This window comes from Hordeum vulgare, chromosome 7H (assembly GCF_904849725.1).
Source record: "Hordeum vulgare subsp. vulgare chromosome 7H, MorexV3_pseudomolecules_assembly, whole genome shotgun sequence".
In the NCBI taxonomy this organism is placed as follows: domain Eukaryota; kingdom Viridiplantae; phylum Streptophyta; class Magnoliopsida; order Poales; family Poaceae; genus Hordeum; species Hordeum vulgare.
The window spans coordinates 399,641,528-399,713,616 of NC_058524.1; the positions used below are offsets into that span (position 1 = coordinate 399,641,528).

General features: G+C 43.4%; 1 protein-coding gene across 1 annotated transcript; it reads right to left on the reverse strand.

The window, feature by feature from the left end:
* Positions 1–13,290: 13,290 nt before the first annotated feature.
* On the reverse strand, positions 13,291–14,273 carry LOC123411799. Its single transcript, XM_045104759.1, has one exon. It carries the CDS (start codon positions 14,168–14,170, stop codon positions 13,619–13,621), a length of 552 nt encoding a protein of 183 aa, XP_044960694.1. The 5' UTR covers positions 14,171–14,273; the 3' UTR covers positions 13,291–13,618.
* Positions 14,274–72,089: the final 57,816 nt, after the last annotated feature.

Consider the following 72,089-nt stretch of genomic DNA (forward strand, 5'->3'; position numbering starts at 1 on the left):
GCATCTTTATATGGCTTTGTCATAGTTGATGATTATTCCAGATACACTTGGGTGCATATTATAGTGTATAAAACTGAAGTGCAGGAAATCTTCAAACGATTTTCTTCAAGGGCCTCGACGAACTTCGGCATCAAGATCAAACATATCAGGAGTGATAATGGAACCGAGTTCCAAAACACTGGTCTTGATGATTATCTTGATGAACTTGGTATTACTCACGAATTGTCTGCTCCTTATACTCCTCAGCAGAATGGTGTCATCGAAAGAAAGAACAGGACTCTGGTTGAAATGGCAAGAACTATGCTTGAAGAATATCAGACTCCTCGTCGCTTCTGGCCTGAAGCAATCAACACTGCATGTCATATCATCAACAGGGTATATCTTCACAAATTCCTCAAGAAAACCTCATATGAACTCCTCACTGACAAGAAACCCAATGTAAGTTATTTCAAAGTCTTCAGTGCAAAATGCTGGATTAGAGATCCTCATCATAGCTCAAAATTTGCACCTAAGGCACATGAAGGATTTTTTCTCGGTTATGGAAAGGACTCGCACACCTACAGAGTCTTCAACAACTACCACAACAAAGTTATTGAGACTGTAGATGTGCGGTTCGATGAAACTAATGGCTCGCAAAGAGAGCAATTGCCTTCTGATCCAGATAACTTGTCTGCTGAGGAAGCAATAAAGCTTAAGCCTACTGAAGACATTGTCCCCATTGAGGAAATTGGTGAAGAAACGATCCCCATCGCTGATGAAAACCAAGAAGATGGTCCTGAGGAAATTGCAACAGCACCACTTCCTCAGCCCAGACAAAATCCTCAACCAGCTCATCCGAGGATTGCAAATGAAGTAGAACTTGAAAAAATCCTCAACGACATCAACGCGCCAGGTCCTCTCACTCGCTCAAAAGCTTCACACTTAGTTAACTTTTGTGGGCATTTTTCCTTTGTATCCATCACAGAACCCTCAAAGGTAGCTGAGGCTTTTTTGGAACCGGAGTGGATCCAAGCCATGCAAGACGAACTTCTTCAATTCAAGCTGAATGACGTATGGGAGCTCGTCAAACGACCAGATCCTCGCAAGCATAACATCATCGGCACCAAGTGGATTTTCCGAAACAAGCAAGATGAGGACGGTCAAGTGGTGAGGAACAAGGCACGACTTGTAGCCCAAGGCTACACCCAGGTTGAAGGAATAGATTTCAATGAAACTTTTGCACCTGTTGCTAGACTTGAAGCTATTCGAATTCTACTTGCTTATGCTAATCATCATAGCATCACCTTATATCAAATGGATGTGAAAAGTGCATTCCTCAATGGTAAGCTTGAGGAAGAAGTATATGTTGCTCAGCCCCCAGGTTTTGAGGATCCAAAGAATCCAGACAAAGTCTTCAGACTCAAAAAGGCTCTGTATGGCCTCAAGTAAGCCCCTCGGGCATGGTATGATACATTGAAGGAATTCCTCATGAAGAAAGGCTTCAAACCTGGTTCACTCGGACCAACTCTTTTCACAAAATCTTATGATAATGAGCTGTTTGTATGTCAAATATATGTTGATGATATCATATTTGGTTGTACTGACAAAAGATACAGTGATGAATTTGCCTATATGATGAGTGAAGAATATCAGATGTCCATGATGGGGGGGCTGAAATTCTTCTTAGGTCTTCAAATTCGTCAACAAAGCAATGGAATCTTCATATCACAGGAGAAATACCTCAAGGATGTTCTGAGGAAATTCGACATGCACGAATGCAAAGGTGCCAAGACTCCAATGCCTACCAACGGTCACCTCGGCACTGATGAAAATGGTAAAGATTTCGATCAGCAGGTATACCGTTCTATGATTGGCTCTTTATTGTATCTATGTGCATCTAGGCCAGATATAATGCTTAGTGTTTGCATGTGTGCACGTTTTCAAGCAAAACCGAAGGAATCACACCATAAGGGTGTGAAACATATTCTTCGATACTTAGCTCACACATCAATACTAGGATTATGGTATCCCAAGGGCTCCAATCTTCATCTGGTAGGGTATTCTGATTCAGACTATGCTGGTGACCGTGTGGATCGCAAGTAAACGTCTGGCACATGCCATTTCCTCGGAAGATCACTAGTTTTCTGGTCCTCAAAGAAGCTGAGTACATTGCTGCTGGTTCTTGCTGTGCTCAATTACTATGGATGAAGCAAACCCTCAAGGACTACGGCATCAACATGAAGAATGTGCCTCTCTACTGTGACAATGAGAGTGCTATCAAGATTACATATAACCCAGTACAGCACTCGAAGACCAAGCACATCCAGATTCATCATCATTTTCTTCGGGACCATGTCCTCAAGGGCAATATCCTCATCGACCATGTGAAGACTGATGATCAACTGGCTGATATCTTCACTAAGCCCTTGGATGAGAAAAGGTTTTGCAAGTTGCGGTGTGAGCTAAATATCTTAGAGTCTTCAAATGTTTTGTAAAAACATGCACACATCCTAACACTTATGCAAAGTTGATGACTTAGATGTGCAACACATGATGAAACGATTTTCTTCAACCAATGAACAAAGTCACTCTGAATGTGAAGAAATTAACGAAGAAATTGATTCTCAGGGCCCTATGACAATTGTATGCGGCATCTATAATCAACATTCTTATATGGTGGGTAACGCCACCGCCCAATGTGAAATTCCTCAAGTTGATTTTCTTCAAATGATCAATTTCCTCACAATGCATTTTTCTTCAAAACAGTTGTTCTTCATTGTGATGATCTATTACAAAATCTTAAAAAACACTTGATGACTTTCATTTGCCTAGGTAGACTGTGATTTCTTGTCCTAAACAACATTCACTTATTGCTATTTCTTCAAGTTGATGTTTCTGCTAAGTGAATGTGATCGGACCCTACTTTCCCTTTATGCTATACTTATCCAGTCTATTCAATTCTTCATATGCGTTCTACTTGAAACTTTGTTCAAAATCCTCACTGCATCCTTGTCAGCTGACGATTTTGTAACGAAAATCCTCGAATCTTCAAAAATTGTTTTCTTTAAAAAGAACAGTAACTGAACCCCACTTCCCACGATCGGATAACCACGATCTCCACTATCTCCACCGCATCGTACGGGAGCTACACGTGTCCTGCGAGACATAGAGGCAAGGGCTATTTGGTCCGAAACTTTCGCGCCAAACAGTAACTTTCGGGCTATAAATAGGTCCTTATCCCCCTCGGTATCTTCTTCTTCGCCTCATCGCTCTCCTGCCATCACACTCTCCATCGAACCCTAGCGCCACCGCTGGTTGTCTTGTCGCCGGCAAGGAAGAGCTTCACTGCCTCAACCTTTTTCGCCGCCAGGATCACGCCGGAGTCGGAACATCTACGTCCGCCGCCGCCGTAGACGTCCTCTGCTGCCAAGTTAGGGTGCATTGGACACTCGACCGAAGAGCCTCTCCAACACCACCTTTTGTGTTCTTCGCTCGCACCTTCTAGGGTAAATATACTCCATTTTTACAGCAGATTAGATCTGAAATTTTACCTCTCCCATGTGAAATCTGTTTTTCCTCAAGATACGATGCGCACATGATTCCTCAAACACTATCTATCACCACAATCATTGATGAACTAGCTAAGCATCTAAGATTTTCACGAGATTCCTCAATTGTGCGAATTTTCGGATCTGTACAACTCTGGAACCCAAGAACAGTATGCTTAGGCAAATTCCTCAACCACTGGTTATATTCCTCAAACTGTCAAACTTTTTCATTTTCTTCAAAATCTGAGAACGCATATGACCTCTCCAAATTCCTCGCAACTATACTCTGTTCACAGGTACACACATGTCAGCTGATGAATCTCTCGGTTCTCATCACACAACTCATTTGCAGCGTTTCTGGAAGAAACTCTTCAAGGCTCATCAGAATCCTCAAGAGTTCAAAATCATCAACAAATTCCTCGTCTGAAGAAAATGGAGGAAGAGAGGAAACAGAAGGGAGGAAAGAAACTGGAGCAGAACACAGCTGCTGATATTCCTGATGACATATACTTGGACTATTGTACGCCTGATGAAGAACCTGAGACAATGGCCAAGCGAAAGATTAGGCTGCAGAAAATTGAACGCAGATGGGCAAAGGAGTGGAAGGAGTACAGGTTTGTGACTCCAAAATATGCGAAGAAATTCGCTTTGAAGCCTCCTGGCAGAAGGGCTCCACTTGAGGATCATCAAGTTACTCATCCCTCAAGTATTATGACTCTTGATGACTACCGAGATGAAAAAGAAAGGCATCTGGCCAAGCTCAAGAAGCAAGCTGAAACTGCAGTGAAGAAATTTAATGAAACCTCAGCTGCTGCCTCCGGTGCTGCTCATTCCTCAGCAGCAGAAACTTCAGGCTCAGAGATTCCTCAAAAGCAGTCTGTGCCAACAAAGCCAAAGGCTCCAAAGCCTCAAGAGAAGTCTGCACAGGCTTCTGTCACAAAACCCTCAGCTCCAAAACCCTCAGCTCCAAAACCCTCAGTTCCAAAACCGTTAACACCAAAACCATCTGCGCCAAAACCCTCAGCACCCATCTCCTCTGCACCAAAATCCTCAGCTCCACCTCCAAAGCCAGTACAGAAAAATGTCATGAAGCCGACGGCAACCAGCTCCAGCTCCTCACTCCCAGGTGCAACTAGCTCGGAGACAAAGTCTTCAACACCCCTTGTGAAGACTTTGGCAACTACTGAACCTGCACCTCTGCCCAGCCCCAGCAAAATCATCGCAGTCCCGTCTGCATCAGAGGGAAGTGATGATTATGATGATGAAACCCTGGAAGCCATCATCAAGAACAAGCAAGAACGGGTAGCACAAGCATCAGGCAGTGCTATTCCTCTGGCCATGGACCCCAAGGTCCTCCTCGACTACATCAACATATGGTATGAGGACCCTAACACCCCCATTGATGACTTGAAACTTCCTCCTGGCATCAGCCACATGGTGGCCACCTTCATAAACGAAGCCAAGTGGAAGGAACAGAAGGCCAAGCAGGCAAAGATTGCAAAGGCTAAAAAGGAGAAATTCCTCAGGCAAAATCTCCTCAAGCTGACGCCTGAAGCACTACTGTCAACCCAGGCAGAGCTGCAAGTCTTGACTGACAAGTGTGACAAATTGTCAGACCGCAAAAGCATCAAGCGCAATTTCATCAAGCTAGCCAATAGTGATGTTGATGACTACAACAAACGACACCCACCACCAGCACCAACTCCTCAGCCCCTGGTTGAGCAGCCAGAAGATGTATCTCCTGATGAGGAGGAAATTCCTCAAGCGGAGGAACAACACCAAGAGCGCCGTGCTGATGAGCCGGCCATTGAAGAAATCATCACCGAGACCGCCACTGATGAAATTGCAACCCCTGATGCAACTGCTCCTGATCCAGCTGCTTCATCAAAGCAGGCTGATGACTCTGTTCCAGCTGGTTCCTCACTACCAGCTGAAGAAACTGCAGAAAGAACGCCTTCACCAAAAGCTTCAAAGGTGAAGAAGATAATCCCGTCTGCATCATACGCAAAGAAGACAAGAGCTGCTGAGAAGGAAGCAAAGAAGGGAAAAGCTTCTTCAGCAGAAGAAAAGATAGAGGCAAAGCGCCTCAAGGAAACTGAAGAATCTGCCCCTCTGGACCCGGTGCCTCTAAATGTTGCACCTTCATATGAAATGGTCGTCATTGGTGACCAAACTACAAGGGGCAGATGAGGAAATGAAGGATGTTGTCTCTGAGGAACACACTGATAAGGAAATCCAGATTGATGACAGTCCTCAACCTCATGTTCCTCAGACAGAGATTCCTCAAGCTTCAGCTGCAGCAGTTGATGAAAATGCCTCTGCCACAAAGCCAGCTGAAGAAAAACAAGCTGATGAAAATGTCCATCCTGAGCAGCCTCCTCATTCTGAACAGGCTGACCAAACTCCTCAAGCTGAGAAAGAAGCAGAAATTCCTCAGTCTGAAGCTCAGCCAGAGCAAGAAGTTCCAGCTGATGAAATTAACCTGAGGAAAATGCTGAAGAAAATGTTCCCGCCCCTGACAATGAATTCATTGTGCTCAACCCAGAGACTACCATGGTTGTTTCCCCTCCCATTCCTCAGCACAATATCAAGCCAGTTCAGCGCCAGCCATTCTCGAAGCGGCCAAAGTTTCAGAAAGAAAATTTCTTTGAGGAACGCATGTATTTCATCGGAGAGAATCCTTATGACAAGCCTCAAATGAGGCATCTGAAGTTTTAGACAAGGACTCAGATGAACTACTATGCTTCTGTGCTCTGTGGACGCAACAAGATATTCCAGCACAAGCACATTCCTCATGATGAGCTTGAAGCAATACCCTGCATGGAACCAGTCCTCAGTGTACTCCACGATGCAGGTTTGCTCCCTATGTGCTCAGATATAACAGACTGGAATAGTGAGCTTATTCTTCAATTCTATGCAACTCTGCACATCTCTGGCAATGCTGATGACATCAACACCTGGGTGTTTGATTGGATGACCAAAACACTCACTATAAGGCTCCTGCTTCTGAACTCCTCAGAGAACTGCCCGTACCAATTCCTTCAGATGGGGCAGTGAAGCTTTATGGTAAGCGTGAGCTACCAAATGGAATGATGGAAGTCCTCATGAAGCCTTTGGCAGCAGGAAAACCCTCAAGAACCACATTCCTCGTCCATGAGCTCAAGTACACACCTCGGTCTATCTACCGCATTCTTTGCAGTGTGCTAGCGCCAATCAAAGGCCATGATGATGAAGAAGATGTTGTCGGCCTCATGAAGAATATCCTCTTCAACATCATTCACGGTATCCCCATGAATATCCATGATTTCTTCTTGAGGACTTTGGCTGACAATGCAATGTGCCCCTTTGATCACAAAATTTATGCCCCATGGATCATGAGATTCATCAGGACAAGGACAGGCATCAGCTTCCACGCTGATTTCCAAAACCATGTTGGTTATATGCCTCCTGTCCGGGTCAATAAGGAGACTTTCGAGCCCATTGAGGGAAAAGGAAAGTTTGTGATTGATGAAGGCAGCAGGCCTCTTGATGGTCAGTTTAAAGAGCCAGACGCATATTCTTCATGGGACGATACTGAGCCTCGTCCACCCAGCCCTGTTCCTCCTCGCGTGCTAAACACCAGAGAGCTTCTTCTCAGTCTTCATCAGAAGGTGGATCACAACCACAAATGGGTCAAACACCAGTTTGGTGCCATTTTGAAAACCCTCACTGAAACCCAGAACTCTGTGAAGATTAATCATCACTATCTGCATGAGGTTTTCGATCGCACCTGGGCTACACTTGCACATCTGAAGACCCAGACTGAACTTGAAGAAATGAACTTTGAGCAGGACTTTGACTGGTCGTGGCCTCCCAAGAAGAAATTCAGGCCCATTCCAGTGCCAGATCTTGAAGACAGCTCCTTCTCATAATTCCGCACCGCCAAATCTGATGAGGAACAACTCGACACCGCAACAGGCCCAAGGAAGAAAACTACACCCAAGAAGCGTCAAGGATCTTCATCAACCGCCAAGAAATGAAGTCTTCATGGGCGTTAGTCCTCAGTTTGTCCCTTTTTGTCACTTGATGACAAAGGGGGAGAAACTTGAGAGTTAGTCTTCAAACGGGATTTATTTTTGGGGCCTATGAACTATATTTAAGTTACAAACTCTTGGCTCTTCTGAAGTTTTTATGTAATGAGTTGTAACTTAAGCCCGATGGTACTCTGACGCTTTTGAACGTTTTTCTTTGCATGCTTATTCCTCAAGTTTTAATGCACACATGCTGGAATTCGTCAGATACCATTTGCCATCATGCGTCTTCATTTTCTTCATATGATATGTTATATGTATGCATGATTTACAAGATTCAGGGGGAGATCTCCATGATATAAATCATCAATGTGCATATGCTATAAAAGCAAAATCCTCAAGGTATGCACATCTTCAGGGGGAGTCGCTGTGAATCTTGTCTTCAAATTCCTCAATTGAGTATTTACACTTCACATTTTTATTCCCTGTTGAAGACTTAACATAATTGTCATCAACCACCAAAAAGGGGGAGACTGTAAGTGCATCTAGTGCCCCTTAGTGATTTTGGTGGTTTGAAGACTTATAGGTTAAGTATCTAATGTGTTTATAAGTGTACACAGGATCTATAAGTCATTGAGGAGTTTGAGATATTTGAAGAATATCGACCCCTAAAAGTATATGTCTTCAGTTGAAGAAATTGGTCTGAAGCTGAAGAAATGAATCACGAGGAATCTGCGATGAAATTGATATTCCTCATGAAGATATTGATATTGAGAAGATCGGTGGTTCCTGAAGAAAATCATTTTGAAGAAATTGAAGCATGAAGATTTACGTTTTCTGTTTTACTTTCTTCGCATTTGATGAATAGGAACACCGTACTGTTAAAGGGGGTCAAAGTAACGCTATGGAATGAATTTCCTCATGATGCTCAACCCAAGCCAAATCCTACCAAAAGCCTCAAGTGAGGAATATGAGTGACATGAGGACTCTCACAGTTGAGGGTCCCGACCGTTTCGATAGCCACGCCAAGTCACTAGTCTTATCCACTCCAACGGTCATATTATTTAAGGGCATTAGTGTCAAATCATGTCGGGATGCTCCCAGGCTATAAATAGCCGCCCCCCACAACCACTAGCTGGTTGGCTGCTCCGTTAGAAACTGACACTTGTCATAAGAGCAACCCAAATTCCTCAGAGCCTTCGAGAGTAAATCATCAGTGAGGAAATACACCACCCACCGAAACCACAAACCAAACCTAGTGATTGAGCATCACTGAAGAAGTTGTTCCTATGTGGGACTGAAGCCTTTTTCCTTTGAGGACTGTGCATCCTCCAGACGGTTAGGCGTCATGGTCTAGAGCAATCCAGCAGTCAATTGTGGATTGCCGGGTGACCGAGTTTGTGAGGGTTTGGAAGTCTGCCCTGAAGACTTACCACGAGTGTTGGGCGAGGACTGTGTGTCCTTAGCTCAAGGAGAATACGATAGGGACTGTGTGTCCCGGGACTGGGTGTCCTTTGGTTTCAATACCAAGCCGCTCCAAACCAGATGTACAACTGTCAAAGCAGTTGGAACTGGGTCATCAACAACAGTCTTCACCAAGAATCGGGTTCTAATTCCTCAACTCTTTACATTCACTGTATTATGTGTTGATGACATTCACTGTGACTGTTTGAAGAATTTGCTGAAGACTTTCTCTGAATTTCCTCAACCCCAAATTCTTCACTTGAGTTAATCATCATCTGTATTCTGCGTGCCTGCTTACTGTGCAATCTGTTTTCACAATCTTCACTCTGTAATACTGCTGTTGTGAACGTTTGCACGACTGATCCTTAACTGTTTTCGCTGTAAGTTAGTCATCAGTGAGGAATTTCCTCAAAAGGAATTTCCTCAGTGATGAAATTCTAAAAATCTCCTATTCACCCCCCCCCTCTAGTCGATATAACGCACTTTCAATTCTCCTCACACGCTCACACAATGTGAAGTGTCGTGATTCCACTAAGTGGTGCCCTTGAAGGTGGCAACCGGACCTTTATAAACAAGGATGGGGCTCTCTCCACAACTCAATTGGAGGCTCCCAACGAAACCACGGAGCTTCACCACAATGGAATGTAGCTCCGAGGTGACCTCTTCTGTCTACGATGCTCAAACACCTGAGAGTAACAAAATCCACACAAGAACTTGGAGGGAATCAATTTTCCTTTGGTGGAAGTGTAGATCTACATTTCCTCCTTCAATCCCTAGCAAGACAACAAGTTTGGGTGGCTAGGGAGAGAGATCGGGCAAGAAATCTTGGAGTGCATCAATGCTGGAGAGAGAGAGGTAAGAGATAAGAGGGAGGAGGAAGAAACCCCTCCTTATATAGGCCCCCCACTTTCTAACCGTTACAACCGTTTTTACATGGCGACGGTACAACCGGTCTGCCTAATTTAGCGGAACCACCACCCAACAACTGTTCCAAAACAGAGAGTTGGCCCAAGGTTCCACCTGCCACGGCTGGTGGGCATGGCTAAGGCCCAAGTAGTACAACCGCTTGGAACACCGGTAGTACCGGCTATACTAATATAGTGGTACAACCGGGACACCACCGCCAAACTAACACAGCAAAATAGAGTCGTGTCCGGTTGTGGACCGGTGCTGGGCCGGTACAACCACCTAGGGGCTGAGCGGTACAACCGCCCTAGGCAACGGTACAACCGGTCAATTAGAAAGCAGGGGCCTCTCTCTCAATGATGCGATGGAACGAGATGGGTGCAAAAGTGTGTGAGAAGAATTGATTCACCCATAGACTTCCAATGTGGATTCCCTCTTAATAGTATGGGATCCCTATGACCAAAGAGAATAAACATGTAGGGAACACGTCTTCGATCTTTTCCGTTTGGAGGGAAAACCAAACCGTCTTTTACATATGATACCTGCACACTTGACACCCGGTTAGATAACATAGTGAGTTGTCGTCATCACCAAAACACTTAAGCTGGAGAATGCCCTTACAACGGATGTAGATGTTCTTAGCTCATACGAGGTATCAACACTCAAGATTTCCACATCCGTATTGGAAAGTGTTATAACAATCCCCACACCGAGATTATCATTTACCAAATTCATTTTAATAATAAAGATAACACACTCGCAAACTTTAATAGAATCCGCTGCTCATGTATCATGCAAAAGGTAATAGATTAGTACCATATATCCATACCATAAGTGTATGTATAAAGGAAAAATAAATGTCAAACGCCTCGTTTAGTATCGGGAGACATTTCATGTAGCAGTATCAGACATAAATGGGTATTAGAGGCGATCCACAAAGGTGATTTTGACCTAAAAATGCAACCGGTTGTGATGTACACCCGGAGGTGGTTATATCTTTTAGGTTCACTCTCTAAGGTGGATTTAAATTTTAAATCATATGTAAGAATAGGTTGAGATTTTTTAACCACCTTTAGTTTTGCACATGCATGATGTTTCATATTCGATCCTACATGTAGTAAGTTAGTACCTTGGGGCGCAACCATTTCTCTTATCCTTCTCTCCTAATTCTCTTGTATCCCTCTTCCTTTCATTTTTGATTCATGCCCAAACCCTAGTTCTCCTGCCACCACATCAGACCTTAAGCGTGTCGTTTCAGGGAACCAAGGCCATCACACACCTCTGCCAAATAAGCCTGATGTTGTGCCAATCCTTTATGGGCAACCCTCCACTGTGGCCTCTATCAAACCAACATATTACCTACTGTGACGGCAAGGCAGGGTTAGTCCGCGGGTGTTTGGAAGACACTGTCGTTGCCTTATTTCTCCATCAAGTCCTCCTCCAGCAGGGTACTCGCCCCTTACCACAACATCAACCGGGATCTTTGACACGATGCGCTCCTGCATTTACACCGTCATTCTTGTCGATGGGTTTGGTTTTGGGTTTGCTTATTTATCTTTGTTGTTTTGAACTACAATAAGTCATCATCAAGTTCACCATGCTAGTTCATTAGGATCACATGTTTCAGTACTCCATGAGTTTTTGTTTTGTCGATGATGAAAAATATCCATGCTATCCTCACGTTTTAGAACTTAGATTAGAATCGGCAAAACTTTGTGCTAAGTTGGGTAATATCCAAGGAACTAATAACTTGGGGGGGGGGGGTTGGTCATAGTCACGTCCAACAATATTCACTCAATTATCTTGAACAATTTGCTTCTTGTGATAGTCTTCAGTTTGTTCTTTCTGCCGACACGCATAGCACACTTACCATGTCAAATGCCAACATAGAATACAAAATTGTCAAAGAGAGTTTATTAAAGGGTGTTGGCCCTACTTATAGATAGGTGTTAGAAACTCAAGACCTTGTTAACCTGCAAAATTTTTTACCACCAGCTGGAAGGGTTACATGACGCGTTTGCTTACATGGAGGAGATAGATAGAGAATAAACAAAAGAGTGTGTTCCACATCTACACATGCTCTAGACAAATATAATAAATGCAAAGGAAAGAGAAGGAGAGTAAACTATTAGGTTGTCCGTAATGGAAGTATCATAGGTAGTATCATGCATGCCAACTAAGCAATTTCGATGAGGTGGCATAGAATTAAATGAAGAAAGAGAGGGTTGAGTATCATATTATGATACCGTATCATATTAAATGATGTACTACTATGTGTCTTGCATGGCAATAAATGAACTACTCCATGATACTAACATATGATACTATGCATTACGAATATGGTATCATACACTAGTATCATATGCATAATACTAGTATATGATACTATCCATTACAACCATCCTATGTATGAGGGATCGATAATAATGACTTTTGATGATATGACTATAACCTACAATATTGTACTGGTTATATTATTAGGTTTGCTAATTATATAGACTGTCACATGATAACTCTGTGTATAAAAGCATTTTTAATGCCGATCCTCAAAATGGACACATTGTGTGAAACGAAACCATCCAACCACATCACCTAAACGCTCACCCCTGTTTTTTTAAGTCACGCCATTCAAAATAATTATAGAAAATAGCACAATTTATTCATAAATAATTTGCAAACATCTCTAGTATAACAATATTTGACATGTAAATATTACTACTGAGATAATCGAATGTTCAATAAAAAATTTGAATTCATCGATTCGAAATTCAACGATACACAAGTTAGAATCGATCAATCGTCACAATTCCTCCCATACAGTGTTGCCCTTGAGCTTCATCAAACAATGTTGTAAACGACCTCCTTCGGTCTAGTGGTATAACACGACATCATGTCCGGACTACACAATGTGATGATTATCAAATTGCAACATTGAATCAATGAATTGATCAACATAGAGTGGCAAGTGAAACTTTACAGTGTACATGGTTGACAAGCCCGGTGACCACATTGTCTCCATTCGTACAACCGCACCGCGAAACTTCTTGATAGCGTTGGACACGGGGTACCCCCGATGGGCTAGCGCATGATCAATTGTAGGGCACGGAGTGCTTTTAACAAGTTTGCGTATAAGACCTTCCACGTATCGCACACCAACTCATTGTCCATCACCGAGTATCCTCATCACATTTTATTCTAGAAAATAACAAGATGGTCAAAAAAAAAAAGCTCACTGTATTTCACTAAACACCTTACAAATATGGTGTCCGCCATGGACAATGTTGACAGGAAGGCGGGAGGGTATCTAGCTGGCAATGAATCTTGGTTGGACGACAATATAGCCCAAGGCAGGCACACGTGTGGATGGGGTTGCATACGTCAAAGGATGTTTGGGAGGCGTCCAAAGTGGTACATCGATGGCTTCAGATGAGAAGGGTGGATGCAAAACAAATGGAAAGGGTAGTGAAAGAAAAGTCGACCGGGTGGGATATTTGAGTGGGCGGAGGGTGTTGGAGTTTTGTGGATATCTGGACTGGTTCGTGGACCGTGTTGGATATAAAAATATATCCTGACTAGTCTACATGGTTAGGGGTGTCTCGAGAGCCCGTGTTAAGGATGTCCAAACAAGTAATTATTGGTTTTGATTAAATTTGACAGCATATTAAGACAAAAGCAAACACTAGCAGCGGAACTGCCACCTAACTGGAATGCTCATATGCTACCGAGCAATTGAGCGATGGAGTAAGCCAGAAGGGCCTTGTTCCGGTCGACAAGATTCATGGTGTAGAGCGGCGATGACTTGAGCCACACCAAACGATCCCTACAGCCCTCCACGTACGCCACGCAGTGCACGTACTGCTCCCCGAGCCCCGCGAACCGGCAACGCGGTAGCATGTCGCCGGCGACGTGGTCCATGCACTGCACAGCGTAGGAGTACTCCGTCAAGCATGTGTTGTAGGCCGCCCTCTCGTCACCAGCGAGCGACCGGTTGCGGAGCAGCTCGGACGCGGCGGCCGCTGTGGCGCCGTAGGACTCGAGGGCGTGGTGCGCGGCGAGGAGCGCATACTCGGTGACCTCGATGTGGATGGACGGGCTTGGGTGGAATCCCCCGCGCAGCGTGTCCATGCACATGTCGTGCATGAGTTTCGTGCCGCACGCCTTTCGGCAGGCCGCCTCCACTGGCAGTGACGGGACGCCGGGGCAGCGCTCGCCGGCGGCGCCCAAGAAAGGAAATGCGAAAACGAGGAGGAGGATGGCCTTCATGGTCTTCGTGCTATGGCCTATTGAAGATAGTGTTTGTGTCTGACGCTCTGAGCTCACCACAGCGTTGTACGTTTATGCTGCATTTTTCTGGTTGGCATGTGGAAGTGGACTGACACGTGTGGCGCGCCTACACAAATGATGATGACAAGTATATGCACAACTGGCAAAATTGCCACTCTTGCTTCTTTTCTCATCATGCTCATTAATCTCCCGTTATTTTCGGCTCCACCGATTTTATTCGTTTCACACATTATTTGCTCTAGCTGGAATTCAACTACAAGAGATGTGGTACATGCGAATCAACCTATAGTTGAATGGTTAGAAAGACTCTAACATTCTCAACCTCGCAAAAAAAAAACTATGGTATTCCCCGCCCATCAATGTTTAAGTCCTGGTGCTCGCATTTATTTCTGAATTTATTAAAAAAATCCGATTATGCACATTCAGTGAAATGAGACGTTTCCGTCGATGACGAGACATCTAAACCTCAAGATGATATGCCGGCTTAGTCTCTCTGAGGTGCTCATAGGGGTAGGATATGCGTGTGTGCGGTCATAGAGATGAGTGTATGCGTGTGTGTATGAACACTTGTGTGTGTACTGTGTTTAGAAAAATATGGTGCATGACTTGTGAAGCCTACGTTGTCTTTTCTTTATAGCATGGAAAGGGGCCGAAGGACCAGAAACTCACATATAATCACAAAGAGATTTTATATGATACATCACACTGCAGAATTTAGTTGGTAGTATTAAGCTAATCTAGTGATTAACAAAAAAGAATTCTGTCATTTTATATTATAAAGCAACCGCACCATACAACCAACAATACGAAAGGTTCAAGTCAAGTCAAAAAGAAATTAAGTCTTGCTGGAGGTACAACACAACAAACCACAACAAAGAAACTACTAGACTAATCCGACTCTAGAGGCGAGGGTGGGGGCGGTGGAGCCATGGAGACGTCGCGGGAGCGGAGGCCGTTGCAGGCAATGTCGACGAAGCTATGTTGCCTTCGTTTGTCAAGCAGCCGCCAAGAAGCCACACAGTTTGTATATGACGTGAGTCGTGCGTTGAGGGGTCAGATGCTCAATGACAAGTTTGTTGTGCACATTCCAAAGCGTCCACGCTAGGGCGCTAATAGCCACCTACATGAATGGGGGGTAACACAAGAATAGTGAAGGACCTCACTGAATAGGTCCGGGATATTATCATGGGACCAATGTCCACCCACAACACCCCGAAAGCACCCCCAAAGGAAAACCGCGACACGACACCGAAAGAAGATATGGTCTGAATCCTCGGGGATGTCACAAACTCAACAATGTACGTCGGTAGGACTATTTCATTTAAGCACTTGCGTCCCCGAAGGGAGTCGGCCATGCACCCATTGCCAAAGGAAAATGCGGATATTCATTGGCACCTTAATCTCCCAAAGGAGGTTCAGCTCCGCGGACCAGGGGTGGCAAGCAGGGCCTGATAGAGAGACTTAGTGGAGAATGAGCCACTCGGCTCAAGATGTAGATATGTGGCATCCGACTCTACGGAGGGAGAGTGCACGGCGATGCACTCCAGCCACTACTAGGAGAAAGCTTATAGATAGATTTTAGTACTAGCGCGGTCTAATCGAGACGCGCTAGTGGTAAGTAGTAGTAGCACGTGGCTGCTACCGACACTACAAGTACTTAAGTAGCAGTAGCATGACCTATCAACACAACGCTACTGTTAAGTGGTACCATCGACACCAACAGGGGCTACGTGTAGTAGTAGCGATGGCCAATAACCAACGCTACTGCTAGGGATCTTAGCAGTAGCGCCCATCCCCTTCTTCCCCTTGTCCCTCACTTCTCACTCCTCATTATCTCCTCTACATATAGTACTATATCCCTCGCATCGGCGTCGCTCCCGCATCTCGGCGGCCCTCCCCGTCCCGGCCTTCCCCGTGCAGTGGCCCTCCCCATCCCGTCCCGTCCCACGCGGCCCTCCTCACGTGGCGGCCCTCCCCGTCCCGGCCCTCCCCACGTATCCCTCCTCATGCTGCGTCCCTCCCCGTCCTGGCCCTCCCCATGCGGCCCTCCCCACGCGGCCCTTCCCACGCTGCAGCCCTCCCCGTCCCGACCATCCACGCAGTGGTAGCTCTTCCTCCCTCCTCTCTCCCACTCCCCCCTTCTCCCTTCTCCCTCCTCCCTCTGCTTTTGCACTTCTGTACAAGATGAATGGATGGATGAATTGATGCATTTAGATGATTATGAATTGATGCATTTAGATGGTTATGAATGGATGCATTTAGATGGTTAGATGGATGGACGTATGCATTTAGATGAACGTGTGCATTTAGATGAATGGATGCATTTGAATGGATCGATGGTTAGATGGATGGATGCATGCATTTAGACGGATATTAGTAATTGATCGTGATAATACTGCTAGGGAATTTTTTTTGCATCATTTTGTTGGTGCTACTTGTATCATTTTGCAGAGAGCACCTCCTAGTGCCTATGTTTTGCCGGAATGTTGATTCATTTCCGTTCTGGCAAATTTCATGCACTCAATGTGTACTATTTTAGCAATGGCCATTTTCCATGTAATGTTATTTGACTTATGATTTGGGTGACTTTCGGTCTCTTGGATCTCCTCGTGTAACTTTCAATATGTTCTTGATGGAGGAATACCGACTATTGTCGTGGGGGTCGCTTCCTCTTCTTCTCTTCTTGCGATATATACCTCGGTACAATGTGCGAGGAGGGAAGAAGAGGTGCGACCATCACCAACGGTCGAAATATTAGTGTGAGGGAGACAAGAAGAGGAGGAACTGACCATCACCGACAGTCGAAATATAAGAGGAAGAATCCTGATTGTTGTCATGGGGGGCGCTTCCTCCTTCGTTCCCGTGTGCTAGAGATTTTGGTAATGCACGCGGGAACGAAGGGAGGAGCGGTCATCACCGACGGTCGAAATAGTAGTGTGAGGGTGTGTCCACCAACATACACCACCACATCAGTGTGAGCGAGTGTGCACCATATACACCATGAGATATGAGAGTTTTTCAAGGAAGCTTCGACACACCAAAACTCAACCCATGCTGATTTTTCATATACATCAATAGTTGTCATCGATTTTAATCTTTGAATCATGAACACAGGAAATGTCGTCTGATGACGAGTGGATCCGTGAGCATGATTATTGCGGCAAAGATCGGGGTTTGTGCGACTGCTAGCCTCACCTACGAAACGTCAGGTTCTTCACCATCAAGCTTGACGAGACTTTTGGTGTTTTTATGGTACGCAACGATGACCACTATTTTTGCTTATTTGCTTTGTGTTTCTTTGCTTCAACGTGTAATTTCTGTTTTTTCCAATTCGACTAGTGCATCCCGTGACATGCAAGACCGTATGTCTTGAATAAGCTCGGTTTCCAAGAAATGGAGAATATGGAGACGACGAGAGCTCACCTAAGGACTAAACATGGTTTCATATTTGTGGTTACAGTATACAATGCAATTAATCACTCGCATTTCGGTTTCTCAACTTGGGAAACTCTGGGTAAGGCATATGGATTTTAGGAGGATATGGAAATAACCTTCGATATTCGTCCTGAAGATGATATTGAAGGTAATATTGACATTTGGGTGGATGTCGATATGCTTCTACTTTTACCTTAATGTGAGTTTGGCAACCATATTTGTTAAGTGATTTGCATTATTTATTTAAAATTAGTTGGTTTTCATCCCTACTAAACTTATTTATTTTTAATTGCAACATATTTCCTGTCTTTGAGTGAAACACGGAATATAGTAGACAGGACACACTACACTTATGGATCACATATAACATGGGAGGAGAAGGATTTTCTTGTCACCTTTGTTAATGGTTGCCTAACTACTACTAGGGGCAACACGAATTATGCCACTAGTGCATAGGTTGAGGGATGATGACATTCACGCAAATATCTTGGTAAGAGTTGCTAACTACACCACTATTAAGTAAATTACATTGCTAATTATGCTACTAGTATGTAAATTTCATTGCTAACTAGGCTACTATTATGTTCTTTAACACAAAGTACCAAATGATGTTGTGCCTCCGTTGATGCATGGTGAAGGTGACATGGTAATTACAAGTTGTCTGTGCGTCCCTTTCGTTTTTAAATACTCGATCGAGCGCAAACCACGAGGAAAACTTCAAATTGAAGCATGGAGAGAAATAAAGAAGGATCGCAAGCCACAAGTTGGAGACCGTTGTATCTCTTTAATTCATCATGGAAACTTAGGTGTTTTTCTGTTTAATAACATTTTACCTAGGAGAGAGGACTAGGTGCGTATCGTGATTGTTGGATCTCGTTACTTCATCATGGAAACTTAGGTGTTTTTCTGTTTTATAACATTTTATCTAGGAGAGAGGACTAGGTGCTTGATGTCCCACAAGCGTACGGGATCGTAGCAGTTTTCGAGGGTAGAGTATTCAACCCAAATTTGTTGGTTCGCACGACGGGAAGCGAAAGAATATTCTCAAGTATTAGCAGCTGAATGTTTCAGATTCAACCACACCTGAAAGATTAGTGTCTGCAAGCAAAGTATCAGTAGCAAAGTAGTATGATAGCAACGGTGCCAGAAACGATCTATTGACGGTAGACTATTCCTAACTGTTGTATCAATGGCGCGAGCACGTTGACGGGGGATTATTCTTAAGAAGAATGCTTCCCCGGCTACGGCTCCAGAAAAGTCTTGCAACAAGTAGCAGCGAAGTACCAAGGAACAGCAGTAGCAGCAGCAGCAAAGTAACAAGTAACAGCAGCAGCAAAGTGGCCCAATCCCTTTTGTAGCAAGGGACAAGCCTAGGCAAAGTAACGTAGAGAGGACTAGTAGTAAAAGACTCGTAAGCAGTGGATCGGTGATGGATGAGTATGACGGATGTGATTCATCATGTAACAGCTATAACACGGAGAGATATGTGACTAGCTCCCGTTCATCAGTCTAATGTAGGCATGTATTCCGTATGTAGTCATACGTGCTTAGGGAAAAGAACTTGCGTGACATCTATTGTCCATCCCTCGCGTGGCAGCGGGGTCCTAATGGAAACTACGGGATATTAAAGTTCTCCTTTTAATAAAGAACCGGACCAATGCATTAACACGCGGTGAATACATGAACTCCTCATACTATGGTCATCTCCGGGAGTGGTTCCGACTATTGTCACTCCAGGGTTGTCGGGTCATAACACATAGTAGGTGACTACAACTTGCAAGATAGGATCTAAAACACACATATATTGGCGACAACATAATAGGTTCAGATCTGAAATCATGGCACTCGGGCCCTAGTGACAAGCATTAAGCATAGCCAAGTAGTAGCAACATCAATCTAGAACATAGTGGATACTAGGGATCAATCCCCGTCAAAAACTAACTCGATTACATGATAGATCTCATCCAACTCATCACCGTCCAGCAAGCCTACGATGAGATTACTCACGAACGATGAAGAGCGTCATGGAATTGTTGATGGAGAATGGTTGATGATGACGATGGCGACGATTTCCCCTCTCCGGAGCCCAAAACAGACTCCAGATCTGCCCTCTAGATGAAGAACGGGATTTGGCGGCGCCTCCGTATCGCAAAACGCGATGAAACGGAAGATATAGAGCTGAGTTTGGGGGCGGTGGTGCCACGTGGGCCCCATAAGCCTGCACGGCGCGGCCATTAGGGGGTGGCCGCGGCCTGTGGGCTTGTGGCCCACTGGCACGCTCCCTCTGGTGGATCTTTGCGCAGGTATTTTTCTTTTATGCCAGAAAAAATCTCCGTAAATTTTCAGGACATTCCGAGAACTTTTATTTCTGCACAAAAACAACACCATGGCAATTCTGCTGAAAACAGCGTTAGTCCGGGTTAGTTCCATTCAAATCATGCAAATTAGAGTCCAAAACAAGGGCAAAAGAGTTCGGAAAAGTAGATACGACGGAGACGTATCAACTCCCCCAAGCTTAAAGCCTTGCTTGTCCTCAAGCAATTCAGTTGACAAACTGAAAGAGACAAAAGAAAAACTTTGACGAACTCTGTTTGATGTTGTTGTTGCAACTATGTCTAACTCATAACCAGAGTTTCAGCAAGATCACAAGCAAACCACATAAGCAAATGACATCTAGGTCTCACGGTAAACTCATATCACTGGCATAATCAACTAGCGAGTAAATAATAATAAGCCTCAAATGTCAACACTTCAATCAAAACAACATGAAGCAGTACGAATAGATGGTATCTCGCTAGCTCTTTCTGAGACAGCAAAACATAAATGCAGAGCACCTTAAAAGACCAAGGGCTCACTAAACATTGTAATTCAAGGCAATGAAGATCCAGTCATAGTCATACTTAACACAGTTAAAAGCAAAGCATAAAAATGACAGAGGTGCTCTCTAATTGGTGCTTTTGTAAGAGGAGGATGACTCAACAGGAACATAAATAGACAGGCCCTTCGCAGAGGGAAGCATTGATTTGCAAAGGTGCCAGAGCTCAAGCTTTGAAAACAGAGATAATAATTTTGGTTGGCATGCTTTCATTGTGAACAGAATGACTAAGAGTTCTCAACATCTTCCACGCTACACATGCTATAGGCGGTTCCCGAACAGAAAAGTAAAGTTTTGACTCCGCCACCACCAATCAATCACACTCCACGGCTAGCCGAATCCTTGGGTACCGTCCATACCAACATGAATCCTAGGGGAGTTTTGTTTGCAATTATCTTTTCGATTTGAGAATGGAACTGGGTATTGCAATTACTGGCCCCTTTATCGTGAATGATAGTGAATAAACACATATCGAGGATAACACGCCTAGCATGGAAGATACCAATAGCCCCCTGTCACCACATGAGTGGTTCGGGCATGCAAAATAGATTATTTCTTGAAGGTTTAGAAAGTGGCACATGCAAATTTACTTGGAACGGCAGGTAGATACTGCACATAGGTAGGTATGGTGGACTCATATGGCACAACTTTGGGTTTATGGGAGGTGGATGCACAAGCATTATTCCCGCTTAGTACAAGTGAAGGCTAGCAAAAGACTGGGAAGCGACCAACTAGAGAGCGACAACAGTCATCAAAATGCATTGAGATTAACTAACATTGAGTGCAAGCATGAGTAGGACATAAATCACCATGAACATGAACATCATAGAGGCTATGTTGATTTTGTTTCAACTACATGCGTGAACACGCGCCAAGTCAAGCCACTTGAATCATTCAAAGGAGGATACCATCCTATCATACTACATCATAGTCATCTCAACATTCATGTTGGCAACCAAGACAAACCATTATAAGCTCCTAGCTGAATAAGCATGGCATAAGCAACTATGATCTCTAAGTTGTCATTGCAAACATATTTCTCTCACAATAAAGCTGAATCAGGCATGATGAGCTAGTCATATTTACAAAAACAAAATAGATCGAGTTCATACCAGCTTTTCCAGGCTCAGTCACTTCATCATATATCATCATTATTGCCTTTCACTTGCACGACCGAATGATGTGAACAATAATAAGCGTGCTCGTGTATTGGACTAAAGCTGGAATCTGCATGCAAACACAAAGGAGAAGACAAAGTAATATGGCTCTTTGAAATCTAAACAGGTAGCATACAAGAACCACTAAACATTGTAACCAATATCTTCTACCTTGACCCAAAGAAAAAGAAAACTATCTACACGGGAAGCTCCCAAGAGCAAAAGAAGAAAAAGGAAATATTTTTGGGTTTTCTCAAACTAGACAGACACACGAAAAGAAAACGAGAAAAAGAAAACAAACTAGCATGGATGATATAGTGACAAAGTGTGAACACGAGCTAACAAAGTGAAAGCATAAGCAAAAATGTAAAGTCGGTGAGAACACGTACTCCCCCAAGCTTAGGCTTTTGGCTTAACTTGGTCTACTCCCAAGGAGGGAAATAACCAGCTCCTGGGTACTCCGGAGTGGACTGAGGATGCCACTATTGTGTGAGCTCCTCTGGCTCCCACTGATAAACTGGCGTCTGGTACTCGACTGGCGGCTCGGGCACGGGCACGTGTGGTTGGGCCAAGCCCCAATATGCGTAGATGTCCGAGGGCATAATAGTGTACCTGCCTGCATGAAGATTGAACAAAGAAGGAGCAGGCAAAGTAATAGTCTCACGAGTACCCTGACTAAACTCCAGGTTATAAATCATCCTTGTACTTATACCTCTATCAAGAAAGTCATGGCGAACCATGCTATCGTAATCTAGATATCTCTCGGGAAGAAGAATCTCTTCTTCCTCCTCCAGTCTAATAGGTATCTCAAAGTGTCTAGCAAGACGAGTAGCGTAGATACCTCCATAGACAACACCTTTAGAACGGTTCAGGTTCAACCGTTGAGCTACTATAGGACCTAAGCTATAAGTTTTATCGCTATAAAGGGCTTCGCGCAAAACCGCAAGATCTAGGGAACTAAGTGACCCAGCTTTCCCACGGCCAATCAAACATTTTCCCACAAATAATGAGAAGTACCGAAGCACGGGAAAATGAATGCTAGCAGCTCTAGCGCAAGACACTCCTCTCTCCTCTCCTACAGCAATTGTACCGATGAAAGCTTCCAAGTCCCATGGACGAGGTTCATGAATATCCCCAACGTAAGGCAATTTGCAAACATTGCAAAAATCCTAGAGTGACATGCACTGGGGGATATCATAAAGTTTGAACTCAACCATAGGAGGATTCTTCCTCGGATAGAAGTTAAATCTTTGTACGAAGATATTAGTGAGGAGGAGGTATTGCAGACACTTATCTTCAACGAAGGTGGTAAGGCCTGTGTTCTCCACCAAGTGATAAAAATCCTCATAAAGTCCGGCGTCGCGTAAGAACACATCGCTTGGCCACTCGCACGCTCGAACTTCTGCGACTGGAGGGACCGGATACTTGGGCTTCTTCTCACTTCCATCATCCTTGGGGTCATGGCTTGAAGAGCCTCTTAAGAACCTCCTCATATTTTCCCTTTTCTATCTCTAAAAATTTCTGAAATTTTTAGTGACTCTAAGGAAAAGTGAGCAAGGCTCAACAAAACTCATAGCAACTACTCCTACAAATGCCTAGAGGCCATATTACGCATTAAAGCTACTTGGGACCAGCTAGAATTAGCATGCAAAGCTCAAGAACATGGTCATCAAGGCAGCAAAAATACGCGAAGTATAAGGCACTAGAGCAAAAACTAATTGGACCAATGGAGGAGTCACTTACCAAGGAGTAATTTCCCCAAAACAGTTCGGAGAACGGTGATTTGAGCAAAGAGATCGAAAATCCCAGCAAGAGGAGCAAGAACACGGGTTTGAGCTGCGAAACGATTTTTTCTGGAGGTAGGAGAACTGGATGTGAGCAAGAATGAGTGGAGGTGGTGCCTGTGGGCCCCACAAGCCTGGGTGGCATGGCCAGCGGGGTGCCCGCGCCCCTAGGGCTTGTGGCCCACTGGTGTGGCCCCAGACAGACTCTTTGTCCCAGTATTTTTCTAAAAATCCAGAAAAAATCATACTTGATTTTCACAGGGTCCGGAGAACTTTGATTTTTGGGGTACTTTTCTACCGGATGCTAAAACAGAAAATAGGGAAAACTAAACTAAACCTATCATTTTTCTTCTAAGCAACCTAAAGTGAAAGCTTGGAACAGAGGTTTGTGACTCCTCAATTCATCCATCTCATGGTCATCGAAAGAAATCCGTCAATGGGGTTGATCAAATCCCCTCGACAAAACTTTCTCGAATCGCAAAAGAAGACGGAGAATTTCCGAATAGTCACTAGGTCACCTCAATGGGGATGTGTATCTCCCCAACAAGCAAGTCATACTTCATCTTGACACGAGGAATAGGGCATTCAAAGCTCCCAATAAGAATCGATGAAGTTTTTTCGATAGCATTGATGCAATGTACTCGATATTGTTTCTTTGGAAAGTGCACCGTATGCTCATTACCGTTGACATGGAAAGAGAAATTGCCTTTGTTGCAATCTATAACAGCCCCTGCGGTGTTTAAAAAGGGTCTTCCGAGGATGACAACCATGGCATCGTCCTCGGGAATATCCAAGATAACAAAGTCCGTTAAGATAGTGGTGTTAGCAACCACAACAGGCACATCCTTGCAAATGCCGATAGGGAAAGCAGTTGATTTGTCGGCCATTTGCAGAGATATTTCAGTGGGTGTCAACTTATCCAGTTCAAGTCTACGATAAAGAGAGAGAGGCATAACACTAACACCGGCTCCGAGGTCGCACAACGTAGTTCTAATGTAGTTGTCTTTAATGGAGCAAGGTATAGTGGGCACACCTGGATCACCTAGTTTCTTCGGAGTTCCACCCTTGAAAGTGTAATTGGCAAGCATGGCGGAAATCTCAACCTCAGGTATCCTCCTCTTATTAGTCACAATATCTTTCATGTACTTAGCATACGCAAACATTTTGAGCATATCTGTCAAAGCATCTGCAGAAAGACTGGTCTAATCATTTCAACAAATCGCTCAAAATCCTCATCATCCTTTTTCTTAGATGGTTTGGGAGGAAAGGGCATAGGTTTATGAACACATGGTTCCCTTACTTTACCATGCTTCCTAGCAGCGAAGTCATTCTTATCGTCTCTTCTATTCGTAGGCTGTGGGTTATCAAGATCAACACTAGGTTCAATCTCCACATCCTTATCATTGCTAGGTTGAGCATCTTCATGAAGATCACTATTGATATCATCATTAGGCTCATGTTCATCACCAGATTGTGTTTCAGCATCAGAGACAGAGGCATCGTTTGGACTCTCAGGTGTAGCAGCAACAGGGTTGCTAGCGTGCAGGTTCCTATCATCTTTCTTCTTCTTTCTAGGATGACTAGATGCATCAGTGCTAACTCTTTGAGTATCTTGTTCAATTCTCTTTGGATGACCCTCAGGATACAAAGGTTCATGGGTCATTCTACCGCCTCTAGTGACGACTCTAACAGAATTGTCATTCAACTCATTGAGCAAGTCATTCTGAGCTGTAAGTACTTGTTCTACCTGAGTAGTAACCATAGAAGCATGGTTACTCAGAAGTTTAAGATCATTGACGTTTCGGTCCACACAAGCACTTAAATGACTAAGCATGTGAGCATTCTTTTCCAATTGTCTGCTAACATAATCATTGAAACTTTGTTGTTTGGCAACGTAGTTATCAAATTCATCCATGCATAAGCTATCAGGTTTATCAAAAGGAATATCACTCTCATCAAACCTACGCAGAGAATTTACTTCTACTACCTGTATCGGGTTATCGAGACCAGGGATCTCTTCGATAGGTGGTAGATTTTTGACATCTTCAGATTTTATGCCTTTCACTCGCATAGATTTCTTGGCTTCTTGCATATCTTCAGGACTGAGGAATAGAGTACCTCTTTTCTTTGGAGTTGGCTTAGGACATGGTTCGGGAATAGTCCAAGCATTCTCATTGCACAAGATGTTATTCAATAAAATCTTAGCTTGTTCTACAGTTCATTCCCTAAAAACACTACCGACACAACTATCTAAGTGGTCTTTGGAAGCATCAGTAAGTCCATTATAGAAGATATCAAGGATTTCACTCTTCTCAAGAGGGTGATCAGGCAAAGCATTCGGTAGCTGGATGAGCCTCCCCCAAGCTTGTGGGAGACTCTCTTCTTCAGCTTGACCAAAGTTGTATTTTTTCTGCAAGGCAGCTTGCTTCTTATGGGCAGGGAAATATTTTTCAGAGAAGTAGTAGACCATATCCTGGGGGCTACGCACACAACCAGGAGCAAGAGAAGTGAACCAGGTCTTAGCATCATCCTTTAGCGAGAAAGGAAACAGCTTGAGCATGTAGTACTGGCGGATCTTTCCCTCACTAGTGAATATGGTGGCTATATCGTGCAGTTTGGTAAGATGGGCTACAACCATTTTAGACTCATAACCGTTAAAAGGATCAGATTCGACCAGAGTGATTAACTCAGAGTCGACAGAGAATTCATAATCCTTATCGGTCACAAAGATAGGCGAAGTGGCAAACTTTGGGTCGTATTTCATCCTAGCGTTCAGAGATTTTTCTTTCCACTTGCGCAGTAATTTCTCAACATCATAGCTATCCTTACACGCAAGAAAATCCTCAGCTATCTCTCCCTCCATAACATAGCGCGTATCAGGCATAACACGCAATTCAGGCATAGTGGCAGGTTCTACTTCAATAGTATCAGCAATTTAAGAAGTATCATCATGTCTAGCGGCAACTCTAGCAATATGTGTATCAAGGAATGCACCAAGTGGCAAAACAGTATCAGACATAGTAGGCATAGTATCAAGCATAGCATCATCAGGCATAGTATTAAGCATAGCATCATCAGGCATAGTATCAAGCATAGCATCATCATAAGCATCATGGGCACTAGAAGTAGCATCATCAAGCACAGGCGACATATCAAGATTTCTAGCAGGAGGCGAAGTCGCAAACTTACTCATAACTGAAGGTGAATCAAGTGCTGAGCTAGATGGCATTTCCTTACCTCTCCTCGTAGTGGAAGGCAAGATTTTAGTTCTTGGCTCTTCCGGATTCCTCATCGTGACCAGCAGACGTCAATCCCAAGTGACTCAGATGATATAGCTATGCCTCCCCGGCAACGGCGCCAGAAAAAGCCTTGATGTCCCACAAGCGTATGGGATTGCAGCAGTTTTTGAGGGTAGAGTATTCAACCCAAATTTGTTGGTTCGCACGACGGGAAGCAAAAGAATATTCTCAAGTATTAGCAGCTGAATGTGTCATATTCAACCACACCTGAAAGATTAGTGTCTGCAAGCAAAGTAGTATGGTAGCAACGGTGCCAGAAACGATCTGTTGATGGCAGGCTATTCCCAACTGTTGTATCAATGGCGCTAACACGTTGACGGGGGATTATTCTTAAGAAGAATGCTTCCCCGGCTACGGCTCCAGAAACATCTTGCAACAAGTAGCAGCGAAGTAGCAAGGAACAGCAGTAGCAGCAGCAGCGAAGTAACAAGTAACAGCAGCAGCAAAGTGGCCTAATCCTTTTTGTAGCAAGGGACAAGCCTAGGAAAAGTAACATAGCAAGGACGAGTAGTAAAAGACTCGTAGGCAGTGGATCGGTGATGGATGAGTATGACGGATGTGATTCTTCATGTAACAGCAATAACACGGAGAGATATGTGACTAGCTCTCGTTCATCAATCTAATGTAGGCATGTATTCCGTATGTAGTCATACGTGCTTAGGGAAAAGAACTTGCATGACATCTATTGTCCATCCCTCCCGTGGCAGCGGGGTCCTAATGGAAACTACGGGATATTAAGGTTCTCCTTTTAATAAAGAGCAGGACCAACGCATTAACACGCGGTGAATACATGAACTCCTCATACTATGGTCATCTCCGAGAGTGGTTCCGGCTATTGTCACTCCGGGGTAGCCGGGTCATAACACATAGTAGGTGACTACAACTTGCACAATAGGATCTAAAACACACGTATATTGGCGACAACATAATAGGTTTAGATCTGAAATCATGGCACTCAGGCCCTAGTGACAAGCATTAAGCATAGCCAAGTAGTAGCAACATCAATCTAGAACATAGTGGATACTAGGGATCAATCCCCGTCAAAAACTAACTCGATTACATGATAGATCTTATCCAACTCATCACCGCACAACAAGCCTACGATGAGATTACTCACGAACGATGAAGAGCATCATGGAATTGTCGATGGAGAAAGTTTGATGATGACGATGGCGACGATTTCCCCTCTCCGGAGCCCAAAACGGACTCGAGATCTGCCCTCCAGATGAAGAACAGGATGTGGCAGCGCCTCCGTATCGCAAAACGCGATGAAACCTTCTCTCTGATTTTTTTTCCAGGCGAAACAGAAGATATAGAGCTGAGTTTGGGGGCGGTGGTGCCACGTGGGCCCCACAAGCCTCCACGGTGCGCCCATAGGGGGTGGTTGCGGCCTGTGGGCTTGTGGCCCACTGGCACGCCCCCTCCGGTGGATCTTTGCAGGTATTTTTCTTTTATTCCAGAAAAAATCTCCGTAAATTTTCAGGACATTCCGAGAAATTTTATTTTTGCAAAAAAACAACACCATGGCAATTCTGCTGAAAACAAAGTTAGTCCGGGTTAGTTCCATTCAAATCATGCAAATTAGTGTCCAAAACAAGGGCAAAAGAGTTCGGAAAAGTAGATACGACGGAGACGTATCAGTGCTATATCGTGATTATATATGATGAGACGAATCGTGATTATATATCATGAGACAACATGATTTCTATGGATGATGTGATGATATGATGAGACTATTATGTGTCTGATATGATGACCATATTACATGTTTATGATATGATTAGAATACTGTATCAAACCTGTACAAATACAACAAATACGTAGTAGGAAAAAATGTGTAAACATAGCAGTAGCGCTGGTGGGACAAACGCTACTGCTAAGTAGGCATGTCAGTAGCGCCGATAGGACCTACGCTTCTGTTAAGTGGGCATAGTAGTTGCACGGGGAAACCAACACTATTGCTCTAAGTTAGCTGTAGCGACGTACTAGTAGTGCTGGTCCCCGCGCTGCTGGTAGCCTAAAAACCAGTGCTACTGTTAGGCTTTCTCCTACTAGTGAGTATCTCCTCCCATAGTAGTTCTTCCTGAGGACAAAGGAATGCCTGAATGATAGCATTTCGAGGTCAGACAGGGCCGCCCCAACTATAAGTTGCGGGCGGGTACAAATACTAAATACCGAAAAGAACCACTCTACAAAAGGTTTATCACGAGACCATCGGTCTAGCAAAAAGAAGGTATTGGCACCCGAGCCAATCCTAACCGAGGAGCATATTTGAAGGATCGACGGTAGCTGGGTAGTTGATTGCCAGAACTGAGAAGCACCGGTCCTAAGGGCAAAGGCGAATGACTGACCGTGCAGATATTTTCCATGAATAATGTCGAGCCACAAGCCCTCTCCCTATTCTAAATACGCCAGAGCCACTTGGACAGAAGAGATATGTTCATCCGTTTGAACGAGATGACACCAAGCCCCCTGGTCCTTGGGTTTACAGATCTCCGACCACTTCACCATGTGGTATTTTTGTTTCTCCCCTTTTCCCGCCCAGAAGAATTTGGACTAGTACTTGGCAATATCCCGATGAAGATATTCATGAAGGCTATAGAATCCCATCAGATACATCAGTAGGCTAGTCATGGAATAGTTGATAAGCAAAACCCTAACTGCCTTCGGTAGCCACCATCCTTGCCAAGGTTCCACCCTATGTTGTATCTTGGTTACACATGGATGGAGGTCCTTTTCCTGAAGCTGGGAGTAACTAATCGTTATGCCGAGGTAAGTCGTCTGGAAGGACCCGAGTCCTCAAAAGAGTAACCCAACACCATTACTTCGCTCTTTTGCAAAGTTAATCTTAAGTCTCATCATCTCCTGGAAGCAGAGAAGGAGGAATTTCAGGTGGGAGATGTCCTCATTCGATACTTCTACCACCAGGATCGTGTCGGCTGCATATTGTATATGGGTTAGCCCACCCCCGGGGACGAGGTGGGGGGAGATACCCCTAAGATGACCAACCCTCTTGGCCAGGTCTAAGTTCTCCGCTAGGGCGTCCATTACTAAGTTAAAGAGGAAACGAGACAGCGGGTCTCCCCGCCGTACCCCTTGCGTCGTACCTCCTCATTATTGTTAATTGCGATGCGGCCACTCGACATAAGCTGCATGACCCATGCAGTCCAATGGGGGTCGAAGCCTCGCTTCGATAAAACTTCCCGAAGGGATGACCAACGGACTGTATCATACGCCTTGTGAAAATCAATTTTGAAGAACACTGCTGGAATGTGTTCTGTCTTAACTTCATGAAGCTCCTCGTGGAGGATGAGGATTCTGTCAAGGATGAGACATTCCTTGGTGAGCACCGTCTGGTTGGGATGATGTAACCGGGGAGCAATCAGTGCCGCCCTAGTGGCCTACCCTTTGGCCATAATCCGAAAGGTCACATTGATCACCGTTATTGGCCAAAACTGTGTGATGTTCACAGCCCCTTGCACCTTCGAGATAAGGGAGATGATCCCATAGTTCAGGCAAGAAATGTCTAAAGTTCCTCGGGAGAACTCGTGGAACAAAGCAAAAACCTCTCCCTTAACGGTTGGCCAGAATCCTTTGAAGAAGCGAGATCATAGGCCATCGGCGCTTGGGGCCGTGTCCGAGTTCATAGACTTGATAAAGTTTCCACCTCCAACTCCTCAAAGGGAGCCAACAAGGCGTCATTTTCGACTGCACGCAGATGTCGCTCCTCGACCCATATAGAATCCGCTAGTGCCATGCCGTCGCTCGGACAATCAGCAAACAGAGCCTTATAGAAGCATCCACATTGCTTCGAAGTTTGTGCGGATCCTGAATCATCCTAGCATCATACCAAATGAGTGGGATGGTGCACCACGTACGGCGGCCATTCGTGATGGCCTGAAATTACGCCATATTGGCATCACCCCACAGCGTCCAACTTATGGAGCCTCGACGGCGCCAATATTCTTCCTCCTTAGAGTAGATATCCATTAAGGACTCCTCCAGCCTATATCGAAGGGCCCATTCATCCGAGGATAAGGGCCATCGGCCCAAAGATCAAGGACTTGGATATCAGCCAATAAGGAAGCCTTGAGGACCCAAAGGTCGCGACCCATGTTTACACCCCATCCCTTCATGAATTGCCTCGAGCGGTTGGCCAAATGGCGCCATTCATCCGTCACAGCCATAGCTCTATCTGGCTCAACTCTAGCAGCCACCCAATGCTCCTTGCTGCAGAGATAAAACCATGTTGACGGAGCCAAAAAGTTTCAAATCTGAAGCGAGGAGGGGTACGGGGGAGCTCATCTTGCGATGAAATCAAGAGAGGGACATGGTTAGACCAGATCATAGTAATCTCATGAAGAGAGGCTAAGGGGAACCGGTGTGGGACATGAACACCCTATTGTTACAACATATTTCTCCATATGTGGTTTTTGTAATTGATGACAATCCCTATGGACTAATAGTTGCATTGAGTTATATTCGAAAGATTTGTCCATAGGCACTTCTTGAATTCCATCTGTTGGTTTCAAGGAGTTTATATGATGACCAAGGTGGTACTCAATGTTTTATCCAAGGATTGGTCATAAAGACACAAGGTTGATCAAGACTAAGTCAAAGAGTGAATCAAGTTGATCAACACACAAAGCGTACAAGAAGTGTCGAGAGGGATCAAGGGATCCCATGGTATGGTAAGCATTGTCCATTATGATATGTATACTAACCCATGGTCTTTATGAGAGTTCTATGTGGGGTCAGGTGTGTTTCCATGGGCTTGCGTCAAAAAGAAGATCTCATTCAACCCATGGAAGATTGTTGTGTGCAAGTTCAAGTGGAGCATCACGAAGATATCATGCTTGAAGCTTGTCGTCCATTGTGGTGGCAATGGACTTGTGAAGATGTGCTGAAGAGTGTCTCACCCATAGTGGAGTATGGGGGAGCAATCAACTAGTATTCATCAAGCCAACGCAATCAAGAAAGGTGGTCCGTCTTGAGGAAGTCAAGATCGTCATCATCCAGCTTAGGTGGACTTTGTGCAAGGTATAGGTTTTCCCTTGATAGGTTTTCTATTTTACCGGTCTCATGATGGTAGCTGGGAGACTGGGTTATAGGATAGATTGCCGTACTATCAAGGGGTGCTCTCAAGTGAGTAGCTTGATCTTGTCGCTCGTTGAGAGCTCAAACCATTTACATCCTTGCATCATCTTTCTTGGTTCTTGTTTGGTGATTCTGTTTGTGAGTTGTAGAGCTTATGGTCATCTTCATGACAAGCTCAAGTTCATTGAAAACGGAGTCCATATGCATCTTCTATGATGTTTTCGATGTTGGGGTTTTTGCCGGTTCTTCATTCATAGAGGTTTAACATATCTATATCAATGGCATTTTCATAACTGTCTTTGTTTGGATAGTACTTGTCGTGTGCTATCCAACAAGCTTGAGTTTGCTCAATTCGGAGCTCGTATGCGAAAGTTATGGAAGTTCACGACAGGTTTTATCTCTCAAGCGGAAGTACCGCTATGACAGAGCGGTAGTACCACTCCGGCGGTACTTCCGCCTGATGTCTACTATGCAACCTTCTCCTTGTAGACGTTGTTGGGCCTCCAAATGCAGAGGGTTGTAGGACAGTAGCAATATTCCCTCAAGTGGATGACCTAAGGTTTATCAATCCGCGGGAGGCGTAGGATGAAGATGGTCTCTCTCAAGCAACCCTGCAACCAAATAACAAAGAGTCTCTTGTGTCCCCAGCACACCTAATACAATGGTAAGTTGTATAGGTGCACTAGTTCGGCGAAGAGATGGTGATACAAGTGCAATATGGATGGTAGATATAGGTTTTTGTAATCTTAAATTACAAAAACAGCAAGGTAACAAAAGGTAAATGTGAGCACGAACGGTATTGCAATGCGTGGAAACAAGGCCTAGGGTTCATACTTTCACTAGTGAAGTTCTCTCAATAATGATAACATAATTGGCTCATATAACTAGCCCCCAACATGCAACAAAGAGTCACTCCAAAGTCACTAATAGCGGGGAACAAACGAAGAGATTATTGTCGGGGTACGAAACCACCATAAAGTTATTCTTTTTGATCGATCTATTCAAGATTCCATAGTAAAATAACACGAAGCTATTCTTTCCGTTCGATCCATCATAGAGTTCGTACTAGAATAACACCTTAAGATACATATCAACCAAGACCTTAATGTCACCTAGATACTCCATTGTCACCTCAAGTATCCGTGGGCATGATTATACGATATGCATCACATAATCTCATAATCATCTATTCAACCAACACATAGAACTTCAAAGAGTGCTCCAAAGTTTCTACCAGAGAGTCAAAACGTGTGCCAACCCCTGTGCATAGGTTCCCAATGTCACGAACCCGCAAGTTGATCACCAAAACATACATCAAGTACTCACATGAATCCACGTGTGCCAAACCATATGCATAGGTTCCGAATTGTCACAAACCCGCAAGTTGATCACAGCAGATAGACACGTGCAAGACATACATCAAGTGTTCTCAAAGACTCAAGCCGATAAGATAACTCCAAAGGGGAAACTCAATTCATTACAAGAAGGGAGGGGGGGAAGAACATCATAAGATCCAACTATAGTAGCAAAGCCCACGGTACATCGAGATCAAGACATCTCAAGAACACGAGAGAGAGAGAGATCAAACACATAGCTACTGGTACATACCCTCAGCCCCGAGGGAGAACTACTCCCTCCTCATCATGGAGATCGCCCGGATGATGAAGATGGCCACCGGAGATGGAATCCCCCTCTGGCAGGGTGCTAGAACAGGCTCCATATTGGTTTTTGGTGGCTACAGAGGCTTGCGGCGGCGGAACTCCCGGTCTAGTTTTCTTTTTGGGGGTTTCTGAATTTATAGGAATTTATGGCGGTGGAATTGCGTCAGTTGGGCCCACGAGGAGGTCACAAGCCTGGTCGCCACCACCTAGGGGGGTGGTGGCGGCGTCAGGGCTTGTGACTCCTTCGTGGCTCTTCTGGCCTTCTTTCAAAGCTTTGGGGGTCTCTTTTGGTCCAAAAAATCATCGTAAAGTTTCATTCCATTTGGACTCCGTCTGAAAATGGGCCAAAAACACAGAAAAACAGAAACTGGCACTTGGCACTGAGTTAATAGGTTAGTCCCAAAAAAGATATAAAATAGCATATTCATGCATATAAAACATCGAAAGCTGAGAAGGTAATAGCATGGAACCATAAAAAATTATAGATACGTTGGAGACGTATCAAGCATCCCCAAGCTTAACTCCTGCTCGTCCTCGAGTAGGGAAGTGATAAAGAATGAATTTTTGATTCTTTCATGCTACCTAGCATAGATGTCCTTTGTAACTCCTCTTATGTGACATGAATGTTCAGATCCCTTAGATTCAAAACAATAGTTTGATATTGACGTGGAAACAATAATAATTCAAGCAAACTAGCAAGGTAATCATGAACTTTCAAAATAACAAGACCAAAATAAAGTTATCCCTACAAAAGCATATAGTCTGGCTATGCTCTATCATCATTGCACAACGAATTTAAATCATGCACAACCCCGGTATTGGCCAAGTAATTGTTTCATACCTTTACTTTCTCAAACCTTCTCAACTCTCACGCAATACATGAGCGTGAGCTATGGTTATAGCACTATAGATGGTGTGGAGTGTGGTGGAGGTTGCAAGACAAAACAAGGAGAAGATGGTCACATTAACTAGGCATATCAATGAGCTGTGGAGATGCTCATCAATAGATATCAATGTGAATGAGTAGGGATTGCCATACAAATGATGCACTAGAGCTAAGAGTGTGTGAAAGCTCTTAAAGAAAACTAGTGGGTGTGCATCCAACTTGCTTGCTCACGAAGACCTAAGGCAATTTTGAGGAAGCCCATCATAAGAATATGCAAGCCAAGTTATATAATGAAAATTTCCCACTAGCTATATGGTGGTGAAAAAATGAGAGACTCTCAATCATGAAGATCATGGTGCTTAATATGCACAAGTGTGGAAAGGTGGTAGCATTGTCCCTTCTCTCTTTTTATCTCATTTTTTTTGGTGGGCTCTTTGGCCTCTTTTTTTATTTTATTTTGGTGGGCATCTTTAGTCTCTTTTATTTCCTCACATGGGACAATGCTCCATCAGTGATGATCATCACACTTTCAACTGAAAACTTAGAGCAACGATGACTCTGTATGGAATGCCTTCGGTAGTGTATCGTGACAATGATCTAGCATGGCATAGACATTAATGGAAACATCAAGCTAGCTATCATACGATCATGCAATGGCAATGTAGATGTGGTGGCACATGTCATGGTGGTAGTTGCATGGCCATATATCTCGGAATGACTTTGAAAAAGCCATAGTAGGTAGGTATGGTGGCTGTTTTGAGGGAGGCTAATGGTGGGTTTTGTGCACCGGCGAAGTTGCACGACACTAAGAAGATAGTGATGGTAGAAGCTGAAAGTGCATCTAAACCATGGACTCAACATTAGTCATGAAGAACTCATATACTTGTTGCAAAAGTTATATTAGTAATCGAAACAAAGCATTCAACGCATACTCCTAGGGGAAGGGTTGGTAGGTATAAACCATCGCGCGATCCCGACCGCCACGCAAAGGATGACAATCAAAAGACTAATCATGCTCGGACTTCATCACATAGAGGTTCACCATACGTGCATGCTACGGGAATCACTAACTTCAACACAAGTATTTCTAGATCCACAACGCCTTACTAGCATGACTTCAATATTACCAAACCCACAACTCAAAACTAATTGAGATGAATCAAACTTCTCTAACTATTCAATGCACATGAAAGTGGAAGTTTTCGTATCCCTTTGGATAACTACCCCTTTTGAGACTAATTTCAAAGCATAGATCAACTACCAAGCCACGCACCGCTGCGCTCTACAAGATATAAGTGAAGCACATAGAGCAAAAGTATCTAGCTCAAAAGATATAAGTGAAGCACATGTGAGCTGAATTGTCTACCAAAGGATATAAGTGAAGCTCGACAAAATCACGATGAGTGCATGTCTCTATCTCTAGGTGTGCAGCAAGGAAGATTGTGACACAACAAAAATAAAAGACTCCTACGATACAAGATGCTCCAAGCAAAACACATATCATGTGGTGAATAAAAATATAGCTCCAAGTAACATTACCGATGGATTTAAGACGAAAGAGGGGATGCCTTCCCAGGGCATCCCCAAGCTTAGGCTTTTTTCGCATCCTTGAATAAACTTGGGGTGCCTTGGGCATCCCCAAGCTTGAGCTCTTGCCACTCTTTATCTCTTTTTCCATAAGAACTTCACCCAGAACTTGAAAACTTCACAACACGAAACTTAAACAGAAACTCGTGATATCATTAGTATAAGAAAGCAAATCACCACTTCCTTAGGTAATGTAGCAAATTTAAATTCTACTTATGTTTGTGTTGGGTTACTGTATTTTCAATCTTCCATGGCTAATACCCCCCGATACTATCCATAGTTTCATCAAAATAAGCAACCAACACAACAAAAATAGAATCTGTTAACACCAGACCAGTCTGTAGCAATATGTATATTTCGTATACCTCTGGTACTTCAAAAAATCTTAAAACTTACGACAGTCTGAATAAATTGCATAGAAATCAGAAGCAAAAATAATCAACTCAAAAGCTCTTACAGAATAAAAATGCAAATTCTTTTCGTGAGCAGAAAGTTTCTGTCTTTTTCCAGCATGATCAAACAATCATCACCAAGACTAATCATAACGGTTTTGCTTGGCACAAACACAAAAAGAAACACAAAAGACACAATCATAACAGAATTATGATGGTGTGGAGAAAAAGAAATAGGAAGCAAAAAGCAAAGAAAAATTTATTCATTGGGTTGCCCCCCAACAAGCGCTATCGTTTAACGCCCTTAGCTAGGCATTGATTTCAATGATGCTCGCATAAAAGGTAAGGATTGAAACACAACGAGAGCATCATGGAGCAAATGGCTAGCACATTTAAGTCTAACCCACTTCCTATGCATAGGGATTTTGTGATCAAACAATTTATTGGAGCAAGAATCAACTAGCGTAGGACGGCAAAACAAGCATAGCTTCAAAACTTTCAACATATGGAGAGGAAGCTTGATACTATTGCAGTAAGTAGAAGCATATGATCCTCTCTCATAGTAATTTTCAGTAGCATCATGAATGAATTCAACAATATAACCAGCACCTAAGGCTTTCTATTCATGATCTACAAGCATACGAATTTTACTACTCTCCACATAAGGAAATCTATTCTCAAGAATAGTAGTGGGAGTATCGTGAAAGACTTGAGCACTACAAATTGTGTCCACAATGAAAAAGCCAGGTTTAGCAAAGGGGTTTTCGAAAGTATGACAAACTTTATCATCCCTCTTCTTCAAAGCATAAGTATCCTCACAATAATCATCATAGATAGGGGGTATGCTTTCATCAAAATGATTTTGATCATTCAAAGTGGAAGAACTAAAAAGATCATCTTCATCAAATATAGCATCCCCAAGCTTGTGGCTTTGCATATCATTAGCATCATGGGTATTCAAAGAATTCATGCTAAGAACATTGCAATCATCCTCATCATTCACATATTCTATGCCAAGCATTCTATGTAATTCTTCTTTCAGCACTTGAGCACAATTTTCCTTCCCATCATGCTCACGAAACATATTGAAAAGATGGAGCATATGAGGCATCCTCAATTCCATTTTTTGTAGTTTTCTAGTGAAATAACACGAAACAAAAAGATTCGATTGCAAGATCTAAAGATATACCTTTAAGCGCTAACCTCCCCGGCAACGGCGCCAGAAAAGAGCTTGATGTCTACTACGCAACCTTCTCCTTGTAGACGTTGTTGGGCCTCCAAGTGCAGAGGGTTGTAGGACAGTAGAAATTTTCCCTCAAGTAGGTGAACTAAGGTTTATCAATCCGCGGGAGGCATAGGATGAAGATGGTCTCTCTCAAGCAACCCTGCAACCAAATAACAAAGAGTCTCTTGTGCCCCAACACACCTAATACAATGGTAAGTTGTATAGGTGCACTAGTTCGGTGAAGAGATGGTGATACAAGTGCAATATGGATGGTAGATATAGGTTTTTGTAATCTGAAATTTCAAAAACAGCAAGGTAACAAAAGGTAAAAGTGAGCACGAACGGTATTGCAATGCGTGGAAACAAGGCCTAGGGTTCATACTTTCACTAGTGAAGTTCTCTCAACAATGATAACATAATTGGATCATATAACTAGCCCTCAACATGCAACAAAGAGTCACTCCAAAGTCACTAATAGCGGGGAACAAACGAAGAGATTATTGTCGGGTACGAAACCACCACAAAGTTATTCTTTCGGATCGATCTATTCAAGAGCCCATAGTGAAATAACACGAAGCTATTCTTTCCGTTCGATCCACAATAGAGTTCGTACTAGAATAACACCTTAAGATACATATCAACCAAAACCCTAATGTCACCTAGATACTCCATTGTCACCTCAAGTATCCGTGGGCATGATTATACGATATGCATCACATAATCTCAGAATCATCTATTCAACCAACACATAGAACTTGAAAGAGTGCCCCAAAGTTTTTACCAGGGAGTCAAAACGTATACCAACCCCTGTGCATAGGTTCCCAATGTCACGAACCCGCAAGTTGATCACCAAAACATACATCAAGTACTCACATGAATCCACGTGTGCCAACCCAAATGCATAGGTTCCCAATTGTCACAAACCCGCAAGTTGATCACAGCAAATAGACACGTGCAAGACATACATCAAGTGTTCTCAAAGACTCAATCCGATAAGATAACTCCAAAGGGGAAACTCAATTCATTACAAGAAGGGAGAGGGGAAGAACATCATAAGATCCAACTATAGTAGCAAAGCCCATGGTACATCGAGATCAAGACATCTCAAGAACACGAGAGAGAGAGAGAGATCAAACACATAGCTACTGGTACATACCCTCAGCCCCAAGGGAGAACTACTCCCTCCTCATCATGGAGATCGCCGGGATGATGAGATGGCCACCAGAGATGGATTCCCCCTCCGACAGGGTGCCAGAACGGGCTCCAGATTGGTTTTTGGTGGCTACAGAGGCTTGCGGCGGCGGAACTCCCGATCTAGGTTTCTTTTTGGTGGTTTCTGAATTTATAGGAATTTATGGCGGTGGAATTGCGTCAGTTGGGCCCACGAGGAGGTCACAAGCCTGGTCGCCACCACCTAGGGGGGTAGTGGCGGCGTCAGGGCTTGTGACTCCCTCGTGGCTCTTCTGGCTTTCTTTCAAAGCTTCGGGGGTCTCTTTTGGTCCAAAAAAATCATCGTAAAGTTTCATTCCATTTGGACTCCGTCTGAAAATGGGCCAAAAACATGGAAAAACACAAACTGGCACTTGGCACTGAGTTAATAGGTTAGTCCCAAAAAAGATATAAAATAGCAAATTCATGCATATAAAACATCCAAAGTTGACAAGATAATAGCATGGAACCATCAAAAATTATAGATACGTTGGAGACGTATCACCGCCCTCCCCTACCGGCCCCTGTTCTGCTTATAATTTTCTTCTCGCATCTTCGGGGTCTTTCTCCATTTTGAGCGGAAGTACCGCTCCAGCAGTACTGCCGCCCTCCCCTTCCATCCCTACTTCCGCTTGTTTTTTCTCTTTGGCTTCCGATGAGCCTTGCCCTTTTTAAGCGGAAGCACCGCTTGGGTTGGAGTGGTAGTACCGCCCAGCCTAGCGGTAGTACCGCTTGTGCACGACCAGTGCACATAACGGTTGGATTTGGGGAGCACTATAAAAGGAGGTCTTCTTCCCCATTAATCCCCAACTCTAGAGCTTGCGTTCTTCCCCCATTGTTGACCTTCTTCAAGCTTTCTAACTCTAATCCTTCCAATGATTATTGCTAGTTCTTGAGGGAAAAGAGAGAGGAGATCTAGATCCACATTTCCACCAATCACTTTCTCCTCTATGTGAGGGGAACACTTTTGATTTAGATCTTCGAGTTTTTTGTGAGCTCCTTGTTCTTCCTCCCATATTTCTCCATAGATTTTGTTGTTGTGGATGGATTTGAGTGTGAGGGTCTTGACCACTTCTGTTAGAGCATATTTCTCCATATGTGGTTTTGGTAATTGATGACAATCCCTATGGACTAATGGTTGCCTTAAGTTATATTCAAAGGATTTGTCCATAGGCACTTCTTGAAGTCCATCTGTTGGTGTCAAGGAGTTTATATGATGACCAAGGTGGTATTCAAGGTATTATCCAAAGATTGGTCATAAAGACACAAGGTTGATCAAGACTAAGCAAAGAGTAAATCAAGATGATCTACACACAAAGTGTACAAGATGTACCGAGAGGGATCAAGTGATCCCATGGTATGGTAAGCATTGTCCATAACACTTTTGTGTACTAACCCATGGTCCTTGTGAGAGTTCTATGTGGGGTTAGGTGTGTCTCCATGGGTTTGCGTCAAGAGGAAGATCTCATTCAACCTATGAAGGATGACATCAAGTGATGATCGTCATCAAGATTGCGGTGTGCAAGTTCAAGTGGAGCATCATGAAGATATAATGCTTGAAGCTTGCCGCCCATTGTGGTGGCAAGGGAGTCGTGAAGATGTGTTGAAGAGTGGCTCACCCATAGTGAGTATGGGGGAGCAATCAACTAGTCTTCGTCAAACCAAGGCAATCAAGAAAGATGGTCCATCTTGAGGAAGCCAAGATCATCATCATCTAGCTCAAGAGGACTAGCTGCAAGGTATAGGTTTGCCCTTGATAGGTTTCTATTTTAGGATAGATTGTTGTACTGTCAAGGGGGGTTCTCAAGTGAGTAGCTTGATTGTATCGTTCGTTGAGAGCTCAAACCATTTCATCCTTGCATTATATTTCTCGGTTCATGTTTGGTGCTTCTCTTTGTGAGTTTTAGAGATTATGGTCATCTTTATGACAAGCTCGAGTTCATCGAAAACGGAGTCCATACGCATCTTCTATGATGTTTTCGATGTTGGAAGTTTTTGCCGGTTATTCATTCATAGAGGTCTCACTTATATATATCATTGGCATTTTCTAACTACATGTTCTTGAGATTTTCTATCGCTGTTGGATAGCTCTTGTCGTTGTGAATTCAACAAGCTTGAGTTTGCTCGATTCGGAGTTCGTATGCGAAAGTTAGAGCAATTTCAGTACCCAGCGGTAGTACCGCACTCGGAACAGTAGTACCGCTCTAGGAACGGTAGTAATTTTTTTTACTACCGCTCCCTAGCGGTAGTACCGCTCCGTCGGACTTCATTTGCGCATCCTTTTTGGCCTCAGCATGGTTGGTTAACCTACCGAGCGGTAGTACCGCTCTGTTCGGGCTCTGAAGCATAACGGTTGGATTTTTTCCCACCTATAAAAGGGGGTCTTCTTCCCCATTGAACCTTATCTCTTTAGCTCGTGTTCTTCCCCCATTGTTGACCTTCTTCGAGCTTGCGAACTATCAATCCCTCCAATGATTCTTGCTAGTTCTTGAGGGAAAAGAGAGAGGAGATCTAGTTCCACATTTCCACCAATCACTTTCTCCTCTAAGTGAGGGGGACCCGTTGGGTCTAGATCTTGGAGTTCTTCGTGTTCTTCTTTGTTCTTCCTCTCATTTTGCTCCCTAGCATTAGTTGCTTTGGTGGGATTCGGGAGAGAAGGACTTGGGCACTCCGTGTGCCCTTGCCATTGCATTTGGTGCATCGGTTTGAGTTCTCCACGGTGATACGTGTAAGTGAGAAGTTGAGAAGCTTATTACCCTTGGGTACTTTGTACCCCTAGAAGCTTGGTGGTGCCTCGGAGCTCAATCATTGTGGTGTAAAGCTCCGGGCAAGCTTCAGGGTCTCCAATTAACTTGTGGAGATTGCCCCGAGCATTTGTGGTCACCTCGAAGCCATATGCCATTGTGGTGAAGCTTCGTAGTATTGTTGGGAGCTTCCAATTAAGTTGTGGAGATTGCCCCAACCTTGTTTGTACGGGTTCGGTGACCGCCCTCAAGGGTCCCTTAGTGGAATAACGACATCTTGCATTGGGCGAGGGCGTGACGAGATTATGGTGGCCTTAGTGACATCTTGGGGAGCATTGTGCCTCCACACCGCTCCAATGGAGATTAGCATCCGCAAGGGTGTAAACTTCGAGATACATCATCGTCTCCACGTGCCTCGGTTATCTCTTACCCTAACCCTTTACTTATGCACTTTACTTTGTCATAGCCATATTGTTTCTTGTCATATATCTCACTATCACTCAGTTGTTTATCTTGCTTAGCACAAGTTGTTGGTGCACATAGTTGAGCCTAGTTGTTTTAGGTTTTGTGCTTGACAAATTAAACATTAATTTTATTCCGCATTTGTTCAAGCCTAAACCGTAATTGTTTTAAAGCGCCTATTCACCCCGCCCCTTTAGGCGACATCCACGTCCTTTCAATTGGTATCAGAGCTAGGTCTCTCTTTATTAGGTTTAACCACCTAGAGAGTAAGGATGTCGACTAGGGTATTAGGATTCTCTGACACTCTTAGTTTTGATGGCACAAATTTTGATGTTTGGGTAATTCGCATGCTTAATCTCTTTAGGGTCATGGACCCAAATTTAGAGCGAATTGTAGATATGGGTTTTTCTCCTCCAAAGGATTCTCAAAATCTATCTCTATAGGATGAGAAAAACTCTTGTCTCAATGCTCAAGCTTCTAATGTGCTTTTTGATACTTTGAGCAATGTAGTTATATTTCAACTCATGCCATTCCGGGATGCTCATGAGTTGTGGACAAAGCTTCAAGATAAATATGGTGTGTCCAAGATTTTTACGGATGATTGTTCTCCCTCTACCTCCGGTCGTGTGGTCTTCTCAACTTAATCTACTTCACCTACATGTGGATTGCCACAAGGTAATGATATGGTGAGTAGTGGTGATCACTGCAATGATGATAGTGGGTTTATTGTTGATGATCCTTAATCACTATATTATTGCAATGCTTCATCTTTGGGCGTTAACACTTTGAGCACTCTAAATGTTTTACATGCTTGTGTTGATAGTCCTTGCATATCATGTAAAAACTACTTGACTAAATCTCATGATGATATGCTTCATATATCTTGTTGCCATGATAAAAATGCATCTATTTTCTCGAGTTGTTGTGCTAACAATATAGAGGAAGTTCATCACTCCATGGAACAAGATGTGGCCTTGAATGATGCTTCAAGGGATCCAACATCATCATCTATTGTTACTCACTTTTGCCTTATGGCTAAGGCTTCAAAGGTATCTCCTACTTTGAATCCCAATATATCTCATGATGATGATGTTGATGATAATGGGGATGAGGATAATGATGAAGAGAGTGATAATATTGCATCCTTAAAAATTAAGGGTGAAATGATTTTTAAATCTCTTTATAAGAATAAACTTGCCTTTTCCAACTTCTTGGAAATCATGTCTATTGCCATGAGGGCAAGAAATACATTGAGGAGTTGGAAGCTCATCTTGAGGAGCATGAGGCCACCATTGAGACAATGGAAGGTCATGAGCATGATTACGCTAATGAGGTCGCAGAGCGATCTCAAGCTTTAGAATAATTATTAGTTTGTTTGTTTGCTTGCTTGAGTGATTGAAACCTGAGTGAAATTCGAAACTTTTCAAAACTTTTGAATGAGAGGGAATAAAATGACTTTCCCCTTCTCCGATAAATTCAAATTGAAAAGCAATGAGAGAAGATGACATGACTTATTCAACTACAAGAATTTGAATGGAGTTTGCATTTGAATTCTTTCATTTTTTTTCCTTTTGCCTTTCTATATTTTTATTCCCCGAGAAAATGCCCCGACAAAATGTGAGGCATTTCTGAAATATTTTGAGCCAAGAAGACCAAGTTTTATGGAGAAAGTATTTTGCCAAAAGAAAATAAAGCCTTAGGGATTTTTCTGAAAAAACATTTTTTAAAAGTTTTTATTTTGGTGTTGGAAAAATGATAAACGAGTAGGGCATATTTTTCTGAAAATTTTGGTATATAATACCCCATACAAATATTTTTATTTTGTTTCCTTTTATTATTTCTTTCTCTTGGTGTTAAAAAAAACAAATTAGGAGATTTTTCCTCGGCCAGGTCCGAGATCGCTCGAGAGATCCCTCTGGCCAAATCCTTCCTCCCGTGCCTTTCCTTCCCAAGCGCACCCCATCTTTCCCTTTTTTTCTTCTTTTCTTTCTTTCCTTCTTTCTTCTCCTTTCCTTTTCTTCCCCACGTGACTTCTTCCTTCCCCAGCGACCAGCCCCTCCATGGCGCACCTCCTGCCAGGCTGCCACCCCCTGACCCACGGGACCCCTTCCCCGATTCCCTCCCCCTTTCCTTTCCCTCGGCCCCCTCCCCCTCTATATAAGCCGCCACCCCAGACCCCCCCCTCGGCCCCTCTTCCCATGCCAGAGCCACCTTGTCTTCCCTCGCACCTCGCTGGAGTCCAACCTCCAGTAGGAAAACACCTCGCCACCCCCGCGCCACCACTCGGCTCCCCGCCCCAACTGACGCCGCCACAAGCACCCCCTCGTCCACCGCAACTCATTTTTGCCCCTACCACAATCTTTCGCCGCTCCTCGCCACTCCCCTCGCCTCGCCGGAGTTCGGCCGGATAGGAACTCCCCGGGCGCTTCCCCGACCGCCCCGACTCCCCTTCGCTTCGCCGACGACGCCGTTCGACGGAGGAGACTCGCCGCCACCCTCCTCCATCGCACCCCCACCCCCGCCGGCGACCTCCCCACCTCGCCGGAGCAGCTACCTTGCCGGAGTTCTTCCTCTCTGTCACCCATGGTGAGATTCACGAAATCCCGTATTGCAGTTTTTTCAGAAAATTGCAATCTCAGAAAATTCATATCTATTAGTCTATAACTCCGAATTAGGTGATTATTTTTGCGTTGGATCAAAAACTTTATGTAGTTTCTGCAGATATATAATTTGGCTATGTTTGGATTTATAGAATTTGAATTAGATCAGATTTGATTTAAAGCTTGTTTTGCTTATACCGGGAGTTTAAAAATAGATTTTAAATTAATTCTTTTTGCTACTGTTTCCTATTGATCATATCTTTCAGTAGTTTAAGTTTCAATTTTTTGAAATATTTTTACTTAGGGTTTTAAGCAAAACAGATTCTGCTTTAGCCTTTTTTGTTTTCTTGCTATTTCTTTTGTATTATTTATTCTTAATTTGTTTTTTTCTTGTAATTGTGACAAGTTATATTTTGTTTTCTGATATTTACCAGTAACTTTTCAACAACAACAAAATTTTATTTTATTTATTCTTATTTGTTTGCATGGAATCAATTCTAGTTCTATACTAACTTGCGAATTGGTTGCATTGCTAGTTTGATTTCCTATTTTGAAAATACTTATAAAATAATATTGTTTTGTAAATTTTACTTCTGTTATCTTAGTTATTTTATATTTTGTTTTCTATTATTTTTTCTATTTTAGTGTTTTATTTAGAACAAAAACTATATAGTGTTTGATGTAGTAGAAGGCTTCCTAGCTTCTTTGAAGTTTCCTTTGGATTTTTATCCGCTCTCTCTTATTGATTTTTGATTGCATCAACTTTTATTGCTGTTTGTTAATTGATTGCTAGAATGATTGCTAGTGTGAGTGCTTATGTGAATACTATGTTTGATTATATAGATTTCATCGGAGAGTGACGAATAGTTCTATCACGTATTTCCCAAGAACGAAAATTCTTCTTCGTCAACATCACCAGGCAAGTCATTTGATCATGTATCACCTATGTTTTATGCATCATAGTTCTACCATCCTATGCCCAATTGCATGCTGAGTAGGTACTTGGAAATTATGGTTACATATTGTAGTATCATGTGGTAGGCACCCAACAACCCCGTTACTTGGCCCGGGACGACAAATTTCATATTACTATGCTTGAGTAGACGGGATTCTGGTTGAGAGTTTATCACGAGTGATGCGAGAGTAATTTAATAACCAAGACCGGTTAAGTCAAGACTTTTCAAGACCTCGTGATGCAACGCAACTCTAGGTGAAGGACGGTTGATCGGCTCCCTGGAGAAACCAGTGGATGACCCGGGATGCTGGAGACGGCCATGACATCCTGCGGAAAGCTTCACCCAGGCTCAAAGAGACGGACGGATATTTTCAAGACCCAAGGCTTACCTGCACAGCCACAAGTCATTATGGGCTCTGGCTTGGTTGGACAATGCGGCGACTCTGGATAGGCGGTGCTAGCAGATGTATAAGAACGGTAGGATTGGATGGGCACCGACAGGGATTCAGAGGGACCCGTTGAAAGACCATGTTTTGATCATCCGGTCTTCAAACACCCTGAAGTGCGAGGAAATACACGGAGGCGATCAAATCTTGTGGGGAACATGTGCAAAACTCTGCAGAGTAGTCAAACCTAATCGATTAGCCGTGTCCACGGTCATGGACAACTTGAGCCAAAGGAACTGAAGTTATCCGAAATTCTCAACACAAATAATAATATTGATGTGGGAATTATTGACAACTCGGGTATGAGAATTGGTAGGCGGAACCATCTCGTTAACAACCAACAATGTAGTAACATTTTGCTTTTAGCCCTCTCTTGATGTAGGAGAAAACTTGCTTTTCGCTAAAAACTTATAGCCCCACCTGCCATATATGCATATAGTATAGATGATTACTTTTCACCCCTCGCTTATGTGACTTGCCGGCATATTCAATATGCTGACCTACACGGCTGCAACGTTTTATGTTGCAGACATTTGTCTTCGGCGAGTAAGAGTACGATTCAGGGTTATGGTCTACACTCAACTTGCCGTTGGTGTTTATTGGGACTCCACTCCCTTGACTGCTTCCGCTGAGATAATTAAGGTATATATCAGTTTTACGCTATTTACATGTGATTGCACTTTGATATATACATTGATGTACTGTGTGTGCCAGCATACTGATCCAGGGATGGCACAGAAACACAGAGGCTTGACTCATTTTGAGTCGGGTCACTACAGAAATGGTATCAGAGCACATGTTAACTGTAGGACGTGACCCCTAGAAACTGGAAATTTCTTAGGAAAGGATCTCTCAAAAATTTCTATTTTTTTCAAGAAACCTTTTACTTCTCATCTCTTCTGATTTCATCAAACATTCTCTCTCACCTCAAATAGTTAGACAATGCCCTTACCCCTTTGACCTCATGAAGAATCAACAGAGTTCTACTTCAAAGTAAAGAGGATTTCATCATGCAATTGAAGCATTGAAGCTACGCCAATTGAAGACCCTCAAGACCCGAAGAACTCGAAGACCCCGAAACGTTCCAATGTTTATTAGAAGTCCAAACCCCAATTATATACCCACGTTAGTTACGATGATTCGTGAGCCGTCATTGGTGTGTGTTTTCCGACGGCCACAACTAAAACCTATTCTCAAAAATATTGTTTGTATTGTGTGTATCTCCCTCCCTCTCTTACACTCCTCATCCCCAAAACCTCAACCCTACCAGATGGAGTATGAAGTTGGACTTGTAGTCTCCGGACCAATGACCCAGCTGGAGGCTGAAATATGGATTCAGAACATGGAGAACCACTTCGGGAGCAACTTGATCTCAAGGAAGTATGAAGTGGAACATGCTCTCCAGTACTTTACCCAAAGTGCTGCTATCTGGTGGAAAATGCACCATGCCATACAAGGATTTAGTGGAGCAGAAACTTGGGACGAATTCAAGAAGACTCTGTTAAGATCCCATCTTATTCAGAAGTGCTATGATAACCCGAAGAAGAAGACTTGTGCATGCAAGATTTGCGGAGAAATAGGACACACCCAGGAAGAACACAAGGATGGATGCACTCATTGTGAAGAAAATCACCCAGCTGAGGAGTGCCCAAGTAGTCAGGTGACTTGTTTCCTTTGTGAAGGAACCACCCACTACCCAGCTCAGTGTCACATTTACCCCAAGGTGCAACAAGTTGTCAAGCAGCAGAAAGATGCAATGAAGGAAACCCTCAAGAAGAAGATTCTAGAAGAACCGGTGATGAACGAAAATATTGAAGACCATGATGGACAAGGTCTGACCAGATTTTTCTCCAATGCATGCTACTCATGTGGAGAAGAAGGACATTATTCACAGGATTGCACGAAGGGAAGCCAAGAGTATCCGGGAAACTTCCCGACGGAAAAAGTGGAGTTTGATCCACTTGAAATAGAAGAACTGGCCAAAATAAAGGAGTCCGAAAAGAAGAAAAAGTACCCTCGGAAGAGCCAAATCTCTGCAGACATAGACCTGAGTCATGTCAGATGTTACAAGTGTATGGAATTTGGCCACCACAAATACATGTGCTCCGGAAGGAAGCCGGAAACCCAAGGTGCAAAAGCAAACACTAAGACGCCTCGAGACTTGTCAGAACTCATTTCTTTCGTTGCAAGGAAGCAGGACATTATGCTAGTGATTGTCCACAAGGGAAGAAAGCTAAAATGGAGTAGATAAGTTTTGATAGTGGCAATAAGTGGAACCTGAAGCACTCTTGTTTTTCATGAGATCATGGAGTGAATTTTTTTTGTAACAGAAGTCCGTGAGATTGTAATAACATCATGAATAAATGGAATTTATTGTCTCGTGATTGCCTATGTTGAAACTGTATGCGTTGTTTCTCTTCGAACAAAGATCTCTGAACAATTATGAGGATATGAGAAAATATGGTCTATGCAGGCATGAGTATAATTCATTTTAAGTGTGGTAGTAATCGGTAAACCCACAGGATCCACTGAGTAGGAATGTACCATAACTACCAAGGAGACATATATATTCCTCTGAGTACCTATTTACTGACAACTGCAGAGGACAACTCTTTACGAGTCATTCCTCAAGGGCCCAGAAACGATCATGACCCTGACCAGTGATCATGATTACCCGAAAATCCTAAAGGACTTGATGAAGAACATTCATCTTGAAGGAGATGCAGTCTACAAAGGCTACCCATTCATGGAAAGTGGAGTAGAACTTTGGTATGTGGAAGTACACCTCCACCATGTGAAAGGAGTTTGTCCAAAGACTATGGGGCAATACTTTTTCATTTCACGTGTACCACGAGCAACCTTCTTTGATGCTGTTTGTGAAGCTGTCATGGAAGCCATACGCCAAATTGGAGAAATACTTGAAGCAAGACTCCGTCATATCCAGGAATACCTAAGTGAAGTGCATGCGGAGATGATGGAGCTGAAGCTCGTGTCCACCATGATGAAGCTATGATGGATCAGCAAAAGTTTTCTTAGGAGCATACGAAAAACCTGAGAGTTGTGAAGAAACGATAGATGTTTGTTCAGCTTGTAGAATCATTGGATTTATCCGAACTTCGTTCGTGGACAAGAGAAACTCTGCAACGCTTGTGAGGATGCCCAAGTGTTAGAATACGAGATTCACTAAACCTTATACAAGGTAATGATTTCAGTGCGACATGGCTTGGCCACCATGACGACTTACTATTATCATTCTCTTGCTATTCGGAATGGTAAATCTGAGAGACTTATCCATAGTGAGAGATGACGTTCTTTGAAGCTTTTGTTTAAGCCTTAGAATGGTATGATGAAAGCCCCATGTACATGGCATTTGTTGTCAAGCGTAGGAAATTTTACGGTGAGAATGAAACCAAGACCCCTCTCCCTGCAAGATAGCCACACATGGTAGACCACCATGAGAATCATCGATAGGTTATTTAGAATTGATCATGAGACTGTCAGTTAAGAAGACCCAGTAACGGAAGAAGCTTATATCAACAGAAGAACCCTCGTTTTGATGGAGACGTTATGAATATAACGGAAGATATGAAGACTGTGAGAAGTCAGTTGCCAAAACCCCAGAGGATCGTTAAAACATTTTAAGTGTGGTAGCATCCCACTTTGCCGGAAGTTGGATTTGTTAGAAGACCCCCAAACCCTAACCTTTCTTTCTAGCCTCTTCGAATCTCGAGGACGAGATTCATATTAAGTGTGGTAGGTTTGTAACATCCCAAATTTTGGAATGTTAGAATAATTATTAGTTTGTTTGTTTGCTTGCTTGAGTGATTGAAACTTGAGTGAAATTTGAAACTTTTCAAAACTTTTGAATGAGAGGGAATAAAATGACTTTCCCCTTCTCCGGTAAATTCAAATTCAAAAGCAATGAGAGAAGATGACATGACTTCTTCAACTATAAGAATTTGAATGGAGTTTGCATTTGAATTCTTTCAAAAAAAAAATTCCTTCTGCTTTTCTATATTTTTATTCCCCGAGAAAATGCCCCGACAAAATGTGAGGCATTTCTGAAATATTTTGAGCCAAGAAGACCAAGTTTTATGGAGAAAGTACTTTGCCAAAAGATAATAAAGCCTTAGGGATTTTTCTGAAAAAACATTTTTTTAAAGTTTTTATTTTGATGTTGGAAAAATGATAAACGAGTAGGGAATATTTTTCTGAAAATTTTGGTATATAATACCCCATACAAATCTTTTTATTTTGTTTCCTTTTATTATTTCTTTCCCTTGCTGTTAAAAAAACAAATTAGGAGATTTTTCCTCGGCCAGGTCCCAGATCGCTCGAGAGATCCCTCTAGCCAAATCCTTCCTCCCGTGCCTTTCCTTCCCCAGCGCACCCCCTCTTTCCCTTATTTTTTTTCTTCTTTTCTTTCTTTCCTTCTTTCTTCTCCTTTCCTTTTCTTCCCCACGTGACTTCTTCCTTCCCCAGCGACTAGCCCCTCCATGCCGCACCTCCTGCCAGCCTGCCACCCCCTGATCCACGGGATCCCTTCCCCGATTCCCTCCCCCCTTTCCTTTCCCTCGGCCCCCTCCCCCTCTGTAAGCCACCACCCCAGCCCCCCCCCTCGGCCCCTCCTCCCACGCCAGAGCCACCTCGCCCTCCCTCGCACCTCGCTGGAGCCCAACCTCCAGTGGGAAAACACCTCGCCACCCCCACGCCACCACTCGCCTCCCCGCCCCAACCAACGGAGCCACAATCACCCCCTCGTCCACCGCAACTCATATTTTCCCCTAGCCCAAGCTTTCGCCGCTCCTCGCCACTCCCCTCGCCTCGTCGGAGTTCGGCCGGATAGGAACTCCCCGGGCGCTTCCCCGACCGCCCCGACTCCCCTTCGCTTCGCCGACGACGCCGTTCGACGGAGGAGACTCGCCACCACCCTCCTTCATCGCACCCCCACCCCCGCCAGCGACCTCCCCACCTCGCCGGAGCAGCTACCTCGCCGGAGTTCTTCCTCTGTGTCACCCATGGTGAGATTCACGAAATCCCGTATTGCAGTTTTTTCAGAAAATTGCAATCTTAGAAAATTCATATCTATTAGTCTATAACTCCGAATTAGGTGATTCTTTTTGTGTTGGATCGCAAATTGTATGTAGTTTCTGTAGATATATAATTTGGCTATGTTTGGATTTATAGAATTTGACTTAGATCAGACTTGATTTAAAGCTTGTTTTGCTTATACCGGGAGTTTAAAAATAGCTTTTAAATTAATTCTTTTTGCTACTGTTTCCTATTGATCATATATTTCAGTAGTTTATGTTTCAATTGTTTTTAAATATTTTTACTTAGGGTTTTAAGCAAAACAGATTCTATTTTAACCTTTTTTGTTTTCTTGCTATTTCTTTTGTATTATTTATTCTTAATTTGTTTTTTTTTTGTAATTGTGACAAGTTATATTTGTTTTCTGATATTTACCAGTAACTTTTCAACAACAACAAAATTTTATTTTATTTGTTCTTATTTGTTTGCATGGAATCAATTCTAGTTCTATACTAACTTGCGAATTGGTTGCATTGCTAGTTTGATTTCCTATTTTGAAAATACTTATAAAATAATATTGTTTTGTAAATTTTACTTCTGTTATCTTAGTTATTGTATATTTTGTTTTCCGTTATTTTTTCTATTTTAGTGTTTTATTTAGAACAAAAACTATATACTGTTTGATGTAGTAGAAGGCTTCCTAGCTTCTTTGAAGTTTCCTTTGGATTTTTATCCGCTCTCTCTTATTGATTTTTGATTGCATCAACTTTTATTGCTGTTTGTTAATTGATTGCTAGAATGATTGCTAGTGTGAGTGCTTATGTGAATACTATGTTTGATTATATAGATTTCATCGGAGAGTGACGAATAGTTCTATCACGTATTTCCCAAGAACGAAAATTCTTCTTCGTCAACATCACCAGGCAAGTCATTTGATCATGTATCACCTATGTTTTATGCATCATAGTTCTACCATCCTATGCCCAATTGCATGCTGAGTAGGTACTTGGAAATTATGGTTACATATTGTAGTATCATGTGGTAGGCACCCAACAACCCCGTTACTTGGCCCGGGACGACAAATTTCATATTACTATGCTTGAGTAGACGGGATTCTGGTTGAGAGTTTATCACGAGTGATGCGAGAGTAATTTAATAACCAAGACCGGTTAAGTCAAGACTTTTCAAGACCTCGTGATGCAACGCAACTCTAGGTGAAGGACGGTTGATCGGCTCCCTGGAGAAACCAGTGGATGACCCGGGATGCTGGAGACGGCCATGACATCCTGCGGAAAGCTTCACCCAGGCTCAAAGAGACAGACGGATATTTTCAAGACCCAAGGCTTACCTGCACAGCCACAAGTCATTATGGGCTCTGGCTTGGTTGGACAACGCGGCGACTCTGGACAGGCAGTGCTAGCACATGTAGAAGAACGGTAGGATTGGATGGGCACCGACAGGGATTCAGAGGGACCCGTTGAAAGACCATGTTTTGATCATCCGGTCTTCAAACACCCTGAAGTGCGAGGACATACACGGAGGCGATCAAATCTTGTGGGGAACGTGTGGAAAACTCTGCAGAGTACTCAAACCTAATCGATTAGCCGTGTCCACGGTCATGGACAACTTGAGCCAAAGGAACTGAAGTTATCTGAAATTCTCAACACAAATAATAATATTGATGTGGGAATTATTGACAACTCGGGTACAAGAATTGGTTGGCGGAACCATCTCGTTAACAACCAAAAATGTAGTAACATTTTGCGTTTAGCCCTCTCTTGATGTAGGAGAAAACTTGCTCTTCGCTAAAAACTTATAGCCCCACCTGCCATATATGCATATAGTATAGATGATTACTTTTCATCCCTCGCTTATGTGACTTGCCGGCATATTCAATATGCTGACCTACACGGCTGCAACGTTTTATGTTGCAGACATTTTTCTTCGGCGAGTAAGAGTACGATTCAGGGTTACGGTCTACACTCAACTTGCCGTTGGTGTTTATTGGGACTCCACTCCCTTGACTGCTTCCGCTGAGATAATTAAGGTATATATCAGTTTTACGCTATTTACATGTGATTGCACTTTGATATATACATTGATGTAATGTGTGTGCCAGCATACTGATCCAAGGATGGCACAGAAACACAGAGGCTTGACTCGTTTTGAGTCGGGTCGCTACACAAGCTCTTCAAAATGAACAAACCACCAAGGAATCTCTTGAGGAAACCTTTGCTCTAGAATTATCTAGATTAAAGGAATCCCATGATAGAGCTCTCGAGGTGTCTAATGATTTTAGAACTAAAAATGATAAGCTTGAAGTTGCACATGCTAAACACCTTGAGGAGTATGAACACCTCGAAAATGGCTCAAGGGCTATTAAGAGTTCGCTCATCGAACTCACCGAGTCTCATGCTCAACTTGAAGCTTCATATGCTAAAAAGCTTGCCAAGGTGCCTTCTCCTCTTATTGCTAATAATGATGCTTGTGCTACTAACTTTACTTCTTGTGAAGCATCCATTTTAAAGGAGAATGTGGAGCTAAGGGCTCAACTTGAGTTGCTATCTAGCAATTATGGGAAATTGGAAGAAAGTCATGTAATGCTCACAAGCTCTCATGATGATCTTCTAGCGTCCCATAATGTGCTAAAGTTAGCTCATGAGGCTATTACTACCAAGGTAACATCAAGTGAGCCTCATGTGGACAATGGCACTACTTCTAGTCAAAATTCTATATTGCCATGTGCTAGTCCTCGTAATTCTTCTACTCATAATGTTGCTACCTCTTGTGATGAATTACTTTCTTTGCCTTGTTGCTCTAACAATGAAGCTTATACTTCCTCTAGTACTTGTGTTGATACTAACCATGTAGGGGAAATCAAAGATCTCAAGGCCCAAGTCACTTCTTTGAAGAAAGACTTAGAAAAGAGTCATGAAGGGATGTCCACACTCAACAATGTCTTGTGTGGGCAAAAATCCACGAATGAGAAAGATGGACTTGGATTCAACTCCAACAAGAATAAGTCCAAAAACTTTAAGAAGAAGGGCCAAGAACAAGTCATGAATTCGGCCAAGATTATTTGCTTCAAGTGCAAAATTGAAGGCCACCATGTTAGATATTGCCCACTAAAGAAGAAGCCCCAAAGTCACAATCAACAAGAGAAGCGGCCACAATTTCAATCACATACTCAACTACAAGTTGAAGAAAGGCCTATTCCCAAGAAGACCCAAGCCAACACTCCTCATGTTGAGAAATCAATAGGGAAGAAATTAAAGGGTAGACTTCGCTTCTTCTTGCATGAGAGGTAATTTATCCAACCCAATCATTATTGATGATATCTATTCTCTTGGGGAGGATAAGGTCGGCAATGTGTTTGCCAAGTTTGTTAGTACTCAAAGTGGTGTCAAGAAAAGAACCACTTGGGTAGCCAAGCCTATTGTGACTAACCTCTTAGGACCCAACGTGGTTGGGGACCAACAAGCTCAAACTTGATCAATAGGTGATCGTAGAGGACATTGGAGACTTGGTTTCATCTTGAAGAATTAAGGGACCTTCATAATGCATATTATTTCAAGTCAAGTAATTTGGATTATCGAGTTTCTATCTTATATCCAATGTGCATCTTTAGGTAACTTGTACTTAAATTGGTTACATTGTTAGTTACTTTCCCCTTTGCATAATGTGGTTTTGTACCATGCATATGTTTGTATATGTTGTGCTCCCAACTTGCTTATATTGAGTAATCAATTATGTGTATATCGGTTTGCACATCATGTACATGTTAGTCTTGTATTGAGCCTCTTTGCATCTTGTTTGTATCTTTGTTGGCTCTTTTGAGAGATTAATGGTTTCTCCCATTGTGGCGGAGTGATGTGCTCTGTGCACCTCACAATCCTATAAATATGTATACATGAGTAATACCACTTAGTATTAATATTACAAGTTTATCTAGTCTCTAGCTGGTATGTCCTGCTCATGAGAAATTCAGATTCTAAATGGTCCATTAATTATCTCTTGTTGGGTTTCATTTGCCACTTGTTAATAATGTTAGGTTATCACATTATGGGGGAGTAATATGCTATGTGCATATTACATGCCTAGAAAATGTGTATATTTGAGGTATTGCAACTTAGTGTTGATATTGTAAATTATCTTGTTCCTAGGTGGCATGTTAGCTCTACAAGTGCCATTTGCTTGCATTTTAGGAGTAAAGATGATGTTGGATATTTTTGCAATCTACCAATGGAAATTGTTTCCAAATACTTCTTGTCCTTGACAGTTGGTATTCCATTCATGTGGTTGAAATTGCTAATCATATTTACATTGGATTTTATGTATCATTTGTCTTCCTTGCCTCTTGTGGATTGGTTTGAACATGTCTTGTGTTTCTAAAAATATAAACAAAGTGATGATACCATCTTGTGCATTTTGTATTCAAATGGAAATTCTATATAATGCACATCCCTTGGGGGAGCTATCCTATTTTCTTTGGAACATGCTCTTTATACGTCTATCATAGAATCTTTTGATCCCCATCAAGTGTGTATTGATGGGAGGCAAGTCTTGCTCTTTATGATGCTTTGTGCCATCATGAAAAATTGTAGAGGGTTTGGTTTGTTTGGAACCTAGCTCTTTTGGAAACTGGATACCTCGTGTTTGTTTTCCTTCAATTGTTATCTTGTTTCCTTTTGTCTGACATGTGTCAATGGATATCATTATTTGATGTATCTTTTAATTGGTATACTTCAAGTGATAATTTTTCATTTCATATTTTATTTTCACTTGATACCTTATCTTTTGGTGTCATATCAACTATGTGTTGATTTTATTTTTGAATGCCTTGAGCATGCATATTTACTATATACATATAGTTTCTTTTGAATGCATTCTTTCCTTGACCCGATATATAGGGGAAACTCCACCTTGTCATAAATTGGCTAAGGTATGCATGAAATTCAATTTCATATCTATATGCACATATTTATGTGGAGTTTGTCCTATGTATTGTTGGTTTTCTAACTCTTTGGTCCCAATGAGTTTGGGCACCATTTTCTTTGTTTTGTTGTTCTAGGAACAATTGGAGAGGCATTGGATGCTCGGCTCACCTACAAGGAAGGTGTTAACACCATGTGCTTATTGGAGCCAAGTTAGGATGATCAACGAACAACTATCTACTACATCAATCCAGTGCTATCTCGGTAAGAAGTATCTACTTTATGCATACATTTCTCGCATTCAACCTTTCGTAGGTTGCATCATGGCATGAATTTCTTGATTCGTTCTTGTGGTACTTGTTTCCTTCCTCAATGCATCCGAACGATGATGTCTTGTTGCTAGTTGGGATGTCTTTGATGTTCATAAGTTGGAAGTTCATATTGTACAATAAGAAAATATTAGTCCATGTGCTATGCTTTCAAGCAAAGATATTATTGGTATATTTATAACTTCCTTTTGGATATCTTGTTTGTTCCTTCTTGTAACCATTTCATGTGTACATCTTTCTTTGTGGATATATATCATCATGATTTTCTTCTACCTAGAATCTTCTACACATGAGAGAAGTTACATCTCTAGTTGATATCCTCTTTTCTTTCACGTCCACCATTGCATTTCCTTTTTCAGTTTTTGGTGGCTTCCTGAAAGGATTTGTCTTGAGTGCGGATCTTTTATCCTTGCATCTTGATGCACTCGTTGGAGATGGAGATTATTTTTCCTCATACCTGTCTTGACAAGGGTGTTGACATTGGTTGGTATCCCTTCTCTTGACAAGGTTATTATTTCGTTTCTTCGCCATGGCTTGTCACAAGCGTTGGTTCTCAATTTGTTTATTAGTAAGCTTGTGAACCTATTTGCTAGTAGTGTGTGTGGGAAGGATATGTCTTGCACTTTATTCTTATTTCTTCAAGACTATATTGATGATTAATGTTCATCCTCACCTTAGTCTTCTCAAGTGCCTTGCCATGACTCACACACATCATTTTGGTTGAGCCTACTCTTAAGATGCCTCTTTTACATGTTGCTCAACCATATGTTTTGTGCAAGTGATATACTTATTGTCTCATCTATTTTCTTGCACTTGTTGTGTGCTTTTATTAATTCCGGGGGAGCAACGATCCTATTTTGTGCACTTGTATCAAATACAAAAAAAATCTTATTAGTGCACAAATCATGGGGACCTTCTCTAGTTTTGATAAAGCACACTATTGTCCTTATCATAATATATTTTATTCATGTGGTTCTAAGGACCATATGATTGCTTGTTCCTATTGGTATCTTTTGATTGTGTCATTCTCTCGTTTGTATGTCTTTGTGACATACGATCCTTCTTGCAATCTTTGGGTCCTCGATATAGTTCGTTTTCCTCCAATGTTTATCATTGTATTTGTGTATTTCTTTGCACTATCGTTGAGAAGTACACACTTTTTGGAGGACCACCTACTATATTGGCTTTCTAAAAATTTTGTCCATTTTGGCAATCGATGCCAATAGGGGGAAGTGTAGAGAGTTTAGTTAGGTGGTGCATGGAGGGTTTTTCTTTTATTGCCTAAGAATTTACATCTTGTACGCATGCATTATAGCTTTGTATGTGTGCGCTTGGTTCTGCTTATTTCCTCATATAAACTCTCTTGTACTGATTGTCATCAATTACCAAAATGGGGGAGATTGTTAGAGCATATTTCTCCATATGTCGTTTTAGTAATTGATGACAATCCCAATGGACTAATGGTTGCCTTAAGTTATATTCAAACGATTTGTCCATAGGCACTTCTTGAAGTCCATCTGTTGGTGTCAAGGAGTTTATATGATGACCAAGGTGGTATTCAAGGTATTATCCAAAGATTGGTCATAAAGACACAAGGTTGATTAAGACTAAGCAAAGAGTAAATCAAGATGATCAACACACAAAGTGTACAAGATGTACCGAGAGGGATCAAGTGATCCCATGGTATGGTAAGCATTATCCATAACACTTTTGTGTACTAACCCATAGTCCTTGTGAGAGTTCTATGTGGGGTTAGGTGTGTCTCCGTGGGTTTGCGTCAAGAGGAAGATCTCATTCAACCTATGAAGGATGACATCAAGTGGTGATCGTCATCAAGATTGCAGTGTGCAAGTTCAAGTGGAGCATCATGAATATATCATGCTTGAAGCTTGGCGTCCATTATGGTGGCAATGGACTTGTGAAGATGGGCTAAAGAGTGGCTCACCCATAGTGAGTATGGGGGAGAAATCAACTAGTCTTCGTCAAACCAAGGCAATCAAGAAAGGTGGTCCATCTTGAGGAAGCCAAGATCATCATCATCTAGCTCCAGAGGACTAGGTGCAAGGTATAGGTTTTCCATTTATAGGTTTTCTATCTTAGGATAGATTGGCGTACTGTCAAGGGGGGCTCTCAAGTGAGTAGTTTGATTGTATCGTTCGTTAAGAGCTCAAACCATTCATCCTTGCATCATATTTCTTGGTTATTGTTTGGTGTTTCTCTTTGTGAGTTTTAGAGCTTATGGTCATCTTTATGACAAGCTCGAGTCATCGAAAACGGAGTCTAGATGCATCTTCTATGATGTTTTCGATGTTGGAAGTTTTTGTTGGTTCTTTATTCATAGAGGTCTCACTTCTCTATATCATTGGCATTTTCTAACTACATGTTCTTAAGATTTTATGTCTCTGTTGTATAGATCTTGTCATTTTGAATTCAACAAGCTTGAGTTTGCTCGATTCAGAGTTCGTATGCGAAAGCTAGAGTAGTTTCATTACCCAGCGGTAGTACCACTCCTGGTGCGAGCAGTAGTACCGCCCCCGGAGCGGTAGTAATTTTTTACTACCGCTCCCGAGCGGTAGTACCGTTTCCAGAGCGGTAGTACCGCTCTCGGAGCAGTAGTACCGCTCTAGCAATAGTAGTAATTTTTTACTACCGCTCCATAGCGGTAGTACCGCTCTAGGAGCGGTAGTACCACTCCGTCGGACTTCATTTGCGCATCCTTTTTGGCCTCAGCGTGGTTGGTGAACCTACCGAGCGGTAGTACCGCTCTGTTCGGGCTGTGAAGCATAACGGTTGGATTTTACCCACCTATAAAAGGGGGTCTTATTCCCCATTGAACCTTATCTCTTTAGCTCGTGTTCTTCCCCCATTGCTGACCTTCTTTGAGCTTGTTAACTCTCAATCCCTCCAATGATTCTTGCTAGTTCTTGAGGGAAAAGAGAGAGGAGATCTAGATCCACATTTCCACCAATCACTTTATCTTCTAAGTGAGGGGAACCTCTTGGGTCTAGATCTTGGAGTTTTTCGTGTTCTTCTTCGTTCTTCCTCTCATTTTCCTCCCTAGCATTAGTTGCTTTGGTGGGATCTGGGAGAGAATGACTTGGGCACTTCGTGCGCCCTTGCCATTGCATTTGGTGCATTGGTTTGAGTTCTCCAAGGTGATACGTGGAAGTGATAAGTTGCGAAGCTTATTACCCTTGGGTACTTGGTACCCCCAGAAGCATGGTGGAGCCTCGGAGCTCAATCATTATGGTGTAAAGCTCCGGGCAAGCGTCGGGGTCTCCAATTGAGTTGTGGAGATTGCCCCGAGCATTTGTGGTCACCTCGAAGCCATATTCCATTGTGGTGAAGCTTCGTGGTGTTGTTGGGAGCCTCCAATTAAGTTGTGGAGATTGCCCCAACCTTGTTTGTACAGGTTCGGTGACCGCCCACAAGGGTCCCTTAGTGGAATCACGACATCTTGCATTGTGCGAGGGCGTGAGGAGATTACGGTGGCCTTAGTGGCATCTTGGGGAGCATTGTGCCTCCACACCGCTCCAACGGAGATTAGCATCTGCAAGAGTGTGAACTTCGGGATACATCATCGTCTCCGCGTGCCTCAGTTATCTCTTACCCGAACCCTTTACTTATGCAATTTACTTTGTGATAGCCATATTGTTTCTTGTCATATATCTTGCTATCACTCAGTTGTTTATCTTGCTTAGCATAAGTTATTGGTGCACATAGTTGAGCCTAGTTGTTTTAGGTTTTGTGCTTGAAAAATTAAACATTAGTTTTATTCTGCATTTGTTCAAGCCTAAACCGTGATTATTTTAAAGCGCCTATTCACCCCCCCCCTCTAGGTGACATCCACGTCCTTTCGTTCTTGCCATTGCATTTGGTGCATCGATTTGAGTTCTCCACGGTGATACGTGCAAGTGAAGTTTGAGAAGCTAATTACTCTTGGGTGTTTGAGCACCCTAGAGCTTGTTCCTCTTGGGTGCCTTGGCGCCCTAGACGGTTTGTGGTGATGCAGAGCTCAATCATTGTGGTGTAAAGCTCCAGGAAAGCGTCGGGGTCTCCAATTAGGTTGTGGAGATTGCCCCGAGCATTTGAGGATTCCTCGAAGCCATATTCCTTTGTGGTGAAGCTTTGTGGTGTCATTGGGATCCTCCAATTAAGTTATGGAGATTGCCCCAACCTTGTTTGTACGGGTTTGATGACCATCCTCAAGTGTCCCTTAGTGGAATCACGGTATGTTGAATTGTGTGAGGGCGTGAGGAGATTACGGTGGCCTTAGTGGCTTCTTGGGGAGCATTGTGCCTCCACACCGCTCCAAACGGAGATTAGCATCACCAAGGGAGTGAACTTTGGGATACATCATCGTCTCCGCGTGCCTCGGTTATCTCTTACCCAAGCCCTTTACTCATGCACTTTACTTTGTGATAGTCATATTGTTTCTTGTTATATATCTTGTTGGGGAACGTCGCATGGGAAACAAAAATTTTCCTACGCGCACGAAGACCTATCATGGTGATGTCCATCTACGAGAGGGGATGAGTGATCTACGTACCCTTGTAGACCGTACAGCAGAAGCGTTAGAGAACGCGGTTGATGTAGTGGAACGTCCTCACGTCCCTCGATCCGCCCCGCGAACAATCCCGCGATCAGTCCCACGATCTAGTACCGAACGGACGGCACCTCCGCGTTCAGCACACGTACAGCTCGACGATGATCTCGGCCTTCTTGATCCAGCAAGAGAGACGGAGAGGTAGAAGAGTTCTCCGGCAGCGTGACGGTGCTCCGGAGGTTGGTGATGACCTTGTCTCAGCAGGGCTCTGCCCGAGCTCTGCAGAAACGCGATCTAGAGGAAAAACCATGGAGGTATGTGGTCGGGCTGCCGTGGAAAAGTCGTCTCAAATCAGCCCTAAAACCTCCGTATATATAGGTGGGAGGGAGGGGGCCTTGCCTTGGGGCTCAAGGAGCCCCAAGGGGGTCGGCCGAGTCCAAGGGGGAGGACTCTCCCCCCCCCCCCAAACCGAGTTGGACTAGGTTTGGTGGGAGGGAGTCCCCCTCCCTTCCCACCTCCTCCTTTTTTTTTCCTCTTGATTTTTCTTCTCTTGGCGCATAGAGCACTTGTGGGCTGTCCCACCAGCCCACTAAGGGCTGGTGTGTCTCCCCCAAGGCCTATGGGCTTCCCCGGGGTGGGTTGCCCCCCCCCCCCCCCCCGGTGAACTCCCGGAACCCATTCGTCATTCCCGGTACATTCCCGGTAACTCCGAAAACCTTCCCGTAATCAAATGAGGTCATCCTATATATCAATCTTCGTTTCCGGACCATTCCCGAAACCCTCGTGACGTCCGTGATCTCATCCGGGACTCCGAACAACATTCGGTAACCAACCATATAACTCATATACGCATAAAACAACGTCGAACCTTAAGTGTGCACACCCTGCGGGTTCGAGAACTATGTAGACATGACCCGAGAGACTCCTCGGTCAATATCCAATAGCGGGACCTGGAATGCCCATATTGGATCCTACATATTCTACAAACATCTTATCGTTTGAACCTCGGTGCCAAGGATTCGTATAATCTCGTATGTCATTCCCTTTGTCCTTCGGTATGTTACTTGCCCGAGATTCGATCGTCAGTATCCGCATACCTATTTCAATCTCGTTTACCGGCAAGTCGCTTTACTCGTTTCGTAATACAAGATCCTGCAACTTACACTAAGTTACATTGCTTGCAAGGCTTATGTGTGATGTTGTATTACCGAGTGGGCCCCGAGATACCTCTCCGTCACACGGAGTGACAAATCCCAGTCTTAATCCATATTAACTCAACTAAAACCTTCGGAGATACCTGTAGAGCATCTTTATAGTCACCCAGTTACGTTGCGACGTTTGATACACACAAAGCATTCCTCCGGTGTCAGTGAGTTATATGATCTCATGGTCATAGGAATAAATACTTGACACGCAGAAAACAGTAGCAACAAAAAGACACGATCAACATGCTACGTCTATTTGTTTGGGTCTAGTCCATCACGTGATTCTCCCAATGACGTGATCCAGTTATCAAGCAACAACACCTTGTTCATAGTCAGAAGACACTGACTATCATCGATCAACTGGCTAGCCAACTAGAGGCATGCTAGGGACGGTGTTTTGTCTATGTATCCACACATGTGAATGAGTCTTCATTCAATACAATTATAGCATGGATAATAAACTATTATCTTGATACAGGAATTATAATAATAACTATATATTTATTATTGCCTCTAGGGCATAATTCCAACAGTCTCCCACTTGCACTAGAGTCAATAATCTAGCCCTCACATCACCATGTGAATTACATTGTAATAAATCTAACACCCATACAGTTCTGGTGTCGATCATGTTTTGGTCGTGGAAGAGGTTTAGTCAGCGGGTCTGCTACATTCAGATCCGTGTGCACTTTGCATATATTTACGTCCTCTTCCTCGACGTAGTCGCGGATGAGGTTGAAGCGTCGTTTGATGTGTCTGGTCTTCTTGTGAAACCGTGGTTCCTTTGCTAAGGCAATGGCACCAGTGTTGTCACAGAACTAGGTTATTGGATTCAGTGCGCTTGGCGCCACTCCAAGATCCGTCATGAACTGCTTCATCCAGACACCCTCCTTAGCCGCCTCCGAGGCAGCCATGTACTCTGCTTCACATGTAGAATCTGCTACGACGCTTTGCTTGGAACTGCACCAGCTTACTGCACCCCCATTAAGAATAAATACGTATCCGGTCTGCGACTTAGAGTCGTCCGGATCTGTGTCAAAGCTTGCATCGACGTAACCTTTTACGGCGAGCTCTTCGTCACCTCCATATACGAGAAACATCTCCTTAGTCCTTTTCAGGTACTTCAGGATATTCTTGACCGCTGTCTAGTGATCCACTCCTGGATTACTCTGGAACCTACCTGCCATACTTATGGCCAGGCTTACATCCGGTCTAGTGCACAGCATCGCATACATCATAGAACCTATGGCTGAAGCATAGGGGACGGAGCACATATGCTCTCTATCTTCATCAGTTGCTGGACACTGAGTCTTACTCAATCTTGCACTTTGTAAAACTGGCAAGAACCCTTTCTTGGACTGTTCCATTTTGAACCTTTTCAAAACTTTATCAAGGTATGTGCTTTGTGAAAGTCCTATCACGCGTTTCGATCTATCCCTATAGATCTTAATGCCTAGAATGTAAGCAGCTTCTCCTAGGTCCTTCATAGAGAAACTTTTATTCAAGTAACCTTTTATGCTCTCCAAAAGCTCTACGTTGTTCCAATCAGTAATATGTCATCCACATATAATATTAGAAACGCCACATAGCTCCCACTCACTTTCTTGTAAATACAAGATTCTTCAACCACTTGTATAAACCCAAATGCTTTGATCACCTCATCAAAGCGTTTGTTCCAACTCCGAGATGCTTGCACCAGTCCATAAATGGATCGCTGGAACTTGCACACCTTGTCAGCATTTTTAGGATCGACAAAACCTTCGGGTTGCATCATATACAACTCTTCCTTAAGAAAACCGTTAAGGAACGCCGTTTTGACATCCATCTGCCAGATTTCATAATCGAAAAATGCAGCTATTGCTAACATGATTCTGACGGACTTAAGCATCGCTACGGGTGAGAAAGTCTCATCGTAGTCAACTCCTGGAACTTGTGAAAAACCCTTTGCCACAAGTCGTGCTTTATAAACGGTCACATTACCGTCAGCGTCCGTCTTCTTCTTAAAGATCCATTTGTTCTGAATAGCCTTTCGGCCCTCAGGTAGTATCTCCAAAGTCCACACTTTGTTCTCATACATGGATCCTATCTCGGATTTCATGGCTTCTAGCCATTTGTTGGAATCTGGGCCCACCATTGCTTCTTCATAATTTGCAGGTTCATTGTTGTCTAACAACATGATTGATAAGACGGGATTATCGTACCACTCTGGAGCAGCGCGTGATCTCGTCGACCTGCGTGGTTCAACAGAAACTTGAACTGGAGTTTCATGATCATCATCATTAACTTCCTCCTCAACCGGCGTCGCAACGACAGAGGTTTCCCCTTGCCCTGCGCCACCATCCAGAGGGATAAGAGGTTCGACAACCTCGTCAAGTTCTATCTTCCTCCCACTCAATTCTCTCGAGAGAAACTCCTTCTCGAGGAAAGCTCCGTTCTTAGCAACAAACACTTTGCCCTCGGATTTGAGATAGAAGGTGTACCCAACTGTCTCTTTTGGGTAACCTATGAAGACGCATTTTTCCGCTTTGGGTTCCAGCTTTTCGGGCTGAAGCTTTTTGACATAAGCATCACATCCCCAAACTTTAAGAAACGACAACTTTGGCCTTTTGCCATACCACAGTTCATATGCTGTCATCTCAACGGATTTTGATGGTGCCCTATTTAAAGTGAATGCAGCTGTTTCTAATGCATAACCCCAAAATGATAACGGCAAATCAGTAAGAGACATCATAGATCACACCATCTCTAACAAAGTACGATTACGACGTTCGGACACACCATTCCGCTGTGGTGTTCCAGGCGGTGTCAACTGTGAAACAATTCCACATTTTCTTAAGTGATCACCAAACTCGAAACTCAGATATTCACCCCCACGATCAGACCGTAGGAACTTGATCTTCTTGTTACGATGATTTTCCACTTCACTCTGAAATTGCTTGAACTTTTCAAATGTTTCAGACTTGTGCTTCATCAAGTAGACATAACCATACCTACTTAAATCGTCAGTGAAGGTGAGAAAATAACGATATCCGCCGCGTGCTTCCACGCTCATTGGACCACACACATCGGTATGTATGATTTCCAATAAGTCACTTGCACGCTCCATTGTTCCGGAGAACGGAGTCTTAGTCATATTGCCCATGAGGCATGGTTCGCACGTGTCAAGTGAATCAAAGTCAAGTGACTCCAAAAGTCCATCAGCATGGAGTTTCTTCATGCGCTTTACACCAATATGACCCAAGCGGCAGTGCCACAAAAATATGGCGCTATCATTATTTACTCTAACTCTTTTGGTCTCAATGTTATGTATATGCGTATCGCTATCAAGATTCAATATGAACAATCCTCTCACATTCGGTGCATGACCATAAAAGATGTTACTCATAGAAATAGAACAACCATTATTCTCAGACTTAAAAGAGTAACCGTCTCGCAATAAACAAGATCCAGATATAATGTTCATGCTCAACGCAGGCACTAAATAACAATGATTTAAGTTCATCACTAATCCCGATGGTAGCTGAAGTGACACTGTGCCGACGGCGATTGCATCAACCTTGGAACCGTTTCCTACGCGCATCGTCACTTTGTCTTTCGCCAGCCTTCGTTTATTCCGCAGTTCCTGCTTCGAGTTGCAAATATGAGCAACAGAACCGGTATCGAATACCCAGGCACTACTACGAGAGCTGGTTAAGTACACATCAATAACATGTATATCAAATATACCTGATTTTTCTTTGCCCGCCTTCTTATCTGCCAGATACTTGGGGCAATTGCGCTTCCAGTGACCCATACCCTTGCAATAGAAACACTCCGTTTCAGGCTTATGTCCAGCTTTGGGTTTCTTCGGCGGATTGGCAACAGGCTTGCCGCTCTTCTTCGAATTGCCCTTCTTGCCTTTGCCGTTTCTCTTGAAACTAGTGGTCTTATTCACCATCAACACTTGATGCTCTTTACGGAGTTCAGACTCTGCGACTTTCAACATCGCAAACAACTCGCCGGGAGACTTGTTCATCCCTTGCATGTTGTAGTTCAACACAAAGCCTTTGTAGCTTGGCGGCAGTGATTGAAGGATTCTGTCAGTGATAGCTTCTTGCGGGAGTTCAATCCCCAGTTCAGCTAGACGGTTTGAGTACCCAGACATTTTAGGCACATGTTCACTGACAGACGAGTTTTCCTCCATCTTGCAAGCATAGAATTTATCGGAGGTCTCATACCTCTCGATCCGGGCGTTCTTATGAAAGATAAACTCCAACTCCTGGAACATCTCAAATGCTCCATGACGCTCAAAGCGACGTTGAAGTCCCGGTTCTAAGCCATACAAGACTGCACATTGAACTATTGAGTAGTCCTCCTTACGTGCTAACCAAGCGTTCTTCACATCCTGATCAGCCGTAGCGGGTGGTTCATCTCCTAGCGCAGCATTAAGGACATAATCCTTCTTCCCAGCTTGTAAGATTAGCTTAAGATTACGAGCCCAGTCTACAAAGTTGCTTCCATCATCTTTCAACTTAGCTTTCTCTAGGAACGTATTAAAATTCAGGATGACTGTCGCGTGAGCCATGATCTACAACACAAATATATTCAAAGTGGACTTAGAGTATGTTCAAGATAATTAGAGTTCAACTTAATCAAATTATATGCTAAACTCCCACTCAAAAAGTACATCTCTCTAGTCATTTGAGTGGTTCATGATCCACTTACACTATCCCAAGTCCGATCATCACGTGAGTTGGGTATAGTTTCAGTGGTAAGCATCCCTATGCTAATCATATCAACTATATGATTCACGATCGACCTTTCGGTCTCATGTGTTCCGAGGCCATGTCTGCACATGCTAGGCTCGTCAAGCTTAACCCGAGTGTTCCGCGTGCGCAACTATTTTGCACCCGTTGTATGTGAACGTTGAGTCTATCACACCCGATCATCACGTGGTGTCTCGAAACGACGAACTGTAGCAACGGTGCACAGTCGGGGAGAACACAATTTCGTCTTGAAATTTTAGTGAGAGATCACCTCATAATGCTACCGTCGTTCTAAGCAAAATAAGGTGCATAAAAGGATTAACATCACATGCAATTCATAAGTGACATGATATGGCCATCATCACGTGCTTCTTGATCTCCATCACCAAAGCACCGGCACGATCTTCTTGTCACCGGCGCCACACCATGATCATCCATCAACGTGTTGCCATCGGGGTTGTCGTGCTACTTATGCTATTACTACTAAAGCTACATCCTAGCAAAATAGTAAACGCATCTGCAAGCACAAACGTTAGTATAAAGACAACCCTATGGCTCCTGCCGGTTGTCGTACCATCGACGTGCAAGTCGATATTTCTATTACAACATGATCATCTCATACATCCAATATATCGAATCACATCGTTGGCCATATCACATCACAATCATACCCTGCAAAAACAAGTTAGACGTCCTCTAATTTTGTTGTTGCATGTTTTACGTGGTGACCAAGGATATCTAGTAGGATCGCATCTTACTTACGCAAACACCACAACGGAGATATATGAGTTGCTATTTAACCTCATCCAAGGACCTCCTCGGTCAAATCCGATTCAACTAAAGTTGGAGAAACCGACACTTGCCAGTCATCTTTGAGCAAAGGGGGTTACTCGTAACGATGAAACCAGTCTCTCGTAAGCGTACGAGTAATGTCGGTCCAAGCCGCTTCAATCCAACAATACCGCGGAATCAAGAAAAGACTAAGGAGGGCAGCAAAACGCACATCACCGCCCACAAAAACTTTTGTGTTCTACTCGAGAATACACCTACGCATGAACCTAGCTCATGATGCCACTGTTGGGGAACGTCGCATGGGAAACAAAAATTCTCCTACGCGCATGAAGACCTATCATGGTGATGTCCATCTACGAGAGGGGATAAGTGATCTACGTACCCTTGTAGACCATACAGCAGAAGCGTTAGAGAACGCGGTTGATGTAGTGGAACGTCCTCACGTCCCTCGATCCGCCCCGCGAACAATCCCGCGATCAGTCCCACGATCTAGAACCGAACGGACGGCACCTCCGCGTTCAGCACACGTACAGCTCGACGATGATCTCGGCCTTCTTGATCCAGCAAGAGAGATAGAGAGGTAGAAGAGTACTCCGGCAGCGTGACGGCGCTCCGGAGGTTGGTGATGACCTTGTCTCAGCAGGGCTCTGCCCGAGCTCCGCAGAAACGCGATCTAGAGGAAAAACCATGGAGGTATGTGGTCGGGCTGCCGTGGAAAAGTCATCTCAAATCAGCCCTAAAACCTCCGTATATATAGGTGGGAGGGAGGGGGCCTTGCCTTGGGGCTCAAGGAGCCCCAAGGGGGTCGGCCGAGTCCAAGGGGGAGGACTCTCCCCCCCCAAACCGAGTTGGACTAGGTTTGGTGGGAGGGAGTCCCCCTCCCTTCCCACCTCCTCCTTTTTTTTCCTCTTGATTTTTCTTCTGTTGGCGCATAGAGCACTTGTGGGCTGTCCCACCAGCCCACTAAGGGCTGGTGTGTCTCCCCCAAGGCCTATGGGCTTCCCCGGGGTGGGTTGCCCCCCCCCCCCCCCCGGTGAACTCCCGGAACCCATTCGTCATTCCCGGTACATTCCCGGTAACTCCGAAAACCTTCCGGTAATCAAATGAGGTCATCCTATATATCAATCTTCGTTTCCGGACCATTCCGGAAACCCTCGTGACGTCCGTGATCTCATCCGGGACTTCGAACAACATTCGGTAACCAACCATATAACTCATATACGCATAAAACAACGTCGAACCTTAAGTGTGCACACCCTGCGGGTTCGAGAACTATGTAGACATGACCCAAGAGACTCCTCGGTCAATATCCAATAGTGGGACCTGGATGCCCATATTGGATCCTACATATTCTACGAACATCTTATCGTTTGAACCTCAGTGCCAAGGATTCGTATAATCCCGTATGTCATTCCCTTTGTCCTTCGGTATGTTACTTGCCCGAGATTCGATCGTCAGTATCCGCATACCTATTTCAATCTCGTTTACCGGCAAGTCTCTTTACTCGTTTCATAATACAAGATCCCGCAACTTACACTAAGTTACATTGCTTGCAAGGCTTATGTGTGATGTTGTATTACCGAGTGGGCCCCGAGATACCTCTCCGTCACACGGAGTGACAAATCCCAGTCTTGATCCATATTAACTCAACTAAAACCTTCGAAGATACGTGTAGAGCATCTTTATAGTCACCCAGTTACGTTGCGATGTTTGATACACACAAAGCATTCCTCCGGTGTCAGTGAGTTATATGATCTCATGGTCATAGGAATAAATACTTAACACGCAGAAAACAGTAGCAACAAAAAGACACGATCAACATGCTACGTCTATTAGTTTGGGTCTAGTCCATCACGTGATTCTCCCAATGACGTGATCCAGTTATCAAGCAACAACACCTTGTTCATAGTCAGAAGACACTGACTATCATCGATCAACTGGCTAGCCAACTAGAGGCATGCTAGGGACGGTGTTTTGTCTATGTATCCACACATGTAAATGAGTCTTCATTCAATACAATTACAGCATGGATAATAAACTATTATCTTGATACAGGAATTATAATAATAACTATATATTTATTATTGCCTCTAGGGCATAATTCCAACATATCTTGCTATCACTTAGTTGTTTATCTTGCTTAGCATAAGTTCTTGGTGCACATAGGTGAGCCTAATTGTTTTAGATTTTGTGCTTGACAAATTAAACATTAGTTTTATTCCGCATTTGTTCAAGTCTAAACCATAATTATTTTAAAGCGCCTATTCACCCCCTCTAGGCGACATCCATGTCCTTTCACCTATCTAGCACACTTTGGGTGTGGGTCATCTGTCTATAAGTCCAGGTGTATTGAGCCCTCACCCAGTCTAGCTCATGGAGCTCAAGGTCTGAAATCCAGTATTTGAAGCGCTTCATACTCGAGAGGTCCATTCAGGTATTTTTTTTGTCATGTCCCGAGCGGATCAGGTTGAAGTCTCCACCTACAATGACCAGGAAGGAGGCAACACTAATCTTAGAGTGCACTCATACGTTCATTTTGCATCCTGCTTTCATGTTGATATTTATCGCTTTATGGACTGTTATTATACTTTATGGAACCATACTTATGCCTTTTCTCTCTCATTTTGCAAGGTTTATTTGAAGAGGGAGTATACCGGCAGCTGGAATTCTGGACTGGAAAAGGAGCAAGTCTGAGTCCTCTATTCTGCCCAACTCCAAATGCCCTGAAAATCAACGATAATTTTTTTGGGAATATATAAAAAATACTGGGCAAAAGAAGTGTCAGAGGGGAGCAACCAGGGGCCCACAAGCCTGGTTGTCGCGGCCTACCCCCTGGCTGCGGCAACAGGGCTTGTGGGCACCCTGGTGGCCCACTGGCCCCCCTCTTTTGCTATATAAAGAGTTTCGTCCGAAAAAAAATCAAGGTGGAGCTTTTTCGTGGATTCTCCGCCGCCACGAGGCAGAACTTGAGCAGATCCAATCTAGAGCTCCAACAGGACGATCCTGCCGGGGAAACTTCCCTCCCGGAGGGGGAAATCGTCGCCATCGTCATCACCAACACTCCTCTCGTCGAAGGGGAGTCATCAACATCAACATCTTCATCAGCACCATCTCCTCTCCAATCCCTAGTTCATCTCTTGTAACCAATCTCCGTCTCGCGACTCTGATTGGTACTTGTAAGGTTGCTAGTAGTGTTGATTACTCTTTGTAGTTGATGCTAGTTGGATTACTTGGTGGAAGAGTTTATGTTCAGATCCTAGATGTTATGCATTACACCTCTGATCATGATTATGATTATGTTTTGTGAGTAGTTACTTTTGTTCCTGAGGACATGGGATAAGTCATGCTGATAATAGTCATGTGAATTTGGTATTCGTTCGGTATTTTGATATGATGTATGTTGTTTTTCCTCTAGTGGTGTTATGTGAACGTCGACTACATAACACTTCACCATATTTGGGCCTAGAGGAAGGCATTGGGGAGTAGTAAGTAGATGATGGGTTGCTAGAGTGACAGAAGCTTAAACCCCAGTCTATGTGTTGCTTCGTAAGGGGCTGATTTGGATCCACTAGTTTAATGATATGGTTAGACGTTGTCTTAATTCTTCTTTCATAGTTGCGGATGCTTGCAAGACGGGTTAATCATAAGTGGGATGCTTGTCCAAGTAAGGGCAGTACCCAAGCGCCGGTCCACCCACATATCAAACTATCAAAGTAACGAACGTGAATCATATGAACATGATGAAACTAGCATGACAGAAATTCCCGTGTGTCCTCGGGAGCGTTTTTCCTCTTATAAGACTTTGTTCAGGCTTGTCCCTTGCTACAAAAGGGATTGGGCCACGTGCTGCACCGTTGCTACTACTTGTTACTTGTTACTTTTCGCTTGCTACGTTTCACCTCACTACACCATCACTTGTTACCGCTACTTTCAGTGCTTGCAGTCATTACCTTGCTGAAAACCGTTTATCAGAGCCTTCGTAAGTGCATCTAGTTCCCCTTAGTGCTTTTTGGTTGTTTGAAGACTTATAGGTTAAGTATCTAATGTGTTTATAAGTGTACACATGATCTATAAGTCGTTGAGGAGTTTGAGATATTTGAAAAATATCGACACCTAAAAACATATATATCTTCGGTTGAAGAAATTGGCCTGAAGCTGAAGAAATGAATCACGAGGAGTCTGCGATGAAATTGATATTCCTCATGAAGATACTGAAATTGAGGAATCCGGGGTGTCCTGAAGAAAATCACTTTGAAGAATTTGAAGCATTTAGATTTACTCTTTCTGTTTTATTTTCTTCGCATTTGAGTAATAGGAACACCGTACTGTCAAAGGGGGTCGAAGTTACACTTTGGAATGAATTTCCTCATGATGATCAACCCAAGCCTAATCCTATCAAAAGCATCAAGTGAGGAATACGAGTGACATGAGGACTCTCACAGTTGAGGGTTCCGACCGTTCCGATAGCCATGCCAAGTCATTGGTCTTATCCACTCCAACGG

Bases quoted from the DNA above. Each gene is read 5' to 3' on its own strand.
- LOC123411799 (XM_045104759.1), bottom strand. From the start codon at position 14,170: ATGAAGGCCATCCTCCTCCTCGTTTTCGCATTTCCTTTCTTGGGCGCC.